This window comes from Brachyhypopomus gauderio, chromosome 9 (assembly GCF_052324685.1).
Source record: "Brachyhypopomus gauderio isolate BG-103 chromosome 9, BGAUD_0.2, whole genome shotgun sequence".
NCBI classification, from domain to species: Eukaryota; Metazoa; Chordata; class Actinopteri; order Gymnotiformes; family Hypopomidae; genus Brachyhypopomus; species Brachyhypopomus gauderio.
The window spans coordinates 9,840,309-9,912,397 of NC_135219.1; the positions used below are offsets into that span (position 1 = coordinate 9,840,309).

The 72,089-nt window shown below is 40.9% G+C and overlaps 4 protein-coding genes across 10 annotated transcripts in view; 2 read left to right on the forward strand and 2 right to left on the reverse strand.

Annotated features, from left to right (window-relative positions):
* Positions 1-1,121, forward strand: part of LOC143522948 (tumor necrosis factor alpha-induced protein 2-like) — a 7,520-nt gene extending 6,399 nt beyond the window's left edge. The window contains exons 11-13 of one of the 2 annotated variants that reach the window (XM_077016961.1): positions 1-121; positions 626-777; positions 994-1,121. The exon at positions 1-121 is cut by the window's left edge and continues 18 nt beyond it. In XM_077016961.1, the coding sequence (XP_076873076.1) occupies positions 1-121; positions 626-667 (163 nt within the window). In that variant the 3' untranslated portion in view covers positions 668-777; positions 994-1,121. Of the gene's footprint in view, positions 122-591; positions 778-993 lie in introns of those variants that run through there. The other variant, XM_077016962.1, reaches the window with a different exon arrangement.
* A 12,055-nt stretch (positions 1,122-13,176) lies between these two features.
* Positions 13,177-18,013, reverse strand: LOC143523664 (uncharacterized). Its single transcript, XM_077018219.1, has 6 exons — positions 17,989-18,013; positions 17,685-17,861; positions 16,554-17,202; positions 15,772-15,962; positions 15,466-15,686; positions 13,177-13,383 (listed from the first exon to the last, which is right to left on the reverse strand). The coding sequence occupies exons 1-6, from the start codon at positions 18,011-18,013 to the stop codon at positions 13,177-13,179; spliced, it is 1,470 nt and encodes a 489-aa protein (XP_076874334.1).
* Positions 18,014-26,423: 8,410 nt separating this feature from the next.
* Positions 26,424-35,778, reverse strand: LOC143522949 (uncharacterized). Of its 4 annotated transcripts, none has more exons than XR_013133180.1 (4): positions 35,182-35,778; positions 32,895-34,572; positions 27,200-27,282; positions 26,424-27,051 (listed from the first exon to the last, which is right to left on the reverse strand). XR_013133180.1 is itself a non-coding variant. In XM_077016963.1 (4 exons), exon 4 carries the CDS (start codon positions 32,670-32,672, stop codon positions 32,148-32,150), a length of 525 nt encoding a protein of 174 aa, XP_076873078.1. In that variant the 5' UTR covers positions 32,673-33,172; positions 33,775-33,820; positions 34,232-34,572; positions 35,182-35,778; the 3' UTR covers positions 31,779-32,147. The 4 variants fall into 4 exon arrangements, 3 of the variants coding, with proteins under 3 accessions (XP_076873078.1, XP_076873080.1, XP_076873079.1); XM_077016963.1 differs by lacking the exons at positions 26,424-27,051; positions 27,200-27,282 and having other exon boundaries at positions 31,779-33,172; positions 33,775-33,820; positions 34,232-34,572; XM_077016965.1 differs by lacking the exons at positions 26,424-27,051; positions 27,200-27,282 and having other exon boundaries at positions 31,779-33,172; positions 33,775-33,820; positions 33,923-34,572.
* Positions 35,779-36,185: 407 nt separating this feature from the next.
* LOC143522950 (tumor necrosis factor alpha-induced protein 2-like) lies at positions 36,186-45,563 on the forward strand. 3 transcript variants are annotated; one of them, XM_077016966.1, is made up of 14 exons: positions 36,186-36,241; positions 37,973-38,276; positions 38,960-39,608; positions 39,721-39,835; positions 39,954-40,076; positions 40,216-40,310; positions 40,484-40,576; positions 40,785-40,908; positions 42,831-42,956; positions 43,075-43,230; positions 44,023-44,144; positions 44,425-44,563; positions 45,068-45,219; positions 45,436-45,563. In XM_077016966.1, exons 2-13 carry the CDS (start codon positions 37,973-37,975, stop codon positions 45,107-45,109), a joined length of 2,088 nt encoding a protein of 695 aa, XP_076873081.1. In that variant the 5' UTR covers positions 36,186-36,241; the 3' UTR covers positions 45,110-45,219; positions 45,436-45,563. The 3 variants fall into 3 exon arrangements, with proteins under 3 accessions (XP_076873081.1, XP_076873084.1, XP_076873083.1); XM_077016969.1 differs by lacking the exon at positions 45,436-45,563 and having other exon boundaries at positions 45,034-45,212; XM_077016968.1 differs by lacking the exon at positions 36,186-36,241 and having other exon boundaries at positions 37,465-38,276.
* The last annotated feature ends 26,526 nt before the right edge of the window (positions 45,564-72,089 follow it).

The window sequence follows — 72,089 nt, forward strand, 5'->3', positions numbered from 1 at the left end:
CCTCCTGCAATTAAAGACCAACCTCTCCAGCTCAGACGTGCGCTGCATCAGAGGCAGCCTTACTGCCAATAAGGAAATCTCGAAGCCTGAGTCTGTGCCCCAGTTCTTCAGCAAAGTGCAGGTCAGAATATTCCTTTAACCTTTCGGTATCTTTTCTGGATAGACTGCAATCTGTCCGACGCTGATGTGGGTCATGTGAAGCACTCTTGTCTGTACTCTGCTAAAACTGTAATGAAAGAATATACGCTGCTAAAGCTGTTATAAAACAGCATCAGTATTTCTACATGATAGCCTGTGTTAAATGTAAAGCATATGACATATTAAATTATATCAGTGCATGTTTTAGTAAATAATATTCATTTGTTTGATACTTTATTTTGAAACAGTTGGTATTAAACTTTAATAATAGCATTTTGGAGTACCAGCTAACATTTTTATTTCCTTTTTATTTTAATGTATTTCCTCAGTTTTTGAAACTGCTGGATATAAGACATGCTATTTAGTGTGATTAAGTTTTAAATATTCTATCACTTAAAGAAATAATATAATTATTAGGAGTTCATACTTATTATACCTGTGTCAACACTATAGCTGTGATCAGCAGCTATGGGCCCTGTCTTTACAGGTCCAGTGGTGCATCGTAGTGCAGGGGGCTTCCTCTTTCTGAGTGCGGGGCGATGCACAAAAATGGTGGGAACAGCATCTGCTCTCAGCCTAGTCTTGCCCTGTTTGGTTTTGATGAACTGGTCTGCCTCAAAATGTGCCTGCAGAGTGATGGTGAGTTTACTCCTCACACATGACAACTCAGTTTTATCTACCCATATACATATCCCATAGTGGGTGAATACACAGTATTAGAGAACACTTACTGGATACGTATACACTCATTACACGTATTAAAAACAACCAAGAATGTGCAACAAATTAAAATTCATATCACATTATCACTCATAATAATCATTTTTTCCTGTCTTTTTCTCCTCTCTCTTTAAGCCAAAGAACCATAGGGGATTCAATGGAGCCTGCAACTAGATAGCACCCTCACCCTGCACCCGAGTCTGTCTGGAGTCTTTGATAAATAAAAGTCTTTTTAATAAATCAAGCATTAAGCTTTCCAATAGTGTGTTTGATGATTACCTCACACATATATATTTGCTGTTGTAATCTTTAGTGAGGGTAAGATTCCTCCTGCTTAGTTGAGACAACCTTTTTTTTTTTTTTTTTTTTTCTCCTCTCAGTATCAGTGGGGAAACCATACATTTTTGCTCCTTTCTCTGATCGATTGGAGCATCCCCATGCACCACAGCAAACCATGGTGGACACTAAACAAACACAGAGGAAAGGACACAGAAAAACTGCTTGACATGATATTCATATTTGAGATTATTAGAGATTTATTTAATGAATTAATTGCTGTAAATAAGTGTGTATTAAAGACAAGATATATTACAGGCCTGATAGTTTTCAGGCGCCACGCCGGAATTCCGGCGTACCGACATGTCCGCGAAAAAAAAAAGGTTCGCCTAGTGCATGGGTTAAAGTTCTCCGTGATCATGACAGATTTCTGTCATTTGAATTTTTTGGGGGGAAAAAATCCGTCAAATCATAATAATAAACCACACACACACGTGCTATGTTATGAGGAAATATGATATGATATCCTCTCACTGGATCATCAGCGCTGGATGGATGACGGCGGTGTCATTTGATTGACTTGCGGCTCATCCCGCCTTCTGATTTTCCTACATTACGTAGAAAAGCTACCTCCCTCCTGCCTTAAGTCCAGTTTGTTATGGTCAGTTTATGTTTTCAACTTGTTTGGTCGTGCTGAAGACATTGCTCCGATTCAATCGACATAAACATCATACAGGCGGTCCCCGAGTTACGATGTTTCGTGGTTCAACACATCTCCCATTTACTGTATAAAGCCTTGTATAAAGCCTTGTTTGGACCTAAGTGGTTCTGCGTCGTAAACGGAATTTGGTGTTTGGTGTGCGCGGCGTCAGGATAGGCCTTTAGCCTTAGTTAAACACAGCTATATATAAAGGTATTTGCCAAAAGGCTAGCTTTAGGATAGGATAATTGCGTATAGTACGTTATTTACGTACAGTATGTACGTATGTTCCGATTTACGCTGAAAATCGATTTACGACATAACCCGGCAACCGCCTGTATTTCAGACATCGGAAGCACTTCAGACGTAGATACAAGATAAATTCAGTATTTATCTTTATTCTGAGGAAGTTTAATTTTTATCAGAAATATAAGAAAGTGTTTTTTTTGAGCCAGTACAGGTGGTCAGACAATCTGGTTCATCATGGCCGCCCGTAACTTACGGCGTAGCCTAAGGTGTAATACATGAACAAAAGCACAAAATGTATGTCCTAATAATCCCTTTGAGTTGTCTGGTATCCTATAATTTACTAACAGTAATGAATAAATAATTAATCATGCCTGTTTTTAACATATTGTGTCTAATTGTGTTAACAGAATCTTTAGGTTACAGCATTTTCTCAGAATATTAATAGAAATTTGTTTTTTTTTTATTAATTTAAAGATAAAATTATTCAAAATATGGTACACTTCCACCCCCACAACCCCCCTCCGAAACAACCCCCCCCCCGCTCAGAAAAATTTCAGGCTCAGGAACTTTTCCCACTATCACCCCTGTATATATAATTTATCAATGTATTTTAATTAGTGGTGGGACTTTAACGTGTTAATTTCAATTAATTAATGATGCGTAAATAAAATTAATGCATTTTAACGCATGAGACACTTTTGCACCGTGGAATGTTTCTCAGTGCACGAGTTCCAGACTCGTTCCAGATGGAAATACAAACACAAATAGTGTTATTTACACTTTATGCAGGAAGGAGTTCGCTTATCAGTAATGATAACTTGGCTGCTAAATGTATTACTAGTAGGTAGGTTACTAGTAATGGGTTGACCAAACGTCCGTATTTCCCGGGACATGTCCGTATTTCACATCCTGTCCAGGGCGTCCCGTTTTTTTTTTTTTTTTTAAGTGAGGAAATGTCCTGGTTTTTAAATTGCCTTCATTGGACCATTAAGACTGGATTAAACTTTCGCGAGTGGCTGTAGCGCGTGACTCCGCACGCGTTTATACATGGCGCGTCACATTATTTGCAGCGTTGTTCGCTCTCTGTGGTCGAAGATAAAGGCATACATATGGCAAGCCGTTTTAGCTTTTATTCGTATTTTTCTTGATATCAAGAATGTAATTCTTAAATGTAAAAATTTTATTTTTGATATCAGGAAAGGAATACTTGCATGTAAAAATTAAATTCTTACTAGTAAATATTATTACATGTAAGAATTACATTCTTGATATCAAATTTAATTTTTACATGTGATAATTCATGACTTTTCCAATTCATTTTGAATGGGGGAAACATTTTTACATGTAAGAATAAAATTTTTACTAGTATAAATTAAATTCTTACATGTTAAAATTGTATTTTTACATGTTCAAAAATAATTCACATGTATATGGCAAGCCGTTTTAGCTTTTATTTATGGCAAGCCGTTTTAGCTTTTATTCTTTTTTTCTTGATATCAGGAATTAAATTAATACATGTGAAAATACATTTTCCACTAGTACAAATTTAAATTCATTCAAGTAAGAATTCATTTTTCACTAGTAAAAATGTTATTTCTGCTAGTAAATATTTAATTTCTACTAGTAAGAATTTAATTATTACATGTACAAATTATATTTTTGATATCAACAATATAAATTTTACTAGTGAAAATTATATTTTTGATATCAAGAATAGAATTCTTACTAGTAAAAAAATTTTGCTCCTTTCTTCATGGTGTCATACACACAAGATTACTCCTTACTTTAAGTGTGGGCTTAAACTCTTGTAAATTCAGCCAATTTAGGTTTATCACAGATTATGAGGAGAGTCAGACTACTTCATAGGGAAATGTATTGGGGCTTGCGTGCGTGGAGGTTGCCAGACAACTTGCTACAAGTAGAAAAATCAAAAGCTCTGTTATCTTAAGCGTCAAAATGACCCGCCACCACATTTAACTGAAGAGACTGCATATAACCCCTTATTGATCTTTTTTCAGCATGAAGTTTGATTACTTTTCCTACAGTGTCTCAAAGATTGGACAAAGTGAAGAAAACCTTTGTTAATATTTTCATGAAAGCTGTACAACTCCAGGGTACAAAGATTTTTGTAAGGTCATTTTTGACCCACCAGTCTCATATTCAGGTACACACACACACACACACACACAGTCTTGTGCCAGTTCACATGAGTTCAAAGTTCAGTTCATACTAATGAAAACGAGCTACAGTGAGTCCCCACATAACGATGGGGTTAGAGACTGAAAAGTCCGTCGTAAAGCAGTTTTCATTGTTAAGCGTGGCCCTAGATTTAGATATACTTTGATCATAAATACAGTATAGATAAAACTAACAATGTTCTTGTGCGTGCGTACAGCGTGAGCGTATCATACACAACACTCCGCAACACTCCACTGTGCTACCACTGCTCCTCCACGCACCGCGCAAAATAAAAAAAAGTCATCGTAACTCCGGTCCGTCGTTAACCAGACATGTTGTTAAGCTGGGACTCACTGTAGTTCAGGGGTCGGCAACCTTTGAGACATGGCGTGCCAACTATAACATGTCTAGTCGATGAGTGTGCCACTATGGCGGCGAGTGTAAATTGTTAGCGGGGGGGGGGGGTGTAAATGGACACAAATTAAGTATTATATCGCGATCGATCGCCAAGTATAAACACCTCTGCCGCTCGCGCACGAGTTGTGCGGAGTCACGCGCTACGGTCACTCGCGAAAGTATAATCCATTAATATAATAATTTATATTAATTTATCATTTTTTTGCTGATGCTGGTCCAGCGTGCTGCGTGCCAGTGATTATGCCTCGGCATGCCAACGGTGGCACGCGTGCCATAGGTTGCCGACCCCTGCTGTAGTTCATATTCATAGTTCATTTTTTAAAGCACTGCAGATCACCCACAATGTAAACCAGTACAAGCCTGTCCACGTCTTGGGAAACAGGCAGCAGATACTTTACAAAATGCTCGGATGAATGGACTTTTGCAGTTGTTGCATCATACTTCTTAATTTCTTGTACTCAAGTCGTGTGTATTCCACAAGACGCCTATAATGCTTCCAAAAAAATGTCATTTTAAATTTTATGCCGATGTGGCCGATGTCCTGACTTGTTTTTTCAGACCAGGTGAGCACATTTTGCATGATAACATGCACAACACTGCAGACTGCAAAATGTAGGATTTGCATTGGACAGGACTGCTCGGCCTGGATATTGAACAATAAAAATGAACTGCTACTAACTGGACTGCCCAATGGAGCATGGGTTCTAATCCATCCCTGGAGTTTTTCCTTGCAACGGTAATTTTTGCTCTTACGACAGGATGTGTGTACATTATTTTAAGACAACATGAGGGCTAAAAAAAGTATGCTACCATAAATGCATACAATTTTGTAAACATGGAAAGCTTCTATTAAGATACTGAATCCATTGCCATTTTGTCATGAACCACTCATATTAAAGATGGCTGCATACTTGGCAACCTTAGATCTTTGGAGCCACTCCCACAGACCGTGACAATGGGCCACTATTGGATAAGTTTATACACATGCTTCATTAGCTCATTTGTATAGATTTATACTAGTAAAAATGTTATTCTTACATGTATGAATTTAATTCTTGATATCAATAATGTTATTTTTACATGTAAGATTTCAATTCTTGATATCAAGAAATAAATTCTTACATGTAAAAATAACATTTTTGATATCAAGATAAGAATTGTCACATGTAAAAATTAAATTTTTGATATCAAGAATTACATTGTTGATATCAGAAATAACATTTTTGATATCAGAAATGTAATTCATGATATCAAAAATTGAATTTTTACATGTAAGAATTTAATTTTTACATGTAAGAATTAAATTCATGATATCAAAAATTTAATTCTTGATATCACGAATTGCATTCTTACTAGTAAAAATTCTATTCTGATTTTTCACTAGTAAAAATTAAATTCTTACATGTAAGAATTGCATTCTTACTAGTAGAAATTGAATTCTTACATGTGAAAATTATTTTTGTACATGTAAGAATACAATTCTTACATGTAAGAATTTAATTTATACTAGTAAAAATGATATTCTTACATGTAAAAATGTTTCCCCCATTCAAAATGAATTGGAAAAGTCATGAATTATCACATGTAAAAATTTTATTTTTGATATCAAGAACGTAATTCTTACATGTAAGAATTCAATTTTTACTAGTAAGAATTTAATTTTTACATGTAAGAATTACATTCTTGATATCAAAAATAAAATTTTTACATGTGATAATTTAATTCTTGATATCAAGAAAAATAGGAATAAAAGCTAAAACGGCTTGCCATAAGAAATAACATTTTTACTAGTGAAAAATGAATTCTTACTTGAATTAATTTAATAATTAAATTTGTACTAGTGGAAATTGTATTTTCACATGTATTAATTTAATTCCTGATATAAAGAAAAAAGGAATAAAAGCTAAAACGGCTTGCCATACTTACAAGAAGCGATGCACATTGCGTCATCTGATGCAAGTTACGAACTACCGTCCAGAAAGACAATGTCGAAGAAAATCCAGCAGCTGTATGATGAGGAAATGGAAGTAAAACAGGTTATTGTGAAGAGCGCCACAAATGTGGCTCTGACTGGGGATCACTGGACCTCTGTTAGCAACAAGAATTATCTTGGTGTGACAGCTCATATTATAGATGATGAAGATCCAGTCATTTGCTTTGAGCAAGCAGAAGACTTCTAGGCACTATGGAGATGTCTGTGGCAGAGGCCTGGAAAATTAAAGACAAATATACCATCTAAAATGGTATTAAAAACATCTTCTGATTTACTTAAATTCTTCCAATATCTTGAGCGAAACTCCGTTCTGTGTTCTGAACTGTTTTCTGCACTCATCTATTGGTCTGTGTAGTAGACTGGTGGAAAAATAAACAAGATGTTGAAGTTTATGATTATGTTCATTGATTCATTCATCATTCAAACTTAAATTAATATTTCTCATGTTAAATACTGATATGCGATTAAAATGCGATTAATTTCAATTAATTAATTACAAAGCTTCTGATTAATTCGATTAATTTTTTTTTATCGCGTCCCACCCCTAATTTTAATATGTCATATACTGTCTGGATGTAAATGCCATGTGTTTTAATGTGTACCCTTTTAAAGCAGATTTCTGCACAATGAAGTCAAAGAAAAATTTCCTTCTGTCAGAAAATGTACATTAGTACATTTAGTACATTTAGATTACTTAGGTCCCCAATACCATGGGATTACAGAAATCACCATGATTTAAAGATATGTTAATGTTAGAAAATTATTCTAATCTGAATTTCTCACCCCTTCCTGTCCCTCTAAATATAAAAATGAATGTAATATATAACAATTATAAAACAATCAAAGCATTAAACAGCAATGTGCTCTAACATTAGCCTAAAGTTGGTCGCTATATGTTCACAATAATCCTCAAATCGCAGTTCTGTCTCTGTGTTTATGCGCTCAAATTGAACTTCCTGGAACTATCTGAAGCCTCCGTGAATCACGTGACCATCAAGCGTTTTGAACTTCCGTTGTCGCGACTCTCTCTCTATATGGCTCTGGGTCACACCAGGTAGACAGAAGGCTGAAAGTACACGGGGACTAGGCTGGGAACGAGGTTTGGAAGGAGAGAAGAGGTCAGTACACAGGAGGGCAATTGCAGGGACGGAAAGCTTGGTATGTGGCATGGCAGCAATACTTCGCAACCTGAAAGTGAGTAGTTGTGAAAGCTTAAGTAGTTGTGAAAAGGGTGGGGTAGTGAGCAGCAGGTGTTTTGTCTGTGTATAATGTTACCAGGATAAAAATGTATGTTTGCCATTGTATTTTTAAGTAATAAGGCTCACCTGTGACTGATATGTCTGTCTTTGTAATATAAACTAACAGATATATGTCACGGTCACAGCTCCGGACCCTTCCCTGTGGGCGTGTCGTTATGTCGTCTGCGTGCAGTTATGTCCATGTTTGTACTTCCGTGGGTGTGGGTCGTTTGTGAGCGTGTTCGTAGTCGCACCTGTGCCTTGTCTCGAGATCACGAGGGTATGTGTTAATCACCTATATAATGTGCGTTTGTGCAATGTCTTGTGCTCGTCTTTGTCTAAAGTTTCGTGCCTGTGTGAGAGGTGTCTGTATCTGCTTACACTCCGCATGGAGCTGCACGTGTATTTGTTTTCACATTAAACGTTTCGTGTTGCACAGTTCGACGTTCCTCATATATCGAGCGTCACAATTAGCTTATATTGACTACCCTTTTTAATCAAATATATATATTTTTTCCAATTGTTATTAATACACTTTGCTCATCTCCAGAACAATCATACATTATTATTAAAACTCAATAACAAGTTATACATATATCAAATTATTTCTCTTTATTATAAGTTTCTATTACCTTATTTTTAAGCATGTTTTTAAATTTGACAAGTGAACTGCACATTTTTATGTCCTTGTCACAACTGTTCCACAAGTTTACACCTTTGACAGATATACATCTACTTTTTGCATTAGTTTTTACTCTTATTTTTTTAAACATACCTGTTCCCCTGAGTTCATATGTAGTCACTTTAGTTTCAAACAATTTCTGAATATTGGTCAGAAGCATATTTTTGTGCTTTGTACAGTATCAAAGCTGTATGGAGGTCAACTAGGTCACTGAATTTTTAAGTTTTTAAATTAATAAATAGTTTGTTGATTCACGATAATTGGATCGGTTTATAATTCCTATAGCTTTCTTCTGTAACATGAATATTGGTTTAGTGTTGGTTTTATATGCGTTTCCCCATATCTCCACACAGTATGTCATGTATGGCATTATGAAAGAACAATATAGCAAATAGAGTGATTGATATTGCAATAAAGATATTTTAAATTACATCAAACTAGTTTTAGCCATTTTTGTTTTTACATAGTTTGTGTTGTTTCCAGCATAATTTGTGATCAATTATAACCTAGAAATTTGTTTTCATATTTCCTCTCTATATTAACATCATCAATCCTAATTTTTATATTCTTGATTTGTCTATTGCCAAATACTAAATTTGTTTTACTCAAATTCAGTGACAATTTGTTCATATCAAACCATTTTTTAAACTCTTTTAATTCCCGTTCCACTGTATTCAGAAGTTGTTCTAAACTTTGTCCAGAGCAATATAAATTGGTATCATCGGCAAATAAGACACAGTTCATACATTCAGATACTTTACAGATGTCATTTATGTACAATATAAACCAGGGGTACTCAACTGGCGGACCGCGGTCCGGATCCGGACACGAACGCAGTCCTGTCTGGACCCAATCTCATTCCTGATTAACCGGATACGGACCAAAACAAAACCGGAGCATTTATTTCAGGGCTATTGAAAAAACACTCCATCACGAGTGTTACGTTCGCCATCCCATCCCCCCCCCCCCCCCACCCCACCCCACCCCACCCCACCCCACAACTGCCTGCCTGGTTGACGTTTCACGAGCAGCGCGAGGGTCCGCGCGGCGAAAATGACGTAAGCGCTGTGGCTCCGCGTGTGCGCAAGTGCCTCGCACGCTGTCGGTTCGCGAGGTAGTGCACCTCTCTAATTTTGTAACTTCGCGCGCAAACTATTCAGTCAGACAGATATTTGTTGTGAAACCAAGTAGTTTTCAAACCTGAAACACATAGCAACATTAAAATTGGTCAGGTAAATGTTCATACCCCTGTTTTGAGGGGTGTTTCTACCACATATCGATTCGGAGAACACTGCAGTGTCGCGAAAGTATAAACGCCTCCACCGTTCATGCAGGGTCGCGCGAGGTGGGTGGAGTCACGCGCTACAGTCACTCGCGAAAGTACTAGGCTTTACGTTCACCCCCCCCTCCCCCCGCTCAACAACTTACGTTCGCCACCCCCGCCGCACCGGACCTCAGGTCACAGGTATCTGCCAAAATTGGACCGCGGACAAATTTAGTTGAGTACGCCTGATATAAACAGTTTTGGTCCTAGTACCGATCCTTGCAGAACCCCACATGTGATCTTCAATAGATCAGATTGAATATTGCTTATTTGTACATATTGATGTCTATCTTCTAGGTAACTTTTGAGCCATGAATATGCTAGTCCTCTAATCCCATATCTCTCCAGTTTATTCATGAGTAAGTCATGATCTATATTGTCAAAAGCCTTCCTTAGGTCTGTAAACACCCCAACAGTATACTCCCTATTATCTATTGCAGTGGAAATCTCCATTTTTATATATAGGTATGATTTTAGCTGTTTTCATTTCATTGGAAAAAATACCCGTCTTAAAAGATTGGTTGCAAATATGTGTAATTGGTTTTACTGTGCATTCTATAGTATCTTTTATCAATGACATATCAATGTCAGTCGAATCAGTGGATTTTTTGTTTTCAAATTTATTTACAATATCCAAAATTTCCTTTTCCTCAGTTCCCCTAACAAAGATGGAGTGAGTTGTTTTGTTAATATCTTCACCTATTTCTTCTGTATTTCTTGTTTTCTCAATCGCTTTTGCTAAAGTGGGCCCAACATTCACAAAATAATGATTAAATTCATTTACAATTTCTTTTATTTCATTTATACTTGTGTTGTTATCTTTTAAAATGTAGTCTATATTGTCTTCTCTTCCTCGTCCATTTTTAATAATGCTGTTTAGAACATTCCAAGTCTGTTGAGTGTTGCTCCTATACCTTTCTAACAGTTTCTGGTAATGTTCCTTTTTGCTAAATCTCATCACACTTATTAATTTATTTTTATATATTTTATATATCTCCGATTCTTTTGTTCTTAATTCTAAAAATTGCTTATATAATAAATGTTTCTTTCTACATGCATTAGCAATCCCCTTCGTGATCCAAGGTTTGTTAGCATTTTTAGTCCTTTGTGTTAGTTTTTTTAATAGACAGTTTTTTTCATATAACATAATAAAAGTAGACAAGAATGCCTGATATGCTTTGTTTGGATCATGATTTCCATATACCTCTGTCCAGTTTTGTTGCATTAAGTCCATTTTAAGGGCAGTGATAGCTTTTGGAGTTCTGTGTCTTTTCACTTTATTGATACTTGGCCTGTGTTTATTTTGTACATCAACTAAGTTTTGAAAAACTGCAAAAACCGGTAGGTGATCACTTGTGTCATTTATGAGCAGTCATATATTGTTATATATTCCAATATATTATCTGTAGCCTTTGACATATTTTTAACCAAATGGCATCTTAATTTTTATCAACATACAGAGCAACTCCTCCCCCAGGTTTATTATTTCGGTTTACTGAAAACATCTCATAACCTTCGAGTTTTACTTCAGAGGTTTTCTCATTATCAAGCCATGTCTCTGATACAGCAATGACCTGAAACTTGTTTAATTTATTCAGTAAATCTTGTATTTTGGTGTGGTTTTTGTAGAGGCTTCTACTATTTATATGCATTACTGATAAAGCATCTTCCATATTTACCTTATTATTGGGTTGTTCTTCAGTATAATACTCTCAATTATTGGTGATGTTTTTGAAAAAGTGCTGTTCTGGGTCAATGTTATTTCCGAATTCATATATTTTGTGTTCCGTATGGTTAAATGTTTTAAAGTTGCATTTTCCAAAGTTCTTATACTGGCTATCTGAATGATCGTCCCCCCAGTCCTCATTATAATCTATGAGTTCATCATCCTCAATGTCTCTGTATGGGAATAAATATTCTTCGTTTGGATTAGTCATTTAGTATTGTTATTTTTAACCAGAAAGCAAATTTCACAGATTTATAATTTTAAATTGTAAATTTTATCATCTGTATGGTTTTAAATCTTCTGGTTTTTATCAATTACTTTTGCTTCTTCAGGTGTTCCATTCCAGTCATATCATGACTTTGCAGTTCCTAGTCCAGGTTGATTGTATTTTGTGTTGTTTTCGGAGAATGCGTGCTTGTCTGGCTATGTCTGCATTCTTTTTTGTAAGATGTTCATTGATATAGACTCCAGTCCCTTTCAGCTTCTTTGCCTGTCGTAGAAGTTCAGGTTTGTGTTTCCTATTCATGAATCAAACCACCATGGTAGGCTTTGCTTTGCTATCTTTTCGAGGCAGGGTGTGGCATGCTGAGATGTTACTGCTTTGCATGTTTGTCTTTTGCTTTTGTATCCTGATATATAAGAAAACAAATCAAGAATAGCCAAAACCACAGGAATTGATGTTGGAATATCAAAAACATATAACAGTAAATCATCAGCATAAAGAGGTACCTTCTGTTCAGAGTAATCCCTAACTAGAGCTAAAGGAAATATGTAATAATACAGACATAACAAGTGCATATACTGACCCGCACAGAGCCTTAAATTTACATTAACTGGCGTAATATTCCACAAAAAAAAACACCCCCCCCCCAAGTCCAGCATCTCCCCAATTGAGATGCAATGGCAAGCAAATCCCAACAAACTGAATACAAAACGCTCCATAGCAGCTTCCTATTAATTCAGAAGTGCCATGTGAGAGGAATTATGGTATTAAGTAATAATGTCAACAATAAAGATTAAACAACCAAGCCTCACAACTAACAAACAACAACTTAAAAAAATAAACGTTAAATTCAAGTTGTTCAGCTACAAAACTCCAGACCATTGACTAGTTTACACCTACAGCCTCACTAAGGTAGCTCACCCCTCAGCACTGATAGAAGTGGATCCTTTGCAATGTTTGTCAACAAAGTTGTTGGCTTCGTTTGGAAGTCCGAATTTCATGTTTGCACAGGAACACAGCTGGCGCTTAACGCCATTAAAGGTGGATCTTCTCTTCGAGACTGAAGAGGTGTAATCTGGAGAGATGAAGACTCTTTTGCCATTATTCACCAAGGGGGCAAGCTTCCCGGCTCGTTGTGGGATCTCGTTTCTAATTTGGAAGAAGTGCACTCTGACAATGAAAGGCTGTGGCACATCTTCATTTGGCCTTGCACGAAGAGCTCTGTGAGCCCGATCTAACAGCGGCTTCTCCCCCAACTTGAGCAGATCCCGGAGGAGCAGGGAAACAAACTTTGTTACCTGTCCAAACTTTGTTACCTCTCAGATCCCTCCGGGATGCCCACAATCCGCAAGTTATTCCTCCTCAAACACGCTTCAAGGTCTTCACACTTCTGTTTGAGGCATTTAGTTTGAGCCGTGAGTTTCTTAACCGCTGTCTGCAGCTCCGTTACCTGCTCACTGTGGTCCATGGTCACGTGCTCCAACTCCCGCACTGTCTCACCGTGCAAATCCACCTTCTGCTGTAGGGGTCCGATGGAGTTGGAGAATTCTCGCCGTATGGCTGCAATTTTGGAGCACAGACTGAGTCAGTGAATCAATTTCCCGGCAAATGTCCGCTTTTAGCGAGTCCATCATGGTTTACAGCAGCGAGGCACGAACGGCTTCCTTGGGCTGAACATTTTCCCCCACCTTAGACTCGGAGAGTGATGCAGCTTTGCGGCCTGGTTTCAAAGACTCTAGTTTAGCAAGAATAGATGACATTGTGGTCACGAACAGGGGCGCACTGGGGACGGGGGGACATGTCCCCTCCAGATTTATATTGACCCCATCCGAAATCTAGCATCTACAAGCATATATATTGTACAGTTTGGTCCCCCTCACTTCAGAATTTTCATCTGCGCCCATGGTCACGAATAGGGACGTTAATCAGTCCAACTGCTTCTGAAACAGTTAAAACAAATGTACATTAATAAAACTCGAGGCTACATATAGTAAAGACAAAGTTTAACACTGGGAAGGCCAACGCTACGAAAAAAGTCGCAAGGAAAATCAGCCGCCGAGTAGCCCACTTCCCCGCTGTGAAGAGATTAGTGCCCTTTGTCTTGCTAAAGATATGTGCGTGTTTGAAGCGCCGACCCCCGCTCTCCTTTGCAAGGAAATTCAGCCCGGCCAGTGCATCTGTATATCACAGCTCCAAGAAGCAATTCAAAAGTTACAATCTATCTTTCTTTATAGCGCGAAGATAATTATTCATATGCTGAATATGAATGAATCCTTTGGTTTGAATCGCGCTAAACATTCTAAGTGAAATAAATCCTCGCGTTGTTTTTGTATTAGGCGTACGTGCTGTGCAATTTTCTCAAGGCAAACCAGACACAGACTAGCCAGTTTTATATGTTTCATTCGCATTTTATGCTTACTTCATCGCACTAAAGAATAAACTACAATAATGTGCTCGTTGTAGGCATACGTGTTGTGCGATTTTCACAAGGCAAACCAGACAATGACTAGCCCATTTTATGAGTGTCAAGCGCCGACCACCGCTCTCCTTTCCAAGGAAATTCAGCCTGGGCAGTTCATCTGTATATCACAGCTTCAAGAAGCAATTCAAACGTTACAATCTATATTTCTTTATAGCGCGAAGATAATTATTCATATGCTGAATAGGAATGAATCCTTTGGTTTGAATCGCGCTAAACATTCTAAGTGAAATAAATCCTCGCGTTGTTTTTGTATTAGGCATACGTGCTGTGCAATTTTCTCAAAGCACACCAGACACAGACTAGCCAGTTTTATATGTTTCATTCGCATTTTATGCTTACTTCATCGCACTAAAGAATAAACTACAATAATGTGCATGTAGTAGGCATACGTGTTGTGCGATTTTCACAAGGCAAACCAGACACTGACTAGCCCATTTTATGAGTTTCAAGCGCCGACCACCGCTCCATTTCCAAGGAAATTCAGCCTGGCCAGTTCATCTGTATATCACAGCTTCAAGAAGAATAAACAATCCATTTGTAGTAAGCATACGTGTTATGTGATTTTGTATGTGTTTCATATGTTTTTTATGCTTACACTAAAGAATAAACAATGCGTTGGCGGTACGTGTAGTGCGATGGCAAATTCACAGAATCGTGCTGCAGAGTAAACATATATACATTTTGAATCCACTACAAACTTGTAAGATACCAGTCAATCTGTGTACCTATATTTTTTGTAATGTCCCCTCCTCCCCGGGGGACATGCCTGGAACACCTCCCTAGGAAGGCGCCCAGGGGGCATCCGAAACAGGTGCCCAAGCCACCTCAACTGACTCCTCTCGATGTGGAGGAGCAGCGGTTCTACTCCGAGCTCCTCCCGAGTGGCCGCGCTTCTCACCCTATCTCTAAGGGTGCGCCCAGCCACTCTGCGGAGGAAACTCATTTCGGCCGCTTGTCTCCGCGATCTCGTTCTTTCGGTCATTACCCAAAGCTCATGACCATTACTGCGGAAGCTGCACCAATCCGTCTGTCGATCTCACGCTCCATTCTTCCCTCACTCGTGAACAAGATCCTGAGATACTTAAACTCCTCCACTTGAGGCAGGACTTCTCCACCCACCTGAAGGGAGCAAGCTACCCTTTTCTGGTCGAGAACCATGGCCACGGACTTAGAGGTGCTGATTCTCATCCCAGCTGCTTCACACTCGGCTGCAAACCGCCCCAATGCGTGCTGAAGGTCCTGGCCCGAAGCTGCCAACAGAACAACATCATCTGCAAATAGCAGGGATCCTGTGGCCTCCAAACAGGACTCCCTCCGGCCCTTGGCTGCGCCTTGAGATCCTGTCCATAAAAATTATGAACAGGACCGGTGACAAGGGGCAGCCCTGACAGAGTCCAACATGCACCGGAAACAGGTCTGACTTACTGCCGGCCATGCGAACCAAACTCCTGCTCCGATCATACAGAGACCGGACAGCCCTTAGTAGAGGACCCCCGATTCCATACTCCTGGAGCACTCCCCACAGAATACCACGAGGAACACGATCGAATGCCTTCTCCAGATCCACAAAACACATGTGGACTGGTTGGGCATACTCCCATGAACCCTCGAGCACCCTATGAAGGGTATAAAGCTGGTCCAGTGTTCCACGGCCAGGACGAAAACCGCATTGTTCCTCTTGGATCCGAGGTTCGACTATCAGCCGAACTCTCCTTTCCAGTACCCTAGAGTAGACCTTACCAGGAAGGCTAAGAAGTGTGATACCCCGATAATTGGGGCACACTCTCCGGTCCCCTTTTTTAAAAAGCGGAAATTGTATTATGTATTGAGTCAACACTGTTTATTCATACATGTATAACATCCAAGCCGAGATTGGAAATGAAGTATCCGTCAATGAGCTCAGGTGTTTGGTTATCCTGCCAAAATTTTTCCTCTTTTTTTAGAGCGTTGGATAGCCATTTCTTCAGCTCAGCCTATAAACAAGATTATAAAATCAAGTTTCTACAGTTTATAGTTTCTACAGGTTCTTCTGGTAACAAAACTCCCAGTGATTCACTGTTTGTGTGATTCCAGCTCTTTCTGTTGCATCACATTGCTGAAAGGCAATGTTCAAACACACAAAATTGTGTTGACCTCTGGTAGAGTACATCTCATTGAACATAATGAAGGGTTACATTGATGATAAAACACAATCAGTTTTCACCTACCCTAAATAATATGTATTAATCCAACTTAAGATGTAGGCACATTCTTCCAAGTTGATGTTGGAACGAGTCAATTCCATGAGTTTGGTGGAGAAAGCCTGATGGTAGAGCTCAGCATACATGTTGCACACATTAAACTCTGGGCTGTAGCATCCCTGTATGTCTTTAACCACTATCAGCAGGTCTCTCTGAATTTGCTTGCCCATCCGGCAGACCTCTGTGTTGAGGGAAGTGGACAGGTCATTAGCCCCGCTCTCGTCTTCTCCTGCCTGTCGCAGCCGTAGTTCCACCACCTTCTTGAGCAGTGTGTCATGGATCTGTCGACACCTCAAGGGCCTCCAACGTGGACGTTGCTCTTCATCCAACTCCATCCAGTGTCTGTCTCGCTGCTCCTCTTGAAGAATGGCAGTCATAGCACTCCTCAATGTCTCCTGGTTCTCCTTGTTGAAGGAGTCCTCGATGGCTAACCACAGTTGCAGCATAAGGCTCTCATAGTTCGTGTGCAACTTGTCCTCATCATTCTCAGAGTATGCACATGGCTCGTCTGATTCTGAGATGAAGAGGTTTACCTCTTGTTCTAAAAGTTGCCTGTCAGCTTCTGCCAAATGATGCTGTTGTAGATTCTGGGTGAAATCCAGTACCACCGGGATCTCTGAAAATACACATCACTTAAATTATGTAGATATTGGGTCTGTCCAAAAACCTTGTCTTTTACATCACAGTGTGTACACTCATGACACGTAGGCTGTCCCAATTGTTAAGATACATTAAATATGCTGCCTACTGTGATACCTTAAACTGAACGAATTTTAAGTCAGCATCGAATGGTTCCTCAGACCCTAACGCATGATTAACCCCACAACGCAGACACTTTCATCACACCTTGTTGACGCCCTCGGCGTGTCAGCACAACATTTTTTCTCTGCTCTTTACATATTATCACGCTTTTATTTATCGCTGCTTGTTGCCCCAAGACGTTTATTAGCTGGCTATTCACACATTGAGGCATAAATGCTAACCGCTAAATGTCGGTTAGGATGCTGCTTAAACACCTCAACAGGTTTTGGGACAGACCCACAATGTCTGGGCTTCGAGATGAATAGAGGAAGATTTTTAAATTTTAGTAGGCTGTACCTGATTGAGTGTCAGGGATGCCATCAGCAGGATCCTTCTGAGGCTTCAGAAAGAATTTAGTTTTTATTTTGCTCAGAATTTGTATCTTCATTTTGCGTTTCTTATCTGGATCACTGGACTTTTCAGTTTGTTCCACCACCGGCGCAGACGTGCCTGCTCCAGGCGACTCTTGCTCATCTACAACGTCACAAAATCACACCACGTCCCACCGCGCAACCATGGTTATCTTTCTGTATTAGCTGCCTTATTTGCAGTTTTTAGTCTATGTTTCAGTCAAAAGAAAATAACGAAACCAGATGCGTACCGTAAAACGAACTCTGATCAAACATCTCGCCAAAGTGACGTTATTGGGAACGTCAATGTGATGACTCAAGGCAGCGCATCAAATTGATAAATGAAAATGTCTAAATATGTACTCGATATTTATACCTGTAGGCTACTGGAGACGGCATGAAATAACATTAGGGTGTCTAATGAGTGCTACATGACGGAATACTTACGCAACACGAGAGGGAGTGCTATACATGGGAGTAATATTGTGCTATAACGTGTAATATTGGCACTCCTAGATCGCCTCTCAGCCAAATCACATTGTAGGGTCGGAAGTAACTGTGGTATAATAAAGTGGTGAGTTGCAATCCTTTTCATGGTACGCAATTCGAGAAGAAACGTCTTTTATCGTATTTTACATTGCTTCGCAGCAAGGATACCGGTCCAGTTATGTCTAGTGCATGTGTCATGTGTGCATTAGCCTATGTCTAGTAATCTAGTGCAAGTAAATCCTGAATGCTTTAAATTAAAATAATCTTGTGGAATATCCTTCATGACATATGGGAAACGTTCAAACCTCCGTTATTCCAGTAGGGGGCACTGACATGGGCTACTAACAAAACATACATTAGCAAGTAGCCTGTCTATTTTCAAAGAGAAATCGCATTTTGTTTTCATCAAACGTCCTCCCACATAATCCCACAATGTATATCTAGGGCGTACTTTTCACAGTGTTCGAAATTGTAAAATAAGCATTTGGCCAAACATCATAGGCTGTGAATTTAAGTACCCATTAAATTACATAAAGACAATAAAAAAATCTTTTTGTTGTAATTGCAAGAATAGAACAGAACAGAGTGTAGTAAAGTATATTTCCTAAATCTGTCTACGCTAAAAGAGATTGCTTACCTTTTTGCTTTACAAGATTGAACCTTTTTACCATCATAGGAAACGTTTGGCTTTATCAGGTGTTTAATTGAAAGGTCTTTATCAGGACGTCTTCTGTGAGTGTGAATGCTCTTGTGTGAGAAACAGCGGCTGTGTTCGAAATAGACTACTACATACTGGATACTGCATACTGGACTCAGTATATACTGGATACTGCATACTGGTCCTCGTAGTAGTATCCAGTACAGTTTCCAGTATGCGACAAAAGCAAAGCACACTACGGGGTCACGTGAACGTAGTGTTGCATGATGGGATGCAGTACACCTCGAAGATAGCTCTGTTCGCGTACTGGAATATTTTGCGGAAGTAGTCATCCGGGTATGTTTTGCGTACTGGAAATTTTCATTTTGGTCACATACTGCATACGACATACTGATTTGGGGCTCGATCAGTATGCCAGTAGTATGTAGTAGACTATTTCGAACACAGCCAGCGTCAGTGTGAGATCCAGCTGCACTCTAAGGGCGTACTCACACTAGGCACGGTTTGCTCGTTCCGTGCTGGGGCCCGGTTATCCCCCCTCCCCACTCCCCCTCTGGCCTGCACTCACACTGGCTGTGTTCGAAATAGTCTACTATTAGACCAGTATGCAGTAACCAGTATATACTGAGTCCAGTATGCAGTATCCAGTATGTAGTAGTCTATTTCGAACACAGCCACTGCCTTCATCAAGCCGGCCCGAGCACGCTTACTTCACCACAACGTGACTTTATTTGGGAAAAAAGCGCGCTCGCACAACATTATGGAGTTCACGATTCTCTTTTTATTGTATTTTTGGAGTCGTTTTGGGAGTGCAGAAAAACGGTGCAAGCACAGATTTATCAATAATTTAACACAACGATTGTCTGCTAATCGCTTTGCCGCTATGACTGTTTAACGTGAGCGTCGCATCACTGATGTCATGTTTGAGTTCCAGTGAAATGAAGACAAGGCACCAAGCGGGCCCGGGCACGGATAGCGCTCACACTAGAAGCGAACCGTGATGAATCGTGCCCTGGCCCACCTCTTCAAGCGGGCCCGAGCACGGTTAACTGATCCGGGCCCGGGCACAGTTGGAGCGCTCACACTAGCCAAACGAACCGTGCTTCGGCAGGGAACCGTGCCCGGGCCCGGATCACAGAGCCTAGTGTGAGTACGCCCTTACTATATGGCAGGGGTCTCCAACCTTTTTGGAACTGGGAGCTACTTCTTGGATACCAGTTAATGCGGAGGGCTACCAGATGTTGGGGGGGGGGGGGGGGGGTGTGGCGAACGAAAGTTGCGCGTGCGAGTGTCGATTGCTAAGCAGGAAGACCGTTAGCAACCGCGGACAATCTATAATAGTAGCAAAAACATAAACGATGCAGCGCTTTGGTGCATGGCACTATAGTGAGCTATTTTTAAAACAAGCCCGCGGGCGACTCATGACGTGGGTGACCCCTGGTTTATTCAATATTGACGGCAGCCTAACTTTTTGATTGACAGTTAATTGAGCAATAGAACATGAGAGGGAGTGTGTTATCGTGAATATATGTACATGCCGTTACTTGACAACGAGTGATACAGAGAATGAGAATACCTTGCTGTTATCACACATATCTGCAGGGTTAGAACACTTCTCAACCAGTCGGATTGTGAACTAACTGTTGTATAATTGGCGAATAATCATTTAGTGTTAGAAGGGGAGGGACAACTGTGAATTTTGATTGGACATAAATTTAAGTAGATTTCTCAATGGGACCAATTAGGTTTACAAATTTATATGTAATTCATTGGCCCTTTGGCGAGCTACTCGGAAAGGGGTGGCGAGCTACTGGTAGCTCGCGAGCGACGTGTTGGAGACCCCTGCTATATGGCATAGTCATCCAATAGGCTGACACCATCATGTGACGTGGCATGAGAGAGGGAGCTGGGCAAGATGCCCTCGCGGAGAGAAAGTTTCCCGTTTCACTTTCCTTTTACATTAGTCACGCTGTTGTAGTGTTGGCTGAGAAAGATAATTATAAAATTCCCCTTCTGCTCAGTGGAAGACATTTTGCTTCCCACGGGCGTGGGAGAGGGGCAAAAGTGGCCCTGACTACCCTGGGCCGGAGTAGGGAAAGGGGCCCATTTTGCTCATGTATCTCATTTACTGGCATTTAAAGGGGCCCACTGACATTGAGAGTGTACAGGGCCCAGAATTTGCTGCTACGCCCCTGTTGGTTCCCACACTCTTTTAACAACAAATATGTAAAATATTTATTCCCCCCACTTGTCAATGTTAAATTATGTTAAAATATACTGTGTATGTTATGACATAGCAGCACAAACTTTTGAAAAGCTTGAAGTAAATGTGCCATATTTTATCAATTATGATTTTTACACCACAATCGAAATTTGTCCTCTGCTTTTAACCCATCTGTGCAGTAAGAACACACACACACACACACACACTAGTGATTACTAGGGGGCTGTGGATCACATGTGCCCAGAGCGGTGGGCAGCCCTAGCCCGGCACCTGGGGAGCAGTTGGGGTTAGGTGCCTTGCTCAAGGGCACCTCAGTCATGGCCCTTGGTCTGGGAATCGAACCCATGACCCTCCGGTCACAAGACAGCACTGGGGTCTTGGGTTCAAGTCCCTATCTGAGTGGAGTTTCCATGTTCTCCCTGTGTTTGTGTGGGTTTCCTCCGGGATCTCCGGTTTCCTCCCACAGTCCAAAAACATAGAGGTTAGGTAAATTGGCAGTGCCTGACAAATTCTCCCTGAGTGTGTGTGTGTGTCTGTGTAACTCTGTTAAATAAAAAAAAGTAGTGACTGAGTGTGTGTGCTTGTATGTGCTTGTATGCCCACCCCAGTCATGGCCTGGCGGTTAGGGAACTGGTGTGACTGGGTCGTGTGTTCGATTCCCAGACCTGAGGCCATGACTGAGGTGCCCCTGAGCAAGGCCCCCTCAATTGCTCAATTGTATAAAAATGAGATAAAATGTAAGTCGCTCTGGATAAGGGCTTCTGCCAAATGCCATAAAATGTAAATGTAATATAAATGTATGCCCAGTGGTGGATGGTGCTCGGCCACTAGGGTCTGTCCTCTCTCCCCTTTCTGCACCCCATTCAGTCCCCCAGGGGGCTGTGGATCCCAGTAGAGAGTACGCCGTGTGCATTTGGCTGCCGCTTCTTGCCGTTGTGTGTGTGTGTGATTGGTTGTCTGAGACTTGTACCTGTTTTAAAATTGTAAAGCGCCTTGGGTATTGAACATTCATTCATTCATAATCCCAGACAAACTCATCACCAAACTGGACACTCTTGGACTCCCCTCTCTCACATGTGCCTGGATAAAGGACTTTTTAACGAACTGCCCCCAGTCTGTGAGACTTGGCCCCCACCTCTCCTCTACTCATACGTTAAGCACTGGTTCCCCACAGGGCTGTGTGCTGAACCCCCTGCTGTACTGCCTCTACACCCACGACTGCAGTCCAACCCACAACAACAACGTCATCATCAAGTTTGCTGATGACACCACGGTGGTCGGACTAATCACTAAGGGAGACGAAGCAGCTGACAGACAGGAGGTCCTGGAGTTAGCAGCCTGGTGCATAGAGAATAACCTGACTCTGAACACCAAAAAAACCAAGGAAATCATCGTTGACTTCAGGAAGCTCAGCACCGACCTAGCCCCCCTTCACGTCAACGGCGAGCGTGTGGAAAGGGTCCACGCCTTCTGGTTTCTTGGCGTCCTTATCTTCGCTGACCTCGACTGGACAGAGAACACCACAGCGGTCATCAAAAGGCTCAACAGAGGCTATACTTCCTGAGAGTTTTTAGGAAACACAACTTGTACTCCAACTTGCTGCTACTGTTTTATCGTGCCTCCATAGAGAGCCTGCTGACATACTGCATGGTATGGCAGCTGCACCATGGCCAACAGAGAGAGATTGCAGAGAGTAATCAAGACAGCACAGAAGATCATTGGCTGCCCTCTCCCCTCCCTGATGGACATCTATACATCGCGCTGCCTCAGCAGAGCAAAGAACATAATCGAGGACAGCACCCACCCGGCCTTCGAACTGTTTCACTTGTTGCACTCAGTGAAGTGCTACAGGTGCATCAGAACACAGACAAACTGATTCAAGAACAGTTTTTTTTTTCCAAAATCCATTACCACATTAAGCTCACATACACACTGATTACAAAATTCAACATCCACCCCACATTTGTGTGTGGACTTCTCACTCACAAAATAAGTGCAAAATTTAAATATGTGCAATATATACAGGGCGAGTGCATTATCAACTGGTTATATAACACCATAAAACACACATATATATCTCATATTCTGTAATGTGGTGGAATTGATGGCACAGAATTCGAGGTCTTATAATATATTAAGCAGTATTTATTTGATAGCAAGAGAGTTACAAAATATAAAAGTATAAAAGTATGATGTGAAGCTTACGCTTCATGCAGTAACTCTGAACTGTCTCTCTCAGTCCAGATTCCTATAGTTAAAGTGTGTGTGTAGAAAAAACTAAGGATGCCTGCTTCCCAGGAGCAGTTATCAGTTTCGCTAGGATTCAACCTTGGGTGCTTAGAAACAGATAAGCAATATTATCACTAACTCTGCTGCTGCACAGAAAACTTCAGTCTTACAGAAAAACATCTTCAATATGGTTACAGTTAACTACTAAGCAGTACTTTTCACACAGACCGTGCTATAGTGTCTGCATGGACATGATTAACATGAATCACACATGAATATAATCAATATTTCCTTCACAGTAACTACACATATCTTTTTTTAGCTAGGCTGTAATAGTTTAACTTAATGCTGGAGTTGCTGCCACACTCCAGAAATGTTTATAATTTCACCTGTACTGTATATGTCCCCATGCAGCGCTAATTTTCCCTGTTTCATTTCTCCACATGGCTGCCCGCCTGCTTGAGGAATAATGAGATGAGGAGACCAGCGATCCATCCTGGGCCAGCCACCTCCTGCCTAACCGGATGCCTACACCATGATGGACATTATTAGATCTTTTTCCTTTTCTTTCTCTTCTTTCTGTATAAATTGTTGTTGTTGTCTTGGTGACCGGTGTCGGCCAGAGGAGGATGGGATCCCCCCCTGAGTCTTGGTTCCTCTCAAAGTTTCTTCCTCGTGCAAAAAACTAGGGAGTTTTTCCTTGCCACTGTCGCCTTTGGCTTGCTCACTGGGGGCTAGGACTCAGCACTTGTAAAGCTGCTTTGTGACAACAACTGTTGTAAAAAGCGCTATATAAATAAAATTTGATTGATTGATTGATTGATCTCATATACTGTAATTGTACATACATATATATTTCATATACTGTAACTGTACACATACATCATAAACTGTAACTGTACACACATATATTTCATATACTGTAACTGTACACATATATATCTCATATACTGTAACTGTACACATATATATATATCATAATCTGTAACTACATTGTAATTGTAAATTGGACACAAATCTGCAATTCCTGCTGCACCTTTCCACTACATCACTTATTTTATTTATTTATATAGTGTACAGTGTTAAATTGTGACGTAAATATAATGTAATTTCTATTATGTCAAATCCCTTTTTTATAATGTTAAATTCTATTTTTATCATCCACTATCCCATGTATGTTTGCACTGAAAAAGGAGTGGCTTTCAATCTCATTATACATCCATATAGTGACAATAAAGGCATTCTATTCTTTCTTAACCAGGATAAATCTAGTTGTCCCTAACAAATGTTTTTGTTGACCGGGTCATGATCTTGGGTACCACTGTTATCAGAGCCTGGGGACTGTGAGATGCTCTGACATGGGAAGCTTTGTTCAGATTCTGCTACTCTGTGTTTTGCCCAGTATTTCCACGTGTCCTCCCAGGTACATCCTGCTGATGGTCATCTGTAATTATGATGTGTTCAAACACTCATGAGTCAGCTGGTCTCTGTAGATTCTCACTGACGGTAATATTTTTGGGTCACCTTCCTGTTTCAGAGTATCTCTCATTGTCTCTGGGTTTCCTTATTTTGTGGCTGACAATTGCATTTGCGAGATTAAATGGACATGGTCTGCCCTGGAGACTTCTGCTAATGACTAATGCACTTAGCTGTAAGAAACATTTACAGAGTATCTGTGTTGCACTGCATGAAGGTTCTCATGAAATCTCACGAGATCCTATGAAAACGATTCTTATCTATCTTGCATAGTATTTTGGTTGTGCTTTGATTTAATTTTTTTATGTAGGAAATAATAAATGAATCAAAATACATCAAAGCGTGCTCAAATTAATATAAAAGTACAAACTAAGCTACAGAAAATAAAATCAAGCCTACAGTAATGTCAGTGGAATAGACATGGAACATCTGTGCCATCATGAGAACCTTCATGCAGTGCAGCACAGATACTCTGTAAATGTTTCTTACAGCTAAGTGCATTAGTGTCACGTTGTGGGGGGGCCCCCTACCGGTCGCCCCCGGTTACAGCGGCAGCGGTCCTGTTTTTGGTCACGTGATGATCGTCCCTCAGGTGGGCGGAACCCGTGATCCGTCTCACCTGAGGGTCTTTTGTTCGTCTATATATGACTTGTCTTTGTACCAGTTGACTGCTGGTTATTATTTCCTTCATTTGGAACAATGCACAGGTTTTTGGTTTGCACACTTTCTATTAAACCATCCTATTTCCCTGAGACTTGGAGTGATCGCTTCCTTTTTAAGTTGCTCACCCTGCCCGTCACAATTAGAAGTATGATTAGGTTTTCCACCTTCAGTGTAGACGACTGAACGCACCACCACACCACTACAACCCCTCCACTATCTACTACATTTAAAAAATGCTGTTTTTAAACCTTTATCTATTGATTTATAATGGTATTATAAAATGGTACTATAAAAATCATAATTTGACATATTGATGTAGAAACACACAAAGTAGCTATAGATAATTACAATATTACATCTAACAAAATACTAAATAAACAAAATATTATATAATGCGACAGACTTTTGCCATTCGTTTTGTGACAGAAGATGAAAAACCTGACATATTAGGGCAATGGTAGGAAATCGCAGTCAGAAGGCCCTGTAATTCTCTACAGTATTGATGTTGCGGATCTCTGCTTGTTTCTTATGAAACAAGATTTGGTTTAATTCAGTATTGTTATTCTCGCCAGAGTGAGCGTGACAATCCTATAGGAAACTAATGATCTACTCTAGGTATAGATATTTAATCGTCATCCTATACATTTACATTGAGTCAGCATTTTTAACAATGCACAAAACCAGCAATATTTTGCACGACATGGCGTTGTTAAATCGAGGTTATCATAACAGGACGCAGCTTTTGACCTCATGTCAGTCAATAGTATGGCCATATATAATTGCAAAAGAACAATGAATTCCTAGCATTTCACACCTTTCACAGCCCACAGATTTTGTTGTAGAGCCATGAAATTGCCCCCAACAACAAACATTGAATGTTTTTTAGTAAAATTACATGAAAATATTGTGGCGTGGTGTGGAAAGGAGAGGCAGTAGGCAGGTCCACATTCGGCATGACATGGTTCTTTATTAATTACTCAATAGCGTAATCACGCAGTGAAGTCATGAACACGCAAAACAGACGCAAACAAATACATGCATCATGAAGGAATGTCATTAGCATCACACACACATGGCAGGAATGACTCACAACTGTACAACTACATAAACAGACACGGAGCAACTTAAACTAAACTACATACATAATCAACAGCGTTGGGAACGTTACTTTAAAAAAGTAATTAGTTATAGTTACTCACTACTTGTTCAAAAAAGTAACTGAATTAGTAACTGAATTATTCTATAATAAAAGTAACTCGTTACCAGGGAAAGTAACTATTTGCATTACAGTTAAAAAAAAAGTTATATGCCAATGAATAAGGATTTTTTGAAAAAGCAGTTTTCACAGTCAGTTGAAATGAGTAGATCAGAAAGGTGTTTAACTTTTGATATTTATTGCACATCAACAGAACAGTGCAGGATAAAATCCTTTAAAATCCCAAATCTTTGTATAAAAAAAAGCAAAAGTAAAACAGTTACACTATATAAAGTGCATTTACATCTATCAAATTAACATACCATAACATGTTCAGAAGAGTGCTGATTGTAGGGTGCGAGCCTGGACTGTTTTCAAACCTATAGGGGAAAAAAAAGTCTTAATAAAACAAAATAAAATAAGATGGATAAATAAAAAAAGATAAGAAGAATCACACACTTGCACAGGCACACACACTCAAGAGTATCATACATAATCTTTTTCTATCACAGATGTCAGATGTCACACCTTTCTCCACAGCAACTGGCATGCAGGGGTAAATCAACAGTTGAGAATTGTTCTTGGCATATCGGGCATTCTGGATCATCCACCTAAAACCACACACATCAGTAGCACAACTGTTATGAAGGTACGGCCCAACCACGGTAATACATTCTTCAGGGACACAGATAGTGGAGTCACCTGAATAATACATAGCATTTTCAGTTACTTCGAAAACAAAACAAGTATGCAAAAATACAGTCATTGAAACAAGACAAAAATGAAAGGGGGGGGGGGGGTAAAGTGCAATACGTTTGTATTTAAGTAAAATCTGATAAAAGCACACTATGCTATGTGAATCATCATTGTGAATGTTTTACATAGAGATTTCTCCAGATTCTCTGAATCTTTAATGATATTATGTACCAAAGATGATGAAATCAGAGTTCTTTACTATTTTCTGTTGAGAAATATATTATTCTTGAATCATTGCATTTGCCCATGAAGTCTTTTACCCAGTGGTGAACTCCCTCCATCTTTAATTCTGTGACGATGGGTGCGAGGCGAAGGACGAGACACAGATCCTTGCTTTAGCAGACGTCACGTTTATTTTCTACAACTATTGCGCAAGACAGCGCACGTAAAACATAGAACACTCACACTGAAACGTGTAGACCTAGACAACGACGAGCACAAGACACTGCGCGAACGCACATTAAATAGACAGACCACATCAACACCACGTGATGACAAGACGAGCCACAGGTGAGACGGATAATGACAAGACGCAACCGCACCCACGGAGCTACACTGACGCAGACGAATAGACGCAGACAACGTTAACACACGCCCCAAAGGAAGGGTTCGGGGACCGTAACGTGACAGACGCCCCCACCAAGGGCACTACCCGTCCCGGGGTGCCAACAGGACAGAGTACCCCGAACCCATGTCGATGGGCGGATCCGAAGCGCCCAGTCCTGCGTCTGGGAGATGACCGCTCTCGGTGGAGAGTCCGCCACGAACAGCCTAGAACACCCTCCCTGGGAAGACCGGGGAAAACACGTTAGACACATTTAACGGGACGGACACAAACACACAAACAGGAACACTTACACACAGAGGAACAAACAGGAAAAAGGGGTTCGGTACACATACGGGCAGACTCACGAACACTGGGACAGACACACACGACACAGGCGCCAGGCTGCGCGCCAGAAGGAGGGCGATTAGGGCATGGGTTAAAGCAAGAAATTTTCATTTGACTGAAAATTTTTCCTGGCAAAAGACAATGCCAGCAATTACTGAAAATGCGGCCTCTTTTGTCTAATTCTACACAATAAACACATTTATAAAGTATATTTATCTAAACAGCCTGTGTAATGAGAGAAGAGAGAATCTATGAAGCGACAAAATGCAACACCTGAGCTATAAATGTACATAAATGTTTTTATAATGGAGTTATCTGGGGGTCCTCTTCCAGAACATTGTTTAAAGATCAAGTCAAATTTAGTGAATCCTGGTGAGTTTTAAAATGGTATGAAGCTCTCTTGTTTTTATCAGATTCACTATCGCAAAAACATAAGCAGTAAGATTACCTGGTTTATCTTACAAAAAATTTAATGTCCAAAAATGGCAAATTAAATCGCACCACTGGATGGAGCTTTTAAATACAAACAGAACAACACCATCCATGTTAAACTGGCTTAGAAATAAAAAAGTTGACATTTCAAATGGAAGAAATGCGCCTTTTTTCTTCGACTATTAAAGCTAAATGAAGAAAAGTCTGTGATCGGTGGAGAGATTCTTCAGTATAAATAACCATAACTTCTATATTTCACTACAAATTCAAATAAAATTTGAAATGTAGTCACTTTATAGTATGGACATGACAGTATAATATTCAAAATGAATGAACAAATGAATATTTAATGATTAATCTTTAAATTAATTAATAAATAAGTCAGGTAATCATTATGGTGAAATAAAAAAAAACTACATTTCTATTAATATTCTGAGAAAACGCTGTAACCTAAAGATTCTGTTAACACAATTAAGACACAATATGATAAAAACAGGCGTGTAGGCATGATTAATTCATTATTTATTACTGTTATTAAAATTATCTGATACAAGACAACTCAAAGGAATTATGTCAATAAAGTTTAAAAGTATTGCAACTATTATGATTATAGTTCGTTTAAATATATAAAATATTTAATAAATATTTCGTGTTGGTTTATTAGGACATAAATTATGTGATTTTGTATTACGCCTTACGGTCTGACCACCTGTACCGGCTCAAGAAAAAAAACACTTATATTTCTGATAAAAATTTAACTTTATCAGAATAAGGATAAAATACTGAATTTATCTTACATCTACCTCTGAAGCTCTTCGGATGTCTGAAATACAGGCGTCCCCGGGTTATTACGACGTCGTGCGTCGTACACGGAACTTGGTGTTTGGTGTGCGCGGCGGAAGAATACACGGTTATGCGGCTCGGGACCGAGGAGGTCGTGCACCTCTCGAATTTTGTAACTTCACTTCGCCCGCGCCGCGCTTCAGCGCAATGAACAAAGTCATGTTTGCAGGGTTCATACACCTTTACAAGGTGGAATTAAAACACTTGTACGTCACTTTCAAGGTCCATTTCAATATTTCCCAGCACGTTAAACTTAATAAAGTTAAATATTTATACATATACTCGAAACGATTCGAAATAATTCGCGTTTTATTCACATTATTTAGGGGTTGTTTATTTTCAAAACGCCCGATCTTAACGTCTTCTCTCATGTTTCGTCCTGGAATTACAAGAGGCTCGTATTTGTTAACGTAATACAAGAGAATTGTTCAGTCAGATAGCTATTTGTTGTGAAACGAAGTAGATACAATTTCAAGCATGTTCATTTAGCCTAAATTCCAGCACTTTTTTTCCTGAAACACAAAGCAACATTAAAATTGGTCAGGTGAATGTTCCCTCCCCTGTTTTTGAGGGCTGTTTCTTTATACCAGTGGTTCCCAAACTTTTTCTGCCGTGCCCCCCTTTAGTAGATGAGAATATTTTTGCGCCCCCCCTACACCCCCCCATATTGACTAGGGATGTGTTGAAAACTTACAAAAACAATAGGTTCACGACTTTGGTCAAACATGAAAAAAATTAACTGCAAGAAACATTTTAAATGGTTCAAGAATTCTAAATGTAATTTAAAATAAATAAGGAGATGAAATAAGAGAAACAGCAATACATATGCGGCTAGTTTGCAAGCGCAGACATCACGCAGAGCACAAAGCATGTAACGGCCAGAAATATGTGTACTGTCTCTTTAAGGGAGCGAGTTGAGCGTGCGTACGGAATATTGTTGTTTTTTTAGCTTTCTGCCGTAGACCGAGTCAGACCACTGCTCTTTATTTTATTTCTGTAAGTAACGCATTAAATGAGCTTTGGACAACTCACCAGTTCATGTATGAACAGTGAAGTATTGCTGGAGCCCAGGTTTATTTTGGTCAACCAGCAAATAAACAGACTAAGTGGAATACCACCAGCGCGAGTATTAGGGTTGAACTAACTCCGAAAAGCAAGCAATACAAGCATAGAATTAGAGTGAATAGATCTGTTTTTATGGATCGGCCACATTGTCCCCGATACCCGATCTAGAATTTTTTCAGATATTAATATCGGAATCGGTGCATCCCTAATTGACACATGTGCACGTTTTACTTTCAAGCTCCGCGCCCCCCCTGCAATAGCTCCGCGCCCCACCTAGGGGGCGCGCCTCCCACTTTGGGAACCACTGCTTTATACTACCACATATCGTTTCGGACAACACTGCAAAGAATGCGACGCGCCAAGTAGCCTCCGCCGTTTGTGCAGGTGTGCGGAGTCGCGCGCTACGGTCACTCGCGAAAGTATAATTGTTATGTTACTCCCTTATAGTGTAACTAAGTAAACATTATTACTCGACACACAGAGAACGGAGGACAACTTGCTGGATCACTCACTAGTTTTTTTATTAATTGTATTGGTTGTTATGGTTACATTCAGAATCCCTATGCCCTAGTGGCGGTCTGCCCTCTGGTGGTAAGTATTGGTAGGACATCTCTAGGTTCATACATAACAATAATCACCCAGGCAGGAGGGAGGTAACTTTTCTACGTAATGTCCGAAAATCAGAAGGCGGGATGACCCGCAAGTCAATCAAATGACACCGCCGTCATCCATCCAGCGCTGACGATCCAGTGAGAGGATCATATTTCGGACACAAAACAGATAGCACGCCTGTGTGGTTTATTATGATTTGACGGATTTTTTCCCCAAAAAATTCAAATGACGGAAATCCGTCGTAGTGACGGAGAACTTTAACCCATGGATTAGGGGAGAGAGATCGGGAGCTACTGGAGCTGCAGGCGCTGCGGTAGGCGATGCTCCTCCTGCCCTTGCTGCAAACCCTCCACCGGGCGCAGCGCGGCTGGCGGACGCGCCAGGTGCAGCGCGGTTGGCCGACGCGCCAGGTGCAGCGCGGTTGGCCGACGCGCCAGGTGCAGCGCGGTTGGCCGACGCGCCAGGTGCAGCGCGGTTGGCCGACGCGCCAGGTGCAGCGCGGTTGGCCGACGCGCCAGGTGCAGCGCGACTGGTCTCTCCCCTCGGTGGGCCGTAGGGCATCCCTCCTTCTCCTCTCGACCGCCCCTTGAAGCCGGCAGTGGGGTCTTCTCCCTCTGTCTCCATCGCCTCACTGCCCCAGCTCCAGCTCATGGGCTGCTCCGGGCTGCCACCCCGCGAGTAGTCCATCTCTTCTCCCTCGGAGCGATCGGAGGATGGGCCCACCTCAGGAGTCCACCTCCCCTTTACCGTCCCGGCAGACAGCTCCGAGGGGGGAGGGCTCTCCTCCTCGTCCTCAGTGTAGGACCCCTCGTCATCTTCCTCCTCTCCGCCGTAGTCAGCGGAGAGTGCGGAGCACACCGACGGAGGGTACTCCTCTTAATCCTCCTCTCTCCCACCGTAATCTATGGTGGGCACGGAGCACACCGACGGAAAGTAATCCTCTACATTCTCTTCTCCCCCACCATAGTCTATGGTGGAGGCGGAGCATACGGATGGAGGGTAGGCGTCTTCTCCCTCACCGTAGTATATGGTGGGGGCGGAACAAACCGAGGGAGCCTGGACTTCTTCTTCGCCTTCCTCCTCCTCACCCTCATCTGCGAACTCGCCCTCTGGGGTCTTCTCGGTGGCGTAGAGCTCCACTGAGCCCACCCGTATCGGCGAGAGTTCCTTGGTGGGAGGGGGGTGTCGCTCCCTCCACATCCGCACCGCAGACTGGCGGAACATCTCTGCCCTTTCGGGATCCACGGTCTCCCGTGCCGCGCACAGCATGTACGCGCACACTGGGTCTGACTTCAGCTGCTCGGGAGTCGGCGTGGTGGTGTTGCGCGGGTCGGAAGAAGAGGCATGGCATCGCTTGCTAGGGCGCTGGCCCCTCTTTGGCCGGGTGGCGTAGCCTGGCATGCTTAGGGTGTCTCTTGTCGGCTCGTCGTTCTGTGACTATGGGTGCGAGGCGAAGGACGAGACACAGATCCTTGCTTTAGCAGACGTCACGTTTATTTTCTACAACTATTGCGCAAGACAGCGCACGTAAAACATAGAACACTCACACTGAAACGTGTATTTTTTTTTTTTACTTTTACTCAAGTACAGACTTATACTTCACCAGCCCGGACTTTGACTTACCTCTTCATGCTCAGATTAACTTAATGTAACAGTGCAGGATCCAACATGGAGAGCCAGTACCTGCAACGGGAATGTTTTCTGGAAGTTCTTGCAAGCTGCCTTGGGCATCTTTTCAAATTCTTTGGCATCAGCAGGCAGTGGGTTAATGTCAAGTTCCTCTTGCAATGGAACAATGTACACACATGTTTTACCAGATGTTGTTACTCTCTTAATTTGGGCCCCTGTGTAGCCCTCACAATCTGGAGGAATGAGTGTTAAACGTCTTTTCCCATTCCCACCTAAAAATAATACAAAGCATAGATTAGGCATGGTGTCAAAAGAAGCTTACACAGTGTCCATATTGTATCCACTATGACCACTCAATACTTATCTTATGAACCAAATAAACAACTATATCAGTACTAGAATGAAGCATGTTAAATCTGATATGCATTCAACCTCCTGGTTCTGGTGAATCAATACTCAGGTATACAACCATCTAGACTGAATGACTAGTTAAAAGCTGAACTAAATAGTCCATTATGGTTACTTTATGCACAACACATGCCCCCAAATCAGGCATTAACCCTTACCTTTCAACACACCTGATTCAACTAATCAGCTCAATCACAAACCCTTTCAGATCTGCAGTGTGTTAAAGAAGGCAATCCACTAAAATGAGCAGGGCAAGGGGCCCCAAGGACCAGGATTAAGAAACACTCGTTCAACAGCTTTAAGATATTTTGCTAATAAACCTAATTTGCAAAGAAGTTTGAACAATTTTGACAGCAACTGTATTGCAACTCTGTAAAATACAGCATGCCCAGGACTACAGATGAGACACAATTGTCTTAGGCATGTTACATGTATAAAAAAACCTCCTGCTGAAAAATGTACTTGCCTTGCGTGGAAAGCCATCTATAGCTCCAAATATGACCAGTCCATATCTGTAAAAAGAGGAAAAATGGTCATGGATTGTGTGTTCTGGTGCTGGAAAGCTACTGTCCAGCACAACTGAATCATTACCTGTTCAGACATTGTTTAATTACCCAGGTTAATGTGCTGGACATTAGGCCACCAGTCCTTCAAGACTGGTACATGTCAAGTTAAAGGAGTGCATCCAAATCTGGTCCTGTGATTTGTTGCCCTGAAAACTTTGGACAGCCCCTGGCTGTAAAATATTTTAGAAGGCTCCGTACCTGAATATGTAGTGCAGTACTGAGGCCAAACCCTCTAGAGCATCAGATTACCATCCCAGTTACCAGAACTGGGATTCCAAAAGTTAAAGGCTAAAGAGATACTGTATTAAGAAGATTTACCAAAGAGCCATATATAGGGAAATTTGTGGTCTGACTTGCCGTATCAGTTTGTGGTTTGTGTCAAGATGAACAAGGGACAGTGGAGCTGGTACACTGTACACCCGCCGTGCCACACATCCATAGGCAGAACCTGCCTTTCTGCTTAAGACACCTGCCCCATCCACACGTCTCATGGATTCCCATATTCTGGTCCATGTGATGCAATGCCCAAAAGCACGAAGTTTGCCTTTCATCATTCGAGAACCCATGTCAGGATTACTTTGTTTAATGTCAGCAGAGGTGGAAAGAGTAGATAATTAAAGATAACTGAAATCCAGGGAGTGTCGAACTGCACCCTGTATTCTGATCAGTAGTCTCTGTAATACTGGTCTTCCTAAATCCTAAAGAGAAATACAAGAAAATAATATTTAAAATGTTTCATGATCTTCAATATTTATGGTACTGCACCACTAATATATATGGGATATATCACAAGTAGAGTAAACATATTAAAACTTAAATATATTAACACATTAATGCTTATATTATTCATTATGATGATGAAAAAATTTACACAAATATACATTTTCACTATACCATTTTCTAAACCTCAAAATTTTCCTTTAATCTTTGTGTGGACTCCAACAGGGAACAGACCTATCTTATCACAGATACCATACCATATACCAAGGGTATATGCATGTGTACAGAATTACAACATAATTAGGTGAGTTCCAAAACAAAATTCTACCATAACTTGTCCTTAAATCTGGTCTGGTCAGCCATATGATATTTTTGAAGTTAACCAAGTTTGAAAGAGTGAAAAAATCATATTAATCTTAACAAACATAAGAGGTTAAAAAGTATTCAGAGTATTCAGTAACAATTACAATATACAACAGGGTAGTAGTAACTCCACAACAATCTACTTCAGGCTATCTACTGTGGGTTACTAAAATAGATAATCGTTAAAAATAGCTGATATGAGAAAAAATAAACACACATCTTACCTGTGTTTGCCGGTTGGCCATTTTCCAAACAGGGTGAGATTGGCGCGCTTTCGCTGACGTAGCAGGGTGTGTCGCAGGGTGTTTAGAATGGGATGGGGGCAGGCCTTAACTCCATCAGCCAATGACTGTATAAATCCCACCCACCCGTCAAATCAGGTCCAAAAGTCAAAAACGAGAAACTTCTGGAGGCGAGAGTGAGACTGAGAGAAGCGTGAGTGAGAAAAGGCGCAACGAAAATGAAAATGAATTCTTCAAGAATATTAAACTCAAAATAGACAATTAAAAACATAAATATTCTGTTTACAAACCTGCTTTTTTAACTCCCAATATTAACGACAGTTTTCTAAATTACAAAACGTAATTTATTGGATTATTTTTGATTCTGAAAACTTTAGGACCTATTTTGACACCATAGATGTAACTCACTCTGTGGCGTTGTCTTTTACCCCCACAGAGAAACAGTAACGAGGTGCGCAGAGCGCGCGGGGGCGGGTGGGGGCGCGCGGGTGATAGGTGTTGTGTGTTGTTATTATAACAATAATTAATTTGACTAATATTATTAAACAATGAAATTACGATTATGTGGACTTTGCTTGTTTTCACATTTATTAATTGTTCATTTGTAAAAAAAAAAAAAAAAAAAAAAAAAACGCATGCACGCGAGCGCCCCCCTGGACAGACGGTGCCCCTAGCATTTGCCTATATTGCTTAATGGAAGCCCTGGCTGTGAGGGGACCAGTGTAAGGGGAAGTGGGAGATTGAAGTTGTACATTGTGACCAGTGGCGGACTTAGCAATTTGGGGGCTCAAGCCGAATTTAGTTAGGGGGCCCATCAACATTAATATGCGAGAAATAAGTTGCCTAGCAACGCCTTTACGCGAACACCGCCTCTGATTGCGACATCACCTAATCAGCATGACGTCACAAAGCGGCAACTGTATATAAACTCACACAGACCGTCATTTGCGGTATACAGACAGAGAAGAGCGGTTTGCAATCTTGGTCACAGTTACAATATTTATTTACCATATAGGCTTCAGCTACGCAGATTGCTGCAGAGGTATGTATGTCTTTTGGACTTTTAGCACTAAGGATTTCTGATGTTCCTTTGACTCTAATGATGTTTTTAAATGCGGTTTTTAAAGTAGCTATATATTCAACATTTGTTTTTGGGAAAGAGCATCGATATATAGTGATTTTGACGTGCCTTGCTAATATAGCTAGCTACTTATAGCGAACGCTATCGCTGTAGTTATCTGTGGCTGAGACCATCAACATCAGTTAACGTTACTATTGAAGTCTTAATGGGGTGATTCATATAACTTTATCATTTGGTAGCGTAGTGATAATTTAGCTCTAGCCATGACCATAGAATTAATGTCCAGCCACAGATGGGCATCCGTTTTTGGTACACCTGTTTGATTTTGTTGATCGAGTTTTATGATTATCCAGAGGGCTTAGCTGAGGGTTTATTAAAAATCACCTCATACATTAGCCGCAACTCGGAAGATAAATTTACTAAGATATTTTAATCAAATGTAGGTGACTCACCTTGAATTTAAAATAACGGCTTCTGTCAGAATATTCATGTTAGCTAACGTTCCTACGTCGCGAGAAGACGGCTCGTGCGTTTATGTTCTGTACAAGAAAAAGTGTACAGAGTATACTTAAGAAGTGATGTGAAATCAGTCGGTTATAAACACCAGGAAATGCGAGCGTAGAACGTTTTGAGCATGCTTGCTAAAACTGCACAGGTCTCTGCGGTCTTTTAGGCGGCGTGCGTTAGTTCGTGGCGCAAAGTTGAAAATCCCCACGAGGATTTTCAGGAGTGGTTTTCATGCGGCTCTTGGGGCGAACCGAGCTGTGTTCAGGTCCGATTGGGGAGAGGTCCGAGTACCCAGCCGGTCCGCGCTCTCACCTGCACAAACGATCTGTGCCGTGGCCCGGTTAGTTCACCAGTTCTGGGGGCGACACACTGCTAGTGTCCGTGCTGCGCGGTTTGTTTACAAGCGACATGACGTATCTGTGCTATTGTGGTTTGGTCGTAGATCATCACAGCCGTGATGTTATTCGCGATAACACACGAGTGTTCTATTGCTTTTATACAACCGTTTTTTACAAAATAAATGAAGAAAATAAATCCAAGAACCTCAAGACATTCATAATGAATATGCTTACGGACTTCCGCCAAAAAGTACTTTCACAACTAGTGAACGGAACAGTTCCCTGGCCTACCTAAATAATAAAATATTTATTTAGCTCCGCCTTTTCAACTGTTCCCAAATTGACCTTAAAGTCATTTTGTGAGAGCCAGTCCGTGAAGCACTTTGTTTGTCGAATTGTATTTTGTTCATTTCGAGTCAGTTCTAGCGCGTTCAGTTGTTCTGCAGTCATTGCAGTCGACTTGATCGTTTTTGTGGTAATTGTAGGTTCAGAATTTGATGCAAGTGTGGACTTACTCTTTTTCTGAGTCTGTGCAAACTGGCTGCAGGTCAAACGTTATGTTAAAGGCATCCATTTGGTTTGCTTGTCAACAAATGTCTGGTTAGCTGTGCAAAACATTAGATTAGTTTCGTTTATAAAGTAGTTCTAATCGGCATGGTGGCGATTAGGATTTGTTCAATGGTGATATGTGAGTGATTAAATTCAGTGGGTCAACAGAGGGTAAATTAATCATATAAACTTTCAGAAGCATCATTTTTTTTTATATGAAATTAGGTAAATCTACGTTGTCATACATGTTTATCAAAAATGTGTTACAAAAACAGACTCTTATTTCTGATATCCCAAGATGGAACAGAAAATGAGAGAAATGCAGAGAAGCATGGCACAGCCTGAGGAACATATTGCTAAGCCTCAGACCTCCAGTAGGCCAAAGGGGCAGAGCATGGAGGCTCAGCCCACAGCTGGTAAAGGTGATGGGCCCAAATACAAGAGCAGGAGGAGGAGGCTGATTGGTTGGGTCATCAAGAAGTTGAAAAAGGTTAACAACAGAGAGCTACAGAAAATGAAGATACAAATTCTGAGCAAAATAAAAAAATTCTTTCTGAAGCCTCAGAAGGATCCTGCTGATGGCATCCCTGACACTCAATCAGGTACAGTCTACTAAATCTTCCTCTATTAATTTCAAAGCCCAGACATTGTGGGTCTGTCCCAAAACCTGTTGAGGTGTTTAAGTAAGCAGTATCCTAACCGACATTTAACGATTAGCATTTATGCCTCAAGATGTGAATAGCCAGCTAACAAACGTCTTGGCGCAACAAGCAGCGATATAAAAGCGCGATATGTCAAGAGCAGAGATAAAATGTCGTGCTGACACGCCGAGGGCGTCAACAAGGTGTGATGAAAGTGTCAGTAACCTGCGTTGTGGGGTTAAGATCGTTTCACGCCAAGAATAAATAACCGTCGCTCTATACGGGTTTGATGGCGCAACATTACAAAGTTGATACTAGTTAAATATTGTTTTCCGATGGGATTTGTTTACTAAAATGAAGTTTAAATGTCATTCTAAGACCGGAGCTTACTTTTTATTTAACTCCTCAATGGTATTGGCAAAAGTTGTGCTTGCGTTTAATCATGCGAATGCGTTAGGGTCTGAGGAACCATTTGATGCTGACTTAAAATTTGTTCAGTTTAAGGTATCTCAGTAGGCAGCATATTTAAGGTATCTTAACAATTGGGACAGCCTACGTGTCATGAGTGTACACACTATGATGTAAAAGACAAGGTTTTTGGACAGACCCAATATCTACATAATTAAAGTGATGTGTATTTTCAGAGATCCCGGTGGTACTGGATTTCACCCAGAATCTACAACAGCATCATTTGGCAGAAGCTGACAGGCAACTTTTAGAACAAGAGGTAAACCTCTTCATCTCAGAATCAGACGAGCCATGTGCATACTCTGAGAATGATGAGGACAAGTTGCACACAAACTATGAGAGCCTTATGCTGCAACTGTGGTTAGCCATCGAGGACTCCTTCAACAAGGAGAACCAGGAGACATTGAGGAGTGCTATGACTGCCATTCTTCAAGAGGAGCAGCGAGACAGACACTGGATGGAGTTGGATGAAGAGCAACGTCCATGTTGGAGGCCCTTGAGGTGTCGACAGATTCATGACACACTGCTCAAGAAGGTGGTGGAACTACGGCTGCGACAGGCAGGAGAAGACGAGAGCGGGGCTAATGACCTGTCCACTTCCCTCAACACAAAGGTCTGCCGGATGGGCAAGCAAATTCGGAGAGACCTGCTGATAGTGGTTAAAGACATACAGGGATGCTACAGCCCAGAGTTCAATGTGTGCAACATGTATGCTGAGCTCTACCATCAAGCTTTCTCCACCAAACTCGTGGAATTGACTCGTTCCAACATGAACTTGGAAGAATGTGCCTACATCTTAAGTTGGATTAATACATATTATTTAGGGTAGGTGAAAACTGATTGTGTTTTATCATCAATGTAACCCTTCATTATGTTCAATGAGATGACCTCTGGTAGAGTACAACACAATTTTGTGTGTTTGAACATTGCCTTTCAGCAATGTGATGCAACAGAAAGAGCTGGAATCACACATAAACAGTGAATCACTGGGAGCTTTGTTACCAGAAGAAACTCTTAGGTCATTGGAGGAGCAATACCTGTCATGCACAGAGGTACTGTGGCATGCCTACAGCACAGAATATATACCTTAAGATACACATTTTATCATGATAGTGTATATACGTATTTAATGGCGTGGTCTATATAGTGATTTTATAATCTTGTTTATAGGCTGAGCTGAGAAAATGGCTATCCAAAGCTCTGAAAAATGAGGAAGAACGTTGGCAGGATGACAAAACACCTGAGCTCTTTGACGAATACTTCATTTCCAATCTCGGCTTGGACGTTGTACATGTATGTTGACTCATTACATATGATCTACAAGGGACACAGCGTGTTTTGACACAATATAATTGGTTTGTTTTTTGTATAGCTAGTTCACACCCTTCAGCCCTCGTGCATCACATTTACCCTTCACCCTCTCTCCTTACAGCTTGTTCATGAAACCATGAAGATATCCCGGACTACTTTGGGTAATGAAGATAAATGTCAGAGGATTCTGTATCAGCTGAATACCTTCCTAGTGAGGTAAAGTGCAGTACTAATGCTTTGTTTCATATGTGTTAAGACCATCACTGGACTGGGCTGTTTCACCTCTATACACAGATCTGTTTCACCTTCACTTTACTGGAACTCAACTTTCAAAATATTTGTTCTATATGCAAAATAAATGTCTGTATAAACATATTTTCTCTTTGTAGCTACAAGAAATGCATATCTAAACTCATCAAAGGGAAACACAAGCATGTCACAGATAATGTCCAAGCAAATCTGGTTAGCATCAAACAGTTAAGGTAGGAAACGGATATTATAATATAAATCCTATAATTTAGTTCCTCTATAAATCCTAAATCGGCATATAGAGAATTTCATATAGTTACAAATGAATTGTTGCATTACCTACAATAAATTAAAAATAACTTGCAATAGATTAAACAATGTTGCTGTGTGTGGTGTGAGAAAATAAACTGTTGAAAATAAAACAGTACTTTATGTCCACAGGGAGTATATAGAGGAGAGACAGAGTCTTTCAGCAGACAAGAGAGCAGCTTTGCTGTCCATGGTAGCAGACCTCAGAGACTCCTGCCACAAATACCTTCTCAGTCCAATACACAGTGGACTTAAGGTAACTCATTTACGTTAAAGGTTTCACATCATATAAACTAGTGTTGTAGGAAGCCAATACAGTTACTTGAGACTTTTAGCATAGTCTTGTTTTCACAAACCTCTTCCTGTTGCTTTGCCCAAAGCTGTTTGGTTAGTCACAGTTTCATTCACCAAGAAAAATATATTTAGCAGCAGTTTACATTTAAGGCAATCAGCGTTGTGGCTGATCACCCAGTGGTCAGCAGTAGTAGATTATTCCATGATTACGAACTGCTAAAGCAGGAAGAACAGAGGCTTTTCTGAGGGGAACTTGCAGACAAACAAACCAACCAACGTCTCTTGCTGCTTTATTTTGTCTTTACTCTTCAAATCCACCTTGAAAACGAACAGTATTGATGGCAAGTGTAGACGATGTTAGCATAACACAGTGGTTCTCAAACTTTTTCCATCATTCCCCACCTCAGAAGAAGGGGAAATTCCACGCCCAAATACAAATGCTAGTTTTAAATTTTATAATTTATTGAACTAAATTCAACGTGAACGGGGGTGGGTGAACGTGATTTGTTGACTGGGTCCTGTCGATCCCCGCTGCCAGTCTGCGGTTCCCTCCTGTTTACTCTGAGACTGTACTGCCCACTTGTGGGCCTGCTTTGTATGTACTCCTTGTGTTAGTATATCTATCTACCTTTCTTGTTCGAACTTCCTTCCTGATACGACTCATGCCTGCTTATACGACCGTGAGTTGGGAATTCCCTTTAATATATATCGCTCTTCTCAGCATTTATTGTCTGCCTCCTCACTCCGCAACGCATAATGCGTTACATGTGCGCTGTAGCTAAGGCTGATTTTCTTTTGCTAGACACAACCCCCCTTGGACGTACTTTACATTCCTATAGAGGTGGAATCTCTGCACCTAGATGCTCCAGATGGAGCCTTTGCACTTTCATCTATTGGCATGTTAGTTCTATTGGTTAGAGAATATACCCTGTTGTGTACACTGTTTGGTAAGAAGATATTCATATTGGAATGAAAAGCCGTGTACTTGTAGGTTGTTAACTCTGAGAGCATACTGGTATGACTCTCCTTCTTTGGCTTCTGCTTGTAGATGCTTCGTTTCCACCGGTCCACCTTGTTCTTGTAACACTTTCAGAATAGCTCGGCTTGCAGAAGCTCCTTGTAATTTCACAGATGCCCTGCTTGCGTCCTTGAGGAGCTCTTTTATGACCAGTCTTGCTCTTCTTTGACTGGTGCATTTACCTTCTTTCAGTTGGTCGTAGAAGTTTGAACCATCCCTTCTGTCATTTTAATCCCTGCTTTAATGTAACTGATTTGTAAAAAGAAAACCTATGTAATAAATGAAATCTGTACATAAGCCTATTGTGAGGTGAGGCAGGACACGGAGCTGAGAGTGAAGTTTTAAAGATGGTGTTTATTTCAGTAGACAGAAACATGGTGCATCTGTCACTCTGCTACATTCATCACTGTGGCCCTGTTCTGCGGTTTGTTCATCACTACTATGTTTCTGTATACTGTGCCAGCCACTTCACATTCCACGTTTGCTCTGCCTGCTAGCTTCTTGTGTCCTGCTGCTATTATCTCAAAAACATTGCTCTGTCTGCGTCTTCTTACCTCCATACATGCATGTACAGTGCACATTTTTGACACATCTGTCAGTTCTTTAATGTCACCTCCGTGCATCCTGAACATGTGATGGCCGATGGTCCATGGACCACATTGAGACCTTGCTTGCTGCTATCTTGCAGGTAGCTGTTAAAGACTCACTATAACAGCGCTTGAATGAGGCTTGTCCATAACTTAAAAAAACAGTAATTTCACTTGTGTGTAACGTATTGCAACTTAAATACATTCTAAATTATGAAGATCGTATAAAAAGGAAACCTATCTACTCCACATAATAGCAGTTACATTGGATGTTCACAGAAGCAGTATAAGAAGCTCTGGACTCAGGTTTGGCTTTCTGGGAGTCATGAGGTAACTGGAGAACTGATTAGGAATTTGGAGGACAAGTTCCAGCATTTCTCAAACTTGAAGCCTTCGTGCAGGGAGGTAAGCAAAAATTTTAAATCCCTGGTTTTTTTTTTTTTTAGGTAAAAATTTATGAAATTAAATTTACTAAATATTACATTCACATTATTACAATATTACTGTGTGTGTGTTTTTAAAGGATTTGGTGAGTCAGCTCCATTTCGAGGTGATGACTGAATATGTGAGGAGGATGATGAAGAGGAAGCTGAAACTGAAGACCAGAGATGAGCAAGAAGCAGCTGCACAGGCCCTGTGTGAGGACAGCGAGAGAATCAACACGCTGTTTACTGACAATGTTAGTACACAAACACAAACAGGATCAACACACAGTATCTTACATGTGTATATACACATTGTAAAGACATGTAAAGATGAAGCAGAAAAAAGGTGCAAAATAAGGTGGTAATTTCCTGACCATCAGCACATAAAATAATCTGATGCAGAAAGGGATCAAATATAATTTTTTATAAATATCAGTAGGTGTAGTTTGGCATGCTGATGCTTTAAACCCTCCAGTGAACTGATGTCATGTAAGCTCATACAGTACACTCTGTGCTTGAGCAATCACCTCTTTAATGGTCTTACAGGCACATTCCGGACATGCTAGGATAAAGCTATGATATTATTTAATTGTATATCTATCTAAACGATACATTTACCATTTTGTTAGATGTGCAAAAAAGGTCTATTTATAATTCACATTTAGTAGCCACCAGTAAATCATTGGTCATGTTACAGATAAAATTATTCTTTCAGTTGTATTCAGTTAGTAGTAAAGAAAAGTAGGACTTTAAAAGCTGTGACTTGTCCAGAAAAATGTTTTTGGTCATTTTTGTATAAGAGTTGTACTTGTACGTGTAATATAATATTGAGTTACTTTAAAATGCCACTTTAGTTTAGGGATGTGGGTTTAGAAATACCAGTTCTGAATGGCACACACCTAGTCTATTTTGGGCCATGTCAATAGCCACTGGGGAAATCGGGGAATTATAGCAGGCACTTTCACTTTCTTCAGTGACTAATATAGAAGAATTACATTTACAATAATATACCTGTGCATATTATGCACATTGCTCTATTCCCACAGGGGTCCAGAGAGAAATGGCTCTCGAGTGTCTTGCTACAACTGGCTGAGGTTCTGAGGCTACAGGAAACGGGGATGCTAGAACTAGAGATTGCTATGCTGGTCAGAGCCTATCCAGACCTCAGGTAAATGATGGATAAAGACACCATGCTCTGAGGAGCGTAGAAGGCTTGTCATCTAAACCCTACCCACATAACGCCACAGTTAAATAAAGATATAACTTTTCTATTGTAATGTTTAACAAGGGCTAGATTCTAATGAATACATGCACCTGCCAACAGCTGGTAACTGAGCTACACAAGAAATGCTTGCAGAGACTGCAGCCTGAAATGTCATTACTTATTTTAAAAAGCACTGCTGTGAAAGACCTGCATTAACACATATTTACATGGTTCCTCTTCTCAGTGAACGGCACATCCTTGCCCTCCTGCAATTAAAGACCAACCTCTCCAGCTCAGACGTGCGCTGCATCAGAGGCAGCCTTACTGCCAATAAGGAAATCTCGAAGCCTGAGTCTGTGCCCCAGTTCTTCAGCAAAGTGCAGGTCAGAATATTCCTTTAACCTTTCGGTATCTTTTCTGGATAGACTGCAATCTGTCCGACGCTGATGTGGGTCATGTGAAGCACTCTTGTCTGTACTCTGCTAAAACTGTAATGAAAGAATATACGCTGCTAAAGCTGTTATAAAACAGCATCAGTATTTCTACATGATAGCCTGTGTTAAATGTAAAGCATATGACATATTAAATTATATCAGTGCATGTTTTAGTAAATAATATTCATTTGTTTGATACTTTATTTTGAAACAGTTGGTATTAAACTTTAATAATAGCATTTTGGAGTACCAGCTAACATTTTTATTTCCTTTTTATTTTAATGTATTTCCTCAGTTTTTGAAACTGCTGGATATAAGACATGCTATTTAGTGTGATTAAGTTTTAAATATTCTATCACTTAAAGAAATAATATAATTATTAGGAGTTCATACTTATTATACCTGTGTCAACACTATAGCTGTGATCAGCAGCTATGGGCCCTGTCTTTACAGGTCCAGTGGTGCATCGTAGTGCAGGGGGCTTCCTCTTTCTGAGTGCGGGGCGATGCACAAAAATGGTGGGAACAGCATCTGCTCTCAGCCTAGTCTTGCCCTGTTTGGTTTTGATGAACTGGTCTGCCTCAAAATGTGCCTGCAGAGTGATGGTGAGTTTACTCCTCACACATGACAACTCAGTTTTATCTACCCATATACATATCCCATAGTGGGTGAATACACAGTATTAGAGAACACTTACTGGATACGTATACACTCATTACACGTATTAAAAACAACCAAGAATGTGCAACAAATTAAAATTCATATCACATTATCACTCATAATAATCATTTTTTCCTGTCTTTTTCTCCTCTCTCTTTAAGCCAAAGAACCATAGGGGATTCAATGGAGCCTGCAACTAGATAGCACCCTCACCCTGCACCCGAGTCTGTCTGGAGTCTTTGATAAATAAAAGTCTTTTTAATAAATCAAGCATTAAGCTTTCCAATAGTGTGTTTGATGATTACCTCACACATATATATTTGCTGTTGTAATCTTTAGTGAGGGTAAGATTCCTCCTGCTTAGTTGAGACAACCTTTTTTTTTTTTTTTTTTTTTTCTCCTCTCAGTATCAGTGGGGAAACCATACATTTTTGCTCCTTTCTCTGATCGATTGGAGCATCCCCATGCACCACAGCAAACCATGGTGGACACTAAACAAACACAGAGGAAAGGACACAGAAAAACTGCTTGACATGATATTCATATTTGAGATTATTAGAGATTTATTTAATGAATTAATTGCTGTAAATAAGTGTGTATTAAAGACAAGATATATTACAGGCCTGATAGTTTTCAGGCGCCACGCCGGAATTCCGGCGTACCGACATGTCCGCGAAAAAAAAAAGGTTCGCCTAGTGCATGGGTTAAAGTTCTCCGTGATCATGACAGATTTCTGTCATTTGAATTTTTTGGGGGGAAAAAATCCGTCAAATCATAATAATAAACCACACACACACGTGCTATGTTATGAGGAAATATGATATGATATCCTCTCACTGGATCATCAGCGCTGGATGGATGACGGCGGTGTCATTTGATTGACTTGCGGCTCATCCCGCCTTCTGATTTTCCTACATTACGTAGAAAAGCTACCTCCCTCCTGCCTTAAGTCCAGTTTGTTATGGTCAGTTTATGTTTTCAACTTGTTTGGTCGTGCTGAAGACATTGCTCCGATTCAATCGACATAAACATCATACAGGCGGTCCCCGAGTTACGATGTTTCGTGGTTTAACACATCTCCCATTTACTGTATAAAGCCTTGTTTGGACCTAAGTGGTTCTGCGTCGTAAACGGAATTTGGTGTTTGGTGTGCGCGGCGTCAGGATAGGCCTTTAGCCTTAGTTAAACACAGCTATATATAAAGGTATTTGCCAAAAGGCTAGCTTTAGGATAGGATAATTGCGTATAGTATGTTATTTACGTACAGTATGTACGTATGTTCCGATTTACGCTGAAAATCGATTTACGACATAACCCGGCAACCGCCTGTATTTCAGACATCGGAAGCACTTCAGACGTAGATACAAGATAAATTCGGTATTTATCTTTATTCTGATGAAGTTTAATTTTTATCAGAAATATAAGAAAGTGTTTTTTTTGAGCCAGTACAGGTGGTCAGACAATCTGGTTCATCATGGCCGCCCGTGATGAACAGCATTTTCTCAGAATATTAATAGAAATTTGTTTTTTTTTTATTAATTTAAAGATAAAATTATTCAAAATATGGTACACTTCCACCCCCACAACCCCCCTCCGAAACAACCCCCCCCCGCTCAGAAAAATTTCAGGCTCAGGAATTTTTCCCACTATCACCCCTGTATATATAAATTATCAATGTATTTTAATTAGTGGTGGGACTTTAACGCGTTAATTTCAATTAATTAATGACAGGAAAATTAACGCATTTTAACGCATGAGACACTTTTGCACCGTGGAATGTTTCTCAGTGCACGAGTTCCAGACTCGTTCCAGATGGAAATACAAACACAAATAGTGTTATTTACACTTTATGCAGGAAGGAGTTCGTTTATCAGTAATGATAACTTGGCTGCTAAATGTATTACTAGTAGGTAGGTTACTAGTAATGGGTTGACCAAACGTCCGTATTTCCCGGGACATGTCCGTATTTCACATCCTGTCCAGGGCGTCCCGTTTTTTTTTTTTTTAAGTGAGGAAATGTCCTGGTTTTTAAATTGCCTTCATTGGACCATTAAGACTGGATTAAACTTTCGCGAGTGGCTGTAGCGCGTGACTCCGCACGCGTTTATACATGGCGCGTCACATTATTTGCAGCGTTGTTCGCTCTCTGTGGTCGAAGATAAAGGCATACATATGGCAAGCCGTTTTAGCTTTTATTCGTATTTTTCTTGATATCAAGAATGTAATTCTTAAATGTAAAAATTTTATTTTTGATATCAGGAAAGGAATACTTGCATGTAAAAATTAAATTCTTACTAGTAAATATTATTACATGTAAGAATTACATTCTTGATATCAAATTTAATTTTTACATGTGATAATTCATGACTTTTCCAATTCATTTTGAATGGGGGAAACATTTTTACATGTAAGAATAAAATTTTTACTAGTATAAATTAAATTCTTACATGTTAAAATTGTATTTTTACATGTTCAAAAATAATTCACATGTATATGGCAAGCCGTTTTAGCTTTTATTTATGGCAAGCCGTTTTAGCTTTTATTCTTTTTTTCTTGATATCAGGAATTAAATTAATACATGTGAAAATACAATTTCCACTAGTACAAATTTAAATTCATTCAAGTAAGAATTCATTTTTCACTAGTAAAAATGTTATTTCTGCTAGTAAATATTTAATTTCTACTAGTAAGAATTTAATTATTACATGTACAAATTATATTTTTGATATCAACAATATAAATTTTACTAGTGAAAATTATATTTTTGATATCAAGAATAGAATTCTTACTAGTAAAAAAATTTTGCTCCTTTCTTCATGGTGTCATACACACAAGATTACTCCTTACTTTAAGTGTGGGCTTAAACTCTTGTAAATTCAGCCAATTTAGGTTTATCACAGATTATGAGGAGAGTCAGACTACTTCATAGGGAAATGTAATGGGGGCTTGCGTGCGTGGAGGTTGCCAGACAACTTGCTACAAGTAGAAAAATCAAAAGCTCTGTTATCTTAAGCGTCAAAATGACCCGCCACCACATTTAACTGAAGAGACTGCATATAACCCCTTATTGATCTTTTTTCAGCATGAAGTTTGATTACTTTTCCTACAGTGTCTCAAAGATTGGACAAAGTGAAGAAAACCTTTGTTAATATTTTCATGAAAGCTGTACAACTCCAGGGTACAAAGATTTTTGTAAGGTCATTTTTGACCCACCAGTCTCATATTCAGGTACACACACACACACACACACACACACACACACACACACACACACACACACACACAGTCTTGTGCCAGTTCACATGAGTTCAAAGTTCAGTTCATACTAATGAAAACGAGCTACAGTGAGTCCCCACATAACGATGGGGTTAGAGACTGAAAAGTCCGTCGTAAAGCAGTTTTCATTGTTAAGCGTGGCCCTAGATTTAGATATACTTTGATCGTAAATACAGTATAGAAAAAACTAACAATGTTCTTGTGCGTGCGTACAGCGTGAGCGTATCATACACAACACTCCGCAACACTCCACTGTGCTACCACTGCTCCTCCACGCACCGCGCAAAATAAAAAAAAGTCATCGTAACTCCGGTCCGTCGTTAACCAGACATGTTGTTAAGCTGGGACTCACTGTAGTTCAGGGGTTGGCAACCTTTGAGACATGGCGTGCCAACTATAACATGTCTAGTCAATGAGTGTGCCACTATGGCGGCGAGTGTAAATTGTTAGCGGGGGGGGGGGGGGTGTAAATGGACACAAATTAAGTATTATATCGCGATCGATCGCCAAGTATAAACACCTCTGCCGCTCGCGCACGAGTTGTGCGGAGTCACGCGCTACGGTCACTCGCGAAAGTATAATCCATTAATATAATAATTTATATTAATTTATCATTTTTTTGCTGATGCTGGTCCAGCGTGCTGCGTGCCAATGATTATGCCTCGGCATGCCAACGGTGGCACGCGTGCCATAGGTTGCCGACCCCTGCTGTAGTTCATATTCATAGTTAATTTTTTAAAGCACTGCAGATCACCCACAATGTAAACCAGTACAAGCCTGTCCACGTCTTGGGAAACAGGCAGCAGATACTTTACAAAATGCTCGGATGAATGGACTTTTGCAGTTGTTGCATCATACTTCTTAATTTCTTGTACTCAAGTCGTGTGTATTCCACAAGACGCCTATAATGCTTCCAAAAAAATGTCATTTTAAATTTTATGCCGATGTGGCCGATGTCCTGACTTGTTTTTTCAGACCAGGTGAGCACATTTTGCATGAAAACATGCACAACACTGCACACTGCAAAATGTAGGATTTGCATTGGACAGGACTGCTCGGCCTGGATATTGAACAATAAAAATGAACTGCTACTAACTGGACTGCCCAATGGAGCATGGGTTCTAATCCATCCCTGGAGTTTTTCCTTGCAACGGTAATTTTTGCTCTTACGACAGGATGTGTGTACATTATTTTAAGACAACATGAGGGCTAAAAAAAGTATGCTACCATAAATGCATACAATTTTGTAAACATGGAAAGCTTCTATTAAGATACTGAATCCATTGCCATTTTGTCATGAACCACTCATATTAAAGATGGCTGCATACTTGGCAACCTTAGATCTTTGGAGCCACTCCCACAGACCGTGACAATGGGCCACTATTGGATAAGTTTATACACATGCTTCATTAGCTCATTTGTATAGATTTATACTAGTAAAAATGTTATTCTTACATGTATGAATTTAATTCTTGATATCAATAGTTATTTTTACATGTAAGATTTCAATTCTTGATATCAAGAAATAAATTCTTACATGTAAAAATAACATTTTTGATATCAAGATAAGAATTGTCACATGTAAAAATAAAATTTTTGATATCAAGAATTACATTGTTGATATCAGAAATAACATTTTTGATATCAGAAATGTAATTCATGATATCAAAAATTGAATTTTACATGTAAGAATTTAATTTTTACATGTAAGAATTAAATTCATGATATCAAAAATTTAATTCTTGATATCACGAATTGCATTCTTACTAGTAAAAATTCTATTCTGATTTTTCACTAGTAAAAATTAAATTCTTACATGTAAGAATTGCATTCTTAAGGCTAAGATATACTTGCTGTTAACTACGCGTTCGCATCATGGCTGCTTCGCGTATCCTGCGTCGGTTTGGCGCGTAGGTCTTGCACGTCCTCCAATAGTTAACGCGACGCGTACACGAACGTTGTCTACGCGAACGCATGGGCAAACAGCAAGTATGTTTCCAGCCTTACTAGTAGAAATTGAATTCTTACATGTGAAAATTATTTTTGTACAGAATTTAATTTATACTAGTAAAAATGATATTCTTACATGTAAAAATGTTTCCCCCATTCAAAATGAATTGGAAAAGTCATGAATTATCACATGTAAAAATTTTATTTTTGATATCAAGAACGTAATTCTTACATGTAAGAATTCAATTTTTACTAGTAAGAATTTAATTTTTACATGTAAGAATTACATTCTTGATATCAAAAATAAAATTTTTACATGTGATAATTTAATTCTTGATATCAAGAAAAATAGGAATAAAAGCTAAAACGGCTTGCCATAAGAAATAACATTTTTACTAGTGAAAAATGAATTCTTACTTGAATTAATTTAATAATTAAATTTGTACTAGTGGAAATTGTATTTTCACATGTATTAATTTAATTCCTGATATAAAGAAAAAAGGAATAAAAGCTAAAACGGCTTGCCATACTTACAAGAAGCGATGCACATTGCGTCATCTGATGCAAGTTACGAACTACCGTCCAGAAAGACAATGTCGAAGAAAATCCAGCAGCTGTATGATGAGGAAAGGGAAGTAAAACAGGTTATTGTGAAGAGCGCCACAAATGTGGCTCTGACTGGGGATCACTGGACCTCTGTTAGCAACAAGAATTATCTTGGTGTGACAGCTCATATTATAGATGATGAAGATCCAGTCATTTGCTTTGAGCAAGCAGAAGACTTCTAGGCACTATGGAGATGTCTGTGGCAGAGGAAACTCCGAAACTCCGTTCTGTGTTCTGAACTGTTTTCTGCACTCATCTATTGGTCTGTGTAGTAGACTGGTGGAAAAATAAACAAGATGTTGAAGTTTATGATTATGTTCATTGATTCATTCATCATTCAAACTTAAATTAATATTTCTCATGTTAAATACTGATATGCGATTAAAATGCGATTAATTTCAATTAATTAATTACAAAGCTTCTGATTAATTCGATTAATTTTTTTTTATCGCGTCCCACCCCTAATTTTAATATGTCATATACTGTCTGGATGTAAATGCCATGTGTTTTAATGTGTACCCTTTTAAAGCAGATTTCTGCACAATGAAGTCAAAGAAAAATTTCCTTCTGTCAGAAAATGTACATTAGTACATTTAGTACATTTAGATTACTTAGGTCCCCAATACCATGGGATTACAGAAATCACCATGATTTAAAGATATGTTAATGTTAGAAAATTATTCTAATCTGAATTTCTCACCCCTTCCTGTCCCTCTAAATATAAAAATGAATGTAATATATAACAATTATAAAACAATCAAAGCATTAAACAGCAATGTGCTCTAACATTAGCCTAAAGTTGGTCGCTATATGTTCACAATAATCCTCAAATCGCAGTTCTGTCTCTGTGTTTATGCGCTCAAATTGAACTTCCTGGAACTATCTGAAGCCTCCGTGAATCACGTGACCATCAAGCGTTTTGAACTTCCGTTGTCGCGACTCTCTCTCTATATGGCTCTGGGTCACACCAGGTAGACAGAAGGCTGAAAGTACACGGGGACTAGGCTGGGAACGAGGTTTGGAAGGAGAGAAGAGGTCAGTACACAGGAGGGCAATTGCAGGGACGGAAAGCTTGGTATGTGGCATGGCAGCAATACTTCGCAACCTGAAAGTGAGTAGTTGTGAAAGCTTAAGTAGTTGTGAAAAGGGTGGGGTAGTGAGCAGCAGGTGTTTTGTCTGTGTATTATGTTACCAGGATAAAAATGTATGTTTGCCATTGTATTTTTAAGTAATAAGGCTCACCTGTGACTGATATGTCTGTTTTTGTAATATAAACTAACAGATATATGTCACGGTCACAGCTCCGGACCCTTCCCTGTGGGCGTGTCGTTATGTCGTCTGCGTGCAGTTATGTCCATGTTTGTACTTCCGTGGGTGTGGGTCGTTTGTGAGCGTGTTCGTAGTCGCACCTGTGCCTTGTCTCGAGATCACGAGGGTATGTGTTAATCACCTATATAATGTGCGTTTGTGCAATGTCTTGTGCTCGTCTTTGTCTAAAGTTTCGTGCCTGTGTGAGAGGTGTCTGTATCTGCTTACACTCCGCATGGAGCTGCACGTGTATTTGTTTTCACATTAAACGTTTCGTGTTGCACAGTTCGACGTTCCTCATATATCGAGCGTCACAATTAGCTTATATTGGCTACCCTTTTTAATCAAATATATATATTTTTTCCAATTGTTATTAATACACTTTGCTCATCTCCAGAACAATCATACATTATTATTAAAACTCAATAACAAGTTATACATATATCAAATTATTTCTCTTTATTATAAGTTTCTATTACCTTATTTTTAAGCATGTTTTTAAATTTGACAAGTGAACTGCACATTTTTATGTCCTTGTCACAACTGTTCCACAAGTTTACACCTTTGACAGATATACATCTACTTTTTGCATTAGTTTTTACTCTTATTTTTTTAAACATACCTGTTCCCCTGAGTTCATATGTAGTCACTTTAGTTTCAAACAATTTCTGAATATTGGTCAGAAGCATATTTTTGTGCTTTGTACAGTATCAAAGCTGTATGGAGGTCAACTAGGTCACTGAATTTTTAAGTTTTTAAATTAATAAATAGTTTGTTGATTCACGATAATTGGATCGGTTTATAATTCCTATAGCTTTCTTCTGTAACATGAATATTGGTTTAGTGTTGGTTTTATATGCGTTTCCCCATATCTCCACACAGTATGTCATGTATGGCATTATGAAAGAACAATATAGCAAATAGAGTGATTGATATTGCAATAAAGATATTTTAAATTACATCAAACTAGTTTTAGCCATTTTTGTTTTTACATAGTTTGTGTTTCCAGCATAACTTGTGATCAATTATAACCTAGAAATTTGTTTTCATATTTCCTCTCTATATTAACATCATCAATCCTAATTTTTATATTCTTGATTTGTCTATTGCCAAATACTAAATTTGTTTTACTCAAATTCAGTGACAATTTGTTCATATCAAACCATTTTTTAAACTCTTTTAATTCCCGTTCCACTGTATTCAGAAGTTGTTCTAAACTTTGTCCAGAGCAATATAAATTGGTATCATCGGCAAATAAGACACAGTTCATACATTCAGATACTTTACAGATGTCATTTATGTACAATATAAACCAGGGGTACTCAACTGGCAGACCGCGGTCCGGATCCGGACCCGAACGCAGTCCTGTCCGGACCCAATCTCATTCCTGATTAACCGGATACGGACCAAAACAAAACCGGAGCATTTATTTCAGGGCTATTGAAAAAACACTCCATCACGAGTGTTACGTTCGCCATCCCCCCCCCCACCCCACCCCACCCCACCCCACAACTGCCTGCCTGGTTGACGCTTCACGAGCGGCGCGAGGGTTCGCGCGGCGAAAATGACGTAAGCGCTGTGGCTCCGCGTGTGCCTCGCACGCTGTCGGTTCGTGAGGTAGTGCACCTCTCTAATTTTGTAACTTCGCGCGCAAACTATTCAGTCAGACAGATATTTGTTGTGAAACCAAGTAGTTACAATTTCAAGCATTTTAAAGTACTTTAACCTAAATTCCAGCACTTTTCAAACCTGAAACACATAGCAACATTAAAATTGGTCAGGTAAATGTTCATACCCCTGTTTTGAGGGGTGTTTCTACCACATATTGTTTCGGAGAACACTGCAGTGTCGCGAAAGTATAAACGCCTCCATTGTTCGTGCAGGGTCGCACGAGGTGGGTGGAGTCACGCGCTACAGTCACTCACGAAAGTACTAGGCTTTACGTTCGCCACCCCCCGCCGCACCGGACCTCAGGTCACAGGTATCTGCCAAAATTGGACTGCAGACAAATTTAGTTGAGTACGCCTGATATAAACAGTTTTGGTCCTAGTACCAATCCTTGCAGAACCCCACATGTGATCTTCAATAGATCAGATTGAATATTGCTTATTTGTACATATTGATGTCTATCTTCTAGGTAACTTTTGAGCCATGAATATGCTAGTCCTCTAATCCCATATCTCTCCAGTTTATTCATGAGTAAGTCATGATCTATAGTGTCAAAAGCCTTCCTTAGGTCTGTAAACACCCCAACAGTATACTCCCTATTATCTATTGCAGTGGAAATCTCCATTTTTATATATAGGTATGATTTTAGCTGTTTTCATTTCATTGGGAAAAATACCCGTCTTAAAAGATTGGTTGCAAATATGTGTAATTGGTTTTACTGTGCATTCTATAGTATCTTTTATCAATGACATATCAATGTCAGTCGAATCAGTGGATTTTTTGTTTTCAAATTTATTTACAATATCCAAAATTTCCTTTTCCTCAGTTCCCCTAACAAAGATGGAGTGAGTTGTTTTGTTAATATCTTCACCTATTTCTTCTGTATTTCTTGTTTTCTCAATCGCTTTTGCTAAAGTGGGCCCAACATTCACAAAATAATGATTAAATTCATTTACAATTTCTTTTATTTCATTTATACTTGTGTTGTTATCTTTTAAAATGTAGTCTATATTGTCTTCTCTTCCTCGTCCATTTTTAATAATGCTGTTTAGAACATTCCAAGTCTGTTGAGTGTTGCTCCTATACCTTTCTAACAGTTTCTGGTAATGTTCCTTTTTGCTAAATCTCATCACACTTATTAATTTATTTTTATATATTTTATATATCTCCGATTCTTTTGTTCTTAATTTTAAAAATTGCTTATATAATAAATGTTTCTTTCTACATGCATTAGCAATCCCCTTCGTGATCCAAGGTTTGTTAGCATTTTTAGTCCTTTGTGTTAGTTTTTTTAATAGACAGTTTTTTTCATATAACATAATAAAAGTAGACAAGAATGCCTGATATGCTTTGTTTGGATCATGATTTCCATATACCTCTGTCCAGTTTTGTTGCATTAAGTCAATTTTAAGGGCAGTGATAGCTTTTGGAGTTCTGTGTCTTTTCACTTTATTGATACTTGGCCTGTGTTTATTTTGTACATCAACTAAGTTTTGAAAAACTGCAAAAACCGGTAGGTGATCACTTGTGTCATTTATGAGCAGTCATATATTGTTATATATTCCAATATATTATCTATAGCCTTTGACATATTTTTAACCAAATGGCATCTTAATTTTTATCAACATACAGAGCAACTCCTCCCCCAGGTTTATTATTTCGGTTTACTGAAAACATCTCATAACCTTCGAGTCTTACTTCAGAGGTTTTCTCATTATCAAGCCATGTCTCTGATACAGCAATGACCTGAAACTTGTTTAATTTATTCAGTAAATCTTGTATTTTGGTGTGGTTTTTGTAGAGGCTTCTACTATTTATATGCATTACTGATAAAGCATCTTCCATATTTACCTTATTATTGGGTTGTTCTTCAGTATAATACTCTCAATTATTGGTGATGTTTTTGAAAAAGTGCTGTTCTGGGTCAATGTTATTTCCGAATTCATATATTTTGTGTTCCGTATGGTTAAATGTTTTAAAGTTGCATTTTCCAAAGTTCTTATACTGGCTATCTGAGTGATCGTCCCCCCAGTCCTCATTATAATCTATGAGTTCATCATCCTCAATGTCTCTGTATGGGAATAAATATTCTTCGTTTGGATTAGTCATTTAGTATTGTTATTTTTAACCAGAAAGCAAATTTCACAGATTTATAATTTTAAATTGTAAATTTTATCATCTGTATGGTTTTAAATCTTCTGGTTTTTATCATAATTACTTTTGCTTCTTCAGGTGTTCCATTCCAGTCGTATCATGACTTTGCAGTTCCTAGTCCAGGTTGATTGTATTTTGTGTTGTTTTCGGAGAATGCGTGCTTGTCTGGCTATGTCTGCATTCTTTTTTGTAAGATGTTCATTGATATAGACTCCAGTCCCTTTCAGCTTCTTTGCCTGTCGTAGAAGTTCAGGTTTGTGTTTCCTATTCACGAATCAAACCACTATGGTAGGCTTTGCTTTGCTATCTTTTCGAGGCAGGGTGTGGCATGCTGAGATGTTACTGCTTTGCATGTTTGTCTTTTGCATCCTGATATATAAGAAAACAAATCAAGAATAGCCAAAACCACAGGAATTGATGTTGGAATATCAAAAACATATAACAGTAAATCATCAGCATAAAGAGGTACCTTCTGTTCAGAGTAATCCCTAACTAGAGCTAAAGGAAATATGTAATAATACAGACATAACAAGTACCTATACTGACCCGCACAGAGCCTTAAATTTACATTAACTGGCGTAATATTTCACAAAAAAAAACACCCCCCCCCCCCCCCCCAGTCCAGCATCTCCCCAATTGAGATGCAATGGCAAGCAAATCCCAACAAACTGAATACAAAACGCTCCATAGCAGCTTCCTATTAATTCAGAAGTGCCATGTGAGAGGAATTATGGTATTAAGTAATAATGTCAACAATAAAGATTAAACAACCAAGCCTCACAACTAACAAACAACAACTTAAAAAAATAAGTTGTTCAGCTACAAAACTCCAGACCATTGACTAGTTTAAACCTACAGCCTCACTAAGGTAGCTCACCCCTCAGCACTGATAGAAGTGGATCCTTTGCAATGTTTGTCAACAAAGTTGTTGGCTTCGTTTGGAAGTCCGAATTTCATGTTTGCACAGGAACACAGCTGGCGCTTAACGCCATTAAAGCTGGATCTTCTCTTCGAGACTGAAGAGGTGTAATCTGGAGAGATGAAGATATAAAATATTCTTTTCATCTTGCCCTTAAAAAGGAAATCCACAGAATAGACAACATTTAAACAAGAAATCTATCTCTCAGTTGGTTTACTTAAGTTGGTTTATCAAATCTATATGTATATCTATATACTGATCAAAAGTATAAAAATATGATTATTGCTATACCACCATTATCATAATTATTAGGCTACTATTATTACTATTATACCATCACAATGCATTTCTCAAGCACAAATTCAGTATATGCACAAAACATGGAAGATGCCTCCTACCAGCGTTGTGCACTGCAGCAGCCATATCTGCACCACTGTCTGTCACAACAGCAGCAACCTTGTAAGTTATGATCCATTCTGTGATGCGTTTAAGCGCTAAACTGATATTATCTGCTGTATGCTGCCCATGGAAAGTGGATTTCCAAAACAGTCATTTGCCAGTTTTCAATGAGGTGACATGTTACAGTCAAATATCCCTCTGTGGACACTGAAGTCCACATATTACTTGTAAGTACAACACTAGAAGCATTTTGCAATAATGCCCTTGCCTTAACATTCATTAAACATCTTTACAAGATGAGTCTCTGTCAGTTTTTCTTCTTCCTGGAAGTTTATGTTTTGGAACAGTGGAAAAGACACACAACCCGATTCCATTCCCTGAATCAGACAATAAACACCACAGTATGTTTCAGCAGACAAGGGAAGGAGACCTTCTAAAAAAAGACTGTGGTGCCTGTAGGCTATGTTTTAAAATATTGACAGGTATTTCACTTTCCGAATTCTCAGGCCCTCATTCTTCCATTTTAAAACACGACAATCAGCAATAAGATGGCCAGATTTGTGGTAAAAAAACATACTCAGTTCTCAGATTCTTTTGATACTTAATACCACTGTCACAAACTTGTTCTAACTTTAGGGGCTAAAATACTCATCCGCAACTGGCAGCCTCAAAAAGATCAACATTATTTTGCTTGTTTAAATGTAGCGCTAGTTTTTCAGGCAACCCACTAACAAAATTATTTCTCTAAGCTTGTCGACAGAAAATAACGTATTGGTTTTACACCATTTGCCTCTAATAAACTCAACATAAAATTGTGATATGAGCTATAACATAACTACCAAAACCATGAGAAGGCTGCCTGTGCCTTTACTACATACCATCAGCCGTACACTTAAAAACCAATTTCTCACAGCAGCAGGCACATTTAATTGTCTTATAGTTTGCAATTGTAGTGTCCAAGTAGACAAATAATGAAAATATACAACTGACCATTGGGAAGACCATTGTATGAACTGTGATGGGGGTATAGAGGCGGCCGGAGGCACTGGTTGTATGTCTGGAGTTTTATTATCCATGACAACACAAAAGAGCACACAATAGCAAGGCAAAACAAAAGGCACGGAACCCAACTGCGCTCTTCAGGCCCATAGCCTACCCAGTCCACCAAGTACTGAAGGCCGCTACCCCTGCGTCGAGAGTCCACTAGCTGGTGCACCAGGTATGCCGGACCGTCCTGAAGCTGCAGAGGGGGGCCTAGCGGTCCCACTGTCGCTCAGTGCCGTGTGTGAGGCTGCGTCCATCCAACCACAGCCTCCACCTTGCCCGATTGCATATGTACGGAGCCCGGCCTAATGGTGTAGCCTAGGAAGTTCACAGCCCCTGCACATGTTGTCGTTCCAGGGTGTTTGAATAGATGAGGATGTCATCGATGTAAGCGACAACACATCTATTCAGGTACTCCCGTAGAACCTCGTTAATGAACGCCTGGAAGTACGACGGGGCAGAGGCCAAGCCGTAAGGCAAGACCCGGTATTCATAGTGCCCTGTGGTGGTACTAAAAGCCATCTTCCACTCATCCCCCTTGCGTATGCAGATGAGGTTATAGGCGTTGCATAGATCTAGCTTAGTGAACCAAGTCGCCGACCGCAACTGCTCCAGTGCCGAGGGCACTAAAGGCAGCGGGTAGGAATAGTTCACTAAGAGGGAATTGAGCCCTTGATAATCTACGCATGACCTCAAGCCTCCGTCCTTCTTTACGAAAAAGACGCTGGCTGAGGCAGGCGAGGTTGAAAGAGTGATGTAACCCTGAGTGAGAGCCTCCTTAATGTACTAACCCATCACGCGCTCCTCTTCTTGTGAGAGAGGGTAAACTCTGCCGCGAGGGGGAGTGGTGCCCTCCCTCAGAGTGACGCTACAATCCCACGAACGATGGGAAGGGAGACGTGTAGCTTTAGCCGCGCTGAAGACCGCTCCTAGGTCTCGATATTGCGAGGGAATGCTCTGATGGACAGCGATGTTGGGACTCTCAATGCTGGTTGACTGCACCAGCACCCTGGGGGGGACCCTGACCCTACGGAGGGGCGTGACTCACTTCACCAACCTGCCAGTGATTCAATTAATTACGGGGTTGTGCAGTCTAAACCAAGGGAGTCCTAATGTGACGGAATAACGAGTGACGGGGAGAACGTAAAAGCTTATGGACTCTGTGCGACCTTGGAAGTGCAAATGAACAGGTGCAGTGCGGTGAGAAATGAAGCCCCCGCCCACATGCCGGCCATCCAGTGCATGCACGCATCTCGGCTGGTCCAGTCTCCTCAGTGGGACGCCGAGTTCCTCCGCCACATCAGGTTTCCCGACACTCCCGAGTCCACTAGAGCAGAGACCCCAAAAGAGACGCCCCCATAAGAAATTTGGACAAACCATGTAAGTAAACCGCCCGTCAAGGAAGTACTCACTCGGGGACGACCCCCCTGAGAGCCAGTTTCTCTTGTAGGGGCCGTGGTTACTCCCACCTGCATGGGCTCTACCTGGTCCTTCTTTTTAGGGGGCTCCGGTGTCGCGATGGGCATCTGCGGAGTTGCCGTGGTGGTCTTTGCTCTCTCCTGCAACAGCCGGTCGAACGTGATGGCCAGCCTCACTACCTCATTAAACAATTTTTCCTCCGGGCGGGAGGTTAATTCGGCCCGTAGTTCGGGCTTTAGGCTGGCCAGGAACACATCCGTGAGGGCCGCGTCGTTCTAGCCGGTACCCGTGGCCAGGGTGCGGAACTCCAGGGCATGCTCGGCGGCGGACCTATTGCCCTGGCGCAGACGGAGCAGGCTTTGTCCGCAGGCACGTCCCTGGCGCGGGTGATGGAATACCTCCCGGAACTCACGGATGAAGGCATTGTAGTCCTGGGACAGGGGCAAACCCCCCGAGATAATCGCCGCCCCCAGGCGAGAGCCTTATCAGTGAGACGGGAAATCACATACGCAGCCTTTGCGTCAGGTGGGGCTGGTATGTGAAGTAGAGCTTACACTGCACGAAGAAGCCCTCGCAGCTTTCTGGGGCTCCTCCATACACCTCTGGGGGTGCGATGGGTACTCGCTCTCCCCTGTTGGCCTGTATAGCTCTCTCCGTCTCCATCTGAGAAGAGAGAGCTTGCAAACATCCAGTACCGGAGGACAGTACCTCTCGTAGCTCATTCAGCTCCTGCTGCTGTTTGCCTAGCGTCCTGCCTTGATAGGCTAGGACCTCCAGGGGTGACGTCTCACTGCCTGACGGGGGTATAGAGGCAGCCGGAGGCACTGGTTGTATGTCTGGAGTTTTATTATCCATGACACAACACAAAAGAGCACGCAAAAGCAAGGAAAAACAAAAGGCACAGCTCACACAGAGCAGATAAACAAGCTTTGTCTTGAATCACGTCTGAGACGCCAAAGTCATCCAAGCAAGGAATGTGCAGCACTGGACTGCACAACCTGTGGGACTGAAAAGAGTGCACAGTGATCACCTAAAGGTGTTAGTAATGTGGTGATGAGGACCTGGGTAGTGGCCTAGTGCTAGGGGGTGTGTGCAAGGTGCGTGAGCGGGTGAGTGCACGCGCCCTCTGGTTGCCTCCTGGCCGACCCACCGTAACATGAACTTTGTTTTGGTTTCTTTTCAAAATTATTTTCAGAAACCTTTGACAATTGCGGCATAGTGCACAGAGTGCCTTACATGCTCCTTTTATTTTCCATGCTGGTGTTGAACCGCAAATATGGAGTTGCAGTAGTCTAGCTTTGAGATGACAAGAAACTGCATGCGAGGTATGGATTTGGGGTTGCTGAAACTCGGTATTACTAGGGTTGAGGTTCAGGTGGTGAGTGGTTATCCCTGAAACAATATCCACCAAGCCTGCTGAAATACAACCAGAAAATAATTTCAGAGGGTGGGAAGGAAATAATTAGTTGGGTGTTATCATAATAGCAATGATATAGGAGAAATGTGAAGAAATAATGTCACCAATGGATACAGGTAGAACAGTGGCGGATGCTGGTCTTTCAAGGAGGGGACGCTCAATTTCGGCCTACATCATAAAATGTGTTGGTTTATTTATACGTAAATTCTACCCGTTCCTTTTCAAGAAAATATTCTGTGACCCTGTCGTACCAACAAGAAACGTTTCTTTCTTCGTTTCTTTTAATGAAGAAAATGCCGCTGAGGATTAGGAAAAACTCAAAACAGAATGAATATTTAAATAATTAAAATTAAACGCTCCCGCGGAGGTTTACACCAAAAGATCGCTGATTCGCTCATTTCGCTGTCAATCAAAAAGGGATTCAGCCTCAGACAGATCATCCAATCATCATGCAGAAGCTGAGCGTCCGGGCCAGGCGACGCAAGCCCACTGCCCCTAGCGCACGGCTCCGCCCACCTCGCGCTACCCTGCGCGAGCGGTGTAGGCGTTTATACTTTCGCGAACGTCGCTGCAGTGTTCTCCGAAACGATAGGTGGCGATAGGTGGCAGTGGAGAATAAAAAACCCCTGCAAAACCGGTGAAAGAACATTTTTACCTGACCAGAGACCGTATATATACACATCAGGCATCAAACGTAAATATGGCTTTGCAGTGTTGTCCGAAACGATACGTTAACAAATACGAACCTCTCGTAATTCCAGGACGAAACATGAGAGAACGTGAAGACGTTAAGATTGGGCGTTTTGAAAATAAACAACCATTAAATAATGTGATAAAAAAGCTAATTATTTCGATTCATTTCGAGTATATGTATAAATATTTAACTTAATTAAGTTTAACGTGCTGGGAAATATTGAAATGGACCTTTAAAGTGACATACAAGTGCTTTAATTTCACCTTATAAAGGTGTATGAACCTGGCAAACATGACTTTGTCCATCGCGCTGAAGCGCGGCGCGCGCGCGAAGTTACAAAATTCGAGAGGTGCACGACCTCGCGCCGCGACAGCGCGCGAGGCCCTCGCGCACGGGCGGAGCCACAGCGATTACGTCATTTTCGCCGCGCGGACCCTCGCGCCGCTCGCGGCGCGTCAAGTATAAACCAGGCTTTAATTAACCAGGCTTTAGCTGTGCGTCCGTCGGCTGTCTCCCGGTTGCTGGTACTGGTTTCTACTGCCTTTGACTGCATGTCCTGTAGATCTGAGCCAGCAATTTTCGCTGTTTTTGCTTAGCACAAGGTAATGGGCAATATGGATGCTTTTCTTTTAATTACGCCTCTCGCTTCCGTGCACCCACTCCGTCCCCGAAGAGATGAACGGTATGTTGTAACACAATTACGAGATCTACAGTGGAACAGGATTTAAAAGTAAGCAATTATACGTTAATTAAAATTCCTAATATATGAACATGCAGAAAAGGTGGCAAGAGTACTTAGAAAATCTGCAAACGGTATAGATGTTAAAGAGAGAAATTCAGATACATGCAGCACGACTAATTATTAATTATTGCAACGGTTTAAGTATATTTTAATGGCCGAGTGAGATGTAGGCTATTTAAAAAGAACCGATTTTAAAAACATTTATTTGCAGTTACGATTGGCCAACAGGGTGAAGTAAGTCATGTGAGCATATGCTGGTACCTAGACGTCCATCACCAGCCAACAGACCATCTTTGTCAGCATTAAAACTCCAAAGTGTGTCGACAGCAAGGCAGCATAGATTTTATGGGTGTAGAATCGTATGCCAAGGATGGTCAGCGCAAACGCACAACCGCAAAGTGCACATAATAATGCACAGCACAACTCGACAGAACACCGTCCCTGGGTCCATTTACCGGTCCGTGTAACGTTTCACTTCGACTTTCAGACTTGCAGGGTTGCCAACTCTCACGCATTGAGCGTGAGACACACGCATTTGACCACACTTCCGATATCTCACGCCGAAAAAAATCTAGTTTATTTAGTCTAGTCATGGCAGCTATTGGCAGAGCTAGCTAGTTTCTGATCCATATCTATGATTCAATCAGTTACTAGTTCGCTCTGGCGCCAACCACCGGCGATCGATAGATCGCAATATAACACTTAATTTGTGTCCATTTTACGTTCGCCACCCCAAACCAACCCCCCCCCCCCCCCCCGGCCAACAATTTACACTCGTCACCTCCTACTGGTTCAAATCTCACTCCAAGCGATCTTCAAAAGTTGGCAACCCCTGGACTTGTGGTAGCACAATTGGAAAAATGAGAAATTGGAAATAAAACCTAATTTAGTTTTTCATTTGGTAGAGTAAATGAACCAAATAAAATTAACCAGTTGATTTGCAAAAAAAATTCAGAAAACCAAACTGAAACGTTACACGGATCGCCCTGATCCAGAAGACGCTTCTCCGAATCCACGTGGTTTCCCTGCAGGCTCGTGAAAGGGCTCTGAATTGCGTTATGACACAGCTGCCCAAACCTGGAGACCAAGCTGTCTGTCCAGGCTGAGAGCCCCGCAGGATTATAGAGACCCTTTTGCATGTCTTGCACTGATTCAACACTTAAAAGGACTCTAGCAGATTAAGTAAATCATGGCCAAAATTAAACAAGTGAATAAAAACCGTTGTTTTTATGCGCTTAACATTGGTGATGGTAGTGCGACACCTAGCGGACAGTTAACACCTAGTAGCGGAGCTATAGAAGGAGGTTTAGAAGGATGTTGGGTGACTCCTTCATAGGTTGTGCGGTCGAAGTTGGTACAATATTCAAAACTAGAGGCTTTAATGTTTTCATCCAAAAAAACGTTTAACCCAATAATGTGTATAGAGTAGCCAACATTACTTAAGTAAAAATATTGTTACTTTAAAATAATTATTCAGGGGTATCATTTAATATCACTGGGAGTTTTATCCTTTTTAAAATCCCACAACCTTAAACAAACGAACCTATTAAATTGGACCTACATAACTGACTATAGTACAATGTACAATAATAATTTGTAATAAAAAGTGGGGGGGACATGGATTCGTCGCTATTTAAATATTTGGTTTTAACCGTAAAAACTGGGGGGGACCAACACCGGCTTTTGAAAAAGTGGGGGGGACGTGTCCCCCCACCCCCCCCCCCCCCCCAAATTACGTCCGTGAAGACACTGGACGTTGTGCATTCATTCATTTCAAATTTAATAGGAGATAGGCCTATATAATATCGCGGAGTAAAAGTGCATTAGGTTGAGTAAGAAGCGCACTCTTTTAAAACTAATCTTTAAAATACTAATCTTTAAAAGTAAAACGAGAACATTTTGCATGTTATTCCCGATCTCTGCTTTTCCAAAAGCTTTTCCTCACTCTCAATCTTTTGTTACAACACTGTTGCCTTTGATAGCCACTTAAAGCTTGATTTTGGTTATTGATCACTTTTGTGGTGTTGGGGGCGTTTAGCTTTAGGAACAAAAGAGAGGCTGTTTTCCAATAGACCCCCAACCCCCCCCCCGCCCACGTTATTCCACAGTTCGTATTGTATAATGCATAAAGAGAATAAGTCTCTTGTGTCAAAATGATCAAATTTTCCAAATTGTATGTAATGGCCAACTCGCCCAGTCTGTATCTGTTATTTTGCAAAGTCACAGGAAATAAACTCTGCAAATTTTCACATCATGGTTCCAAGTCAGAACATATACAGAGGAATACAGACATGGAAAATGCATTACGTTACAAATGTGGCGCTTAATTGGTACATTCAAATCAGACTGATGACCGTAATCGAGCGAGCGTCAGAATTTGCTATGCCGTTTTCTGCCAGTAGATGGAGATGTAAGAACAGAACTTACTCACGTCTGCGGTATTAACACTTGAAGCGTACCGTAATTATTTTCCCAGCATAATTTGAAAAATCTACCTTTGTGAAAATATATATATAAAAAAATATATAAAAATATAAAATATAGCTTGCAGAATGAAATAAATAGATCGTCTAAGCTTATTTTATATTTTAAAAGCCTATTGCAACTATTATGTGAACATCTCCATCAACTGTGGCTCCTTCCATTTACAGAGCACAGACACGCTGCATGCACATCTCAGTTCAGCTCAGCCAGAGACGAAGACATGTCCCCTCACCAAACCTATGAAATTGTATGACCACTGAGAGAGAGAGCAGGAGAGAGCCTTGTTGGCATTCATGGTCACAACCACTCTGTGCACTGCCCAGGCGGTCACTGCCGCCCTGGGGAGCCCGGAGGAGTGGACGTCCCACGGTGGTCTGGACCTGGATGACCTCCTCACTGACCCTGCGCCATCACTCTGCAGTCGCTCTCTATTCTGATCCAGAGAAACGGACAGCTGACAACACGGAGAGTTTATGAACCTGCTGAGATGCAGGCGAACCTGCTGTCTCTCGCGCACCCGCCGCTAACCGTCAGCAGCGCAACGTCGCCTGCGGGTGTGTTGGGAACGGTAACGTGGTCAGTTCTAAATGAGTGCTGTTGTACTGAGGCATGCTTCAGTGATGCAGAGTAATGCAGTGTGAACGGTCTGTGCTTGACGAGTGGAAGCAGAAGACAGAAGTACATGTGCCCTTACTGCTCCTCCCTCTGATCCAATCCACGTGGCGTGTTGACACTAGAGCAATCACCCTTCAGGACATTATCTGTATCTCTGCAAGACTTCAGAAACATGTCCTGCAAACTGATTGCAGTACACGTTCCCTCTGGAAGAACATATTAGTCATGTGAAGCAGATAAGAGCAAATTAAAAGAACATTTTACATTACATGAATGCTATGTATCAACATGTATTACTTTTACAGGACGCCTCGTACAACTTTGTGTACCAACATACAACCTCGCCTAGCAGTTCATCTCCTATGCAAAATTCATTAATCCATCAAAACTTACTCCAAACCATTACTGTCTAAAGTCTTTTACCAAGGGCATAAAAAAAACTGTTAACACCTTATGTAACACTAACATGAAGTTGTATTGTGAGATATAGTTTTGGAATTTTTATTATTTAAACATGAGCCAATATTCCATTTCAAATCAAGAAAGGAATCCCTGAGCCGTGTGGCATGTACTACTTATGAATGAATCAGAAATGCTGAAATATGTTGTGCTCTATTTTCTGTGTTCTTTACAGAGATGATTCCAAATTATGCTATATGAAATCGCTGTTGTTCCATGAATGTAAAGAAAACCACACATGTTGATACACTGATTCATACACAGACACAGATGTGTAAACACATAAAAAACAAAAAGTCAAGATATCCTGTTGATCTAAAAATGTAAAAAAGGTTATGTTCTAAATTGGCATGATTCAAAATCAGTGCATAATTTAGACCATTCACATCAATCAGTCCTTCTTTTCCGAAATGCCTATGTTGATGTAATATTTTAATTATACTGTAATGTGGAAATTATGTAAACCTGAATCATTCAAGTGTAGTGCTGATCAACTCTGCCTCAGCATTTGGCTACATGTTCTCATAACTCACACCTTCTGGCGTGTGGAGCTGTGCACCTGGGCCAGAACCTCTTGGCATGTCTAATCCACCCCTGGCAATCTGCTGCAGTTCCATCCAGGCATCCTGCATGCATTACAGCAAGGAGGGTCATGTGTTCATCCACACCGTCCACCTCCATGAGGGAAAGGGCTTGAAAGAAGAAGACACATGGACTGTGAACTGTTGTGTTACTGAGAGGGAACTGTGAAATGCTACAATTCCAAACGTCTGCATATGCTGCATATGACCACAACTGCTGTCTTTCCTCAGGTGACGTGGGCCTTCCACACAGGTGGATGTTATGAGCCTTTCTGTGTTGCGTGGTCCAATTAGTGGTTCTTGTATGTTCAAACCATCTGAGGATATTTTGCTGCAGAATCTGTGAGGTCATGCTGACATTCTGAACATTTCCAAATGTACTTGTCTGTCAGCACTGTGTCCCGAATCTCTGTGTTTTATGGTGTTATGCCACTGTTGGAGTTCACAAAACCAGCTTTCGTACTTTCCTTTTTAAAAACACTACCTCTTCCCCTCTGGGATGTAAAGCCTGTAATCTCAGTGGGATTATTTACACACTCCTATGGTTTTGCAGTATTTGTCCAGATTACTACTCAATCAAATGCCTTGCAGAACTTAACAGGTGGTTTGCTTTGAAAGGTCTGACCATGGAAGCAGATACAGAACATGGCAAATTTGAAGACACCAGCTTCCCTCACTGACAGACCATGGTTTATGACATGGTCAATTATATTATCGTAATCCTAGTCTGACGTGAGACTACAGTTTGCCATCAGCACATATACTCTTCTGTCTCCATTAGCCTGTGCTTGTATATGCTGGTTAGGGACCAAGTTACAGTTCATCTCAAACATGTCTCCTTTTGTACAAACAAACCACATACATTTATTAGTAATCGGCTGTGATTAATCAGATTTTTAAAATTTGGATTATTTATTTATCTGTTACTTAAAAATGCAATTGGAACAGAGCTTTGAGTCCTACCGAATTAAAATCTGATTTGGTCTTGAGCATAGTTTGAACAGGTTTGGAGCAGTCTTTAAATGTTTAAAGGATAGTGGCAGAGATCAAGTGAGACAACAATATAAATATTTAGAAAAATTAGGTTATTGAATGCATTATGCACCAAAGCAATGAAAATGTGTGTGTGTGTTTGTGTGTGTGTGACTGTAAGTGTGCAAGCATATACACTGAGACACACAATCGCACATGCACATCACCACCCCTTGAATCTCTCTTTTCGGACCTCTCTGATAATAGAGGTGATCCACGCGTTTGGCTATGTGGCAGGTTCATGCTAGCGAGCTAACCGAGGTTAGTCTGGTCCCTCCCTTTCTTTTGCCCACCCGCCACCATCGGCCCACTCTCTTTCACAACATCATCTGTCCATTCACACTCGCCGACAGCTCTGCCAATAGCTGCCATGACAAGATAATGGCTCATACGATTATGAGCTTTATTCAAATACCGATACCACAATGGTCACCGGAGACTCGAAAGCCAAAGGTTGTTGGGTAGGCTCATCTCAGGGGGGTGAAAATTTTATCGAAGCTCTATGTAACAATAAACTTTTACTCTTCGTGTTATAGGCCATCGTGTTCTTTTAGCTTTGGCTGCTTATGCAAAGCTCAAGTAATCATCCGCCATTAGTGAGAAGAAAGGATCCCGTTCTCCCACAGCTGTAAACACATTTAGATGAGAACGACTGCCGCGCGCCGATGTCTGCTAGTGTCTGACCCCGAAACTTCAAAATGAAAGAGCTCATCGTGCAAATAGTTGTGCAATGGAGGCGCAGCCGCGCCCGGATTAACGACAGCATTTGTGCACGATGACTCTTCTTCTGTGCCGGCGGAGGAGGGACATAAGCGTCTACTGTGTTACGCCTGGTCTCCTCCATAGCCAACGTAGCGGGGTTGGATCCTGCATAGTATGATATATGACCCCGTTCTGTAGTTTACATTCTTTGTAAGAGTAAAGGATGCAATATGCATGTGGTTTGGATGTATGAAAGAGCTTCTGATCAGGGAATCCAGGCAGTGTCAGTGTTTACTGTCTCTAGCCTTCTCTTTACTGAATATGATATAAGGATGATAAATTAATCTCTGTAATATTAGGTTTGACTTCCATCAAGGATCCCCTTGACAGATTTGACATTAACTTATATCTGTAGGCTCATGTTGGTTTGGATACGCTGTAGACATTTCAGAATATGTGGTGTTTGCCTGTCTGTGCCCTCTAAGTAACTATCAGTGCCTCTCAGAGTATTTGTCTTTCGTTTTGTCTTTCTTCATGACATATTTTGTGCTCTGGAAATATGCATAAAGCTTCTCCACCCCAGAGAACAAGTTCAGGAAAGTTATATGGTTTATGTACTTACCATATTTGTTCCATAAGTATTTTTATATTCATATTGCTGAGAAATGCCCCCCCCCCCCCCCCCCCCCAATATACAGCACCCTGTTGGCAGTGGTCTTGGGTAGGAGGATCCCAGGGGCTCTCTTGGTCAGTCCTGCTGTGAGCTCTATGCCTTGTTAACAGTGATTGCCCCGCGGATGCTACCACAGCCCAGACCACACATGCTTTTCCGAGCAGACTCGGGGAGGCTTGAGTTTGGAAATCCCCCTCCCATCCCGTCTGCTCTATAACGATGATAATCGCCTTGGTAACCAGAGGGCAGGTCCTAATCAGCCTCTCCTGGGCTCATCTGCAAGCCGGCTGTGGCCAAATGTAAATGTGCTCATTATCGTGCACCAATCTGAAGGAGCTGAAATCCGTGCTCCTCCTGCAAGACACACGACCACCCTGTTATGAGACAAATGAAGTCTCATTTCAGTCTCAGAGTCCATGTGTTTAAACTGATTGCTGATTGTTCAGATGCAGGTGCTAGTTATGTTTGTATTTTTTTTATTGTTTGGTGAAATGGGGCATTGTGTCACAGTTTAAAGGATGCAGTGCAGAAAGAAATCACATCCATGACTTCATGATTTGTTCCAATGTGTGATGCCATTAAGCAAGTGCATTATGAATTATGTAAAATTAGGAGTGAATGCGTGCCTATAATTTTCCTCTAAAACATTACGATTATGATTAGAACTAAAATAATAAAGCTAGTAACTGCTGAGAGGAAATATAAATATTTAATTGGATGCATTTGGTAACAACTGAAGTTCACTGACAGCAAATTTAACTATGCAATGTTAGCAGGTATTAGAACGTCATTGTGAAACTGCCTGATTCAGAGGTGTAGTTTATATTAAACACAAGGTTTGCTAGGGTACTACTCTTAAGAGATAGCCAAGCTGACTTTGCAGAAGTGTGTGTGTGTGTGTGTGGCAGTGGCACAGGGGTCTGTTTGACAAGGTTAAATTTAGCAGCTGATTAGGGTGTATGAATTTTAATCTAACTGTGACAAAAGCTCTTTCTTCCCTGTATCTCCCTCTTTGAAATACCTCCTTTTTTCTCCCTCTGTCTCCTCTCCTAGGTTCCTCTCCCTCCCTGCCTGTCTCTCTCTCTCTGTCTCCTCTCCTAGCTTCCTCTCCCTCCCTGCCTGTCTCTCCCTCTGTCTCCTCTCCTAGCTTCTTCTCCCTCCCTGCCTGTTTCTCCCTCTGTCTCCTCTCCTACCTTCCTCTCGCTCCCTCCCTGGCTGTCTCTCTCTCTCTCTCTGTCTCCTCTCCTAGCTTCCTCTCACTCCCTCCCTGCCTGTCTTTCTCTCTGTCTTCTGTCCTACCTTCCTCTCTCTCACTCCCTGCCTGTCTCTCTCTCTGTCTCCTCTCCTACATTCCTCTCACTCCCTCCCTGTCTGTCTCTCTCTCTCTGTCTCCTCTCCTAGTTCCTCTCACTCCCTCCCTGCCTGTCTCTCTCTCTGTGTCTCCTCTCCTAGCTTCCTCTCCCTCCCTGCCTGTCTCTCCCTCTGTCTCCTCTCCTAGCTTCCTCTCCCTCCCTGCCTGTCTGTCTCTCTCTGTCTCCTCTCCTAGTTCCTCTCACTCCCTCCCTGCCTGTCTCTCTCTCTGTGTCTCCTCTCCTAGCTTCCTCTCCCTCCCTGCCTGTCTCTCCCTCTGTCTCCTCTCCTAGCATCCTCTCCCTCCCTCCCTGTCTGTCTCTCTCTGTGTCTCCTCTCCTACCTTCCTCTCACTCCCTCCCTGCCTGTCTCTCTCTCTCTGTCTCCTCTCCTAGTTCCTCTCACTCCCTCCCTGCCTGTCTCTCTCTCTGTGTCTCCTCTCCTAGCTTCCTCTCCCTCCCTCCCTGTCTGTCTCTCTCTCTGTCTCCTCTCTCCCTTCTCTCAGGCTGTCTGAGTACATGTCTGGGGTCACGATGATAAAGAGAGAAGAGAGCTGATTTGAATGGGGCTCTGGTCAGGTGGACGATTTTTGCTGCGTCCGCCTCTGCCTTGATGAGACCGTAATGGACGAGGCTGATGGGTGGTGTGCAGCAAATCCAGAGGAGCGGCTCTCAGATCTGACCCGGAGTGTCTCTCCCACTGCTAACAGGTGGATCTGGCTGGAGACCCATTATAACTCATCAGCACACAGCCACAGAGCTCAGAATGACACATCAACATGGTGCCTGTAGAGACTAAATGGTGTGGAGGATGTAAGTGGGCAGTGCAGCTCCTGTGGTTTTTAGAGCAGCAGTGCGGTTGAGTTTACAGATGACTGCGGCCTCAAGTGAGCTCTGGCTGGAAAGCAGATTTCAGAGTCACGGCAACTGGCACAAGGAAGTCTGCTTCCTTCCTGTCCTTAAATAGTGATTTTATGGCACTGTGTTTTACTGGTATGGGTTTTTCTCCATCTAGGATGGTGGACCTTTGTAAATTTACTAAATTCATTCAGGTTAATCTAAAGTATTTATCTGGCTAAATTCCCATTTGTGTGCACAGTTCCAGAGCTGCCTTAAATGAACTAGACTTAACTAAGCTGAAACAGGGCTCTGGGTAGAAGCTCTGGGTACAAAAGCAGCACCAACAGGAAATGATGTAATGAAAATGAACGTGACTGCCATGGAAACATTCTAGTGGAAACCATGAGCATGGCATGAGTAAAGAGGGGTGAGGTACTCGTTATTCATTTGGGTTGATGAGAACACGGCTGTTGTAGCAGATGTA

Excerpts from the sequence above, each read along its gene's own strand:
- LOC143523664 (XM_077018219.1), bottom strand. The coding sequence starts at position 18,013 with ATGTTTGATCAGAGTTCGTTTTACG. Across the intron at positions 17,203-17,684 it reads CATCCCTGACACTCAATCAG|AGATCCCGGTGGTACTGGAT; the intron begins GTACAGCCTACT and ends GTGTATTTTCAG. Across the intron at positions 15,687-15,771 it reads TTTGGTTCGCATGGCCGGCA|GATCTCAAGGCGCAGCCAAG; the intron begins GTAAGTCAGACC and ends TTTTATGGACAG.
- LOC143522949 (XM_077016963.1), bottom strand. The coding sequence starts at position 32,672 with ATGCCAGGCTACGCCACCCGGCCAAAGAGGGGCCAGCGCCCTAGCAAG.
- LOC143522950 (XM_077016966.1), top strand. The coding sequence starts at position 37,973 with ATGGAACAGAAAATGAGAGAAATGCAGAGAAGCATGGCACAGCCTGAG. Across the intron at positions 40,909-42,830 it reads CAATACACAGTGGACTTAAG|AAGCAGTATAAGAAGCTCTG; the intron begins GTAACTCATTTA and ends GGATGTTCACAG. Across the intron at positions 44,145-44,424 it reads AGAGCCTATCCAGACCTCAG|TGAACGGCACATCCTTGCCC; the intron begins GTAAATGATGGA and ends TCCTCTTCTCAG.